We start from the raw sequence: 72,089 nt of genomic DNA, 5'->3' as shown, positions 1-72,089 counted from the left end.
ATGGGCAAAAATCCCAGTGGCTAGATGTGCTAAGCTAATAGAGACATACCCCAAGAGATTTGTAGCTGTAATTGCAGCAAAAGGTGGCTCTATAAAGTATTGACTTTGGGGGTTGAATACCTAAGTACACTCCAGATTTCTGTTTTTTCATCATAATTATTGTTTGTGTCACAGTAAAAAACAATTTGCATCTTTTAAGTGGTAGGCATGTTGTGTAAATCAAATGGTGCTAACCCTTCAAAATTAATTTTAATTCCACTGTGTAATGCGACAAAACAGGACAAACACCAAGGAGGATGAATACTTTTGCAAGACACTGTAGCCAAGGAAAACGTTTCAAAAAAAGAAATGAGCTGACAAAGTGCAACTAAATAGAGAAAAATAAAATCCCAACAGCCAGGGCCGCTGACAGCTTTGGCTGGGCCCGGGACAAAATGCTCTGAATGGGCCCCCCCCAGGCCAACCCACACACACACACACACACACCTCTCTTATCCCAGTCTCTACTCACTCCAACCCTTAAATGACAGGTATTCAAAAACCATTCAACCAGTCAACAACCATTTCATTTTAGCATTTCAACATTTTTACAGTTTTAACATTTTAACATTTCCTTAGTCTGCAACTATTCAGGTGCGAAATGCAATGCGCCAGACTTTTGTTGTGCGTGCGTGCGTACTGTCCAGTGTGAAAAGCAGAGAAGAACACACCGCTCGAGAAACAGTGGGATATGATTGCGGGCTAATGTGAATATTCTTAGCTTCAGTCAGATATATGAAACACAATGTTATTAAACCGTTGTGGTTATGAAATGATTCAATGCCCTGTGCGTTTGATATGGTGTTCAGTGTGACTTGCTCTCCCCTCGTTTGTAACATGAATTGCGTGCCGCGCGTGCCTTGGTTGGGGTTACTTTACGGGGCTGGAAAAAGTTGGCTGTGTCTTACCTGGCTCAGCTGCCCCACTGCCTTTGCTGTACCTGCTGCATCATCCGAATCTTTTTTAAAATATTTATGCAGTGAGCCCCTGAGTCTCTTGGTTTCTTCCTCTCTTTTTCTCTTTTCTTTTCTGTGCTTCTGACTTGTGCATGTTGGCAAATGGCACGCACGCTGATTGTCGAAGCGCTATGATCGAACGATGTTGTTTTTTTCCCCTTAATCAAAGAGTCAGACCAAACCATTTTTTGCATTAGGGGTGGTAGGGGGTTCTTGACGCCTTTTTCAAAGACAATAAAGGCAAAAGATCTAGAAATCATTTATTGAATGCAAATATAGCACATTTCTCCCCCAAATCAACACATTTTGAAATGAAATAAAATAATCGCAACTTCATGAGAGCCTAGTTCTGGGCCCCCCCATTCCTGGGCCTGGGACAACATACCCGTTTGTCCCCCCCTGTTGGCGGGCCTGCCAACAGCTAATACTAAGTCATCATGACCAGGCTAGACAGCACACAGCCTGGGTTGGTCAGGACTGATACACAGCGATTACGCAGTGTGCAGGAAAGCAGGGGAGAGGTGCAACCTGAAGATGTGGATCTTCTAATTACCCTTAATATTTAACAATTATTCCCTGAAGGTGAAGTGAATATCAATGAATAATAACCGAGATGAAGTTGAGGTTATTATTCACCGATATTCCCTGAGCCTGAGGCAGATAACTGTTTTAGTATAAATACACAATATTTAAAAAAAAATTCATATTAAAAAATATTTATTTTAAACTTCAAAAGTGGCATGCAAATGTAATAACAGCACGGCACAGACTTGTCACTTATCTATGCTGAGTCACATAAAATACTTTGTTTTGAAATACAGTAGATAAAATAAATCACAATTCCACCTTACCTTTGAATAGTTTTAGATCAAACTTCATAGCATCTTTAGTGCTTTTAGGAACAACATTTTTTTTTCATCATTTGCAATTCTTCCTCACTTACGGTGATGAAGCGGTTGACCGCTGTTTTGCCAAGTTGGTCGAGGTGATTATCGAGAAATAGTCCAAATTTCTCGACCTATCAGCATGTGCGATTTTCCATAATCACCTGTGTATTTATACTAAAACTGAATATCTCATATCAATTTCCTGTACAATAAATATAATTATGATTCTTAGCTTAAATGTTTACAGCACATTTACCTATGAGGAAATCGCTATGAGGATTTTCTTTACAAGAAAGAAATCTGAAAACTTAACTGTTAAAAAAAACTGACAATCTGTGATAATTCTTTTTTTTTTTTACTTTGTGTTGGAACTATTTTATATTTTTTAATAGCGCACTCTTGAAATACTCTGAATTTCCTACTTTTTATATAAAAACAACACTAAATACTGAAATGCTGTTAGTCTGTTCAGTGAAAAACTATTATGAAGCACCAGTCAACTTATTTGTGACACTTGTGTCAGTCAAATGAACAACATTCATGCTGTGTAGCTGAAGTGGTAATCAAATTTGCATTTATAACAAAAATCTCCAACATTGCTTTATAAAAAATTTATATGTATAAATATGGCATAAAGGCTCTGTGTAGATACCTTTCAAATAAAATGTCAGTGCAAAGAAAAAAATCAAAAAGTCATGACTGAAATATGTTTGCAGACATTGTTGTGGGAAGCACAGAAGTATGTTGCCATAGAAACAAAGCTTTGGTGAAGTACTTGATGTGATTATGTTCAGTCTTATTGATGCCAGCAGTGATAAAAGAGATAGATGAGTGTTAAGCATTGTAGAAACATGCAAGGAACATGACATAACATCTGAAAAGAAACAAACTGGTGAGAGACTTTTTTCTTCTCTGATCTGTGGCTGTTATGAAACAAGTACCGTATGAATGACTATCTGGAATGTAAAGTGTATATATATATATATATATATATATATGCGCGGCATGGTGGTGTAGTGGTTAGTGCTGTCGCCTCACAGCAAGAAGGTCCTGGGTTCGAGCCCCGGGGCCGGCGAGGGCCTTTCTGTGTGGAGTTTGCATGTTCTCCCCGTGTCCGCGTGGGTTTCCTCCGGGTGCTCCGGTTTCCCCCACAGTCCAAAGACATGCAGGTTAGGTTAACTGGTGACTCTAAATTGACCGTAGATGTGAATGGTTGTCTGTGTCTATGTGTCAGCCCTGTGATGACCTGGCGACTTGTCCAGGGTGTACCCCGCTTTTCGCCCGTAGTCAGCTGGGATAGGCTCCAGCTTGCCTGCGACCCTGTAGAAGGATAAAGCGGCTAGAGATGAATGAATATATATATATATATATATATATATACACACAGTGCTCAGTGTAAATGAGTACACCCCCCTTGAAAAGTAACATTTTAAACAATATCTCAATGAACACAAACAATTTCCAAAATGTTGACAAGACAAAGTTGAATATAACATCTGTTTAACTTATAACGGGAAAGTAAGGTTAATAATATAACTTAGATTACACATTTTTCAGTTGTACTCAAATTAGGTTGGTGCAAAAATGAGTACACCCCACAACAAAAACTACTACATCTAGTACTTTGTATGGCCTCCATGATTTTTAATGACAGCACCAAGTCTTCTAGGCATGGAATGAACAAGTTGGCGACATTTTGCAACATCAATCTTTTTCCATTCTTCAACAATGACCTCTTTTAGTGACTGGATGCTGGATGGAGAGTGATGCTCAACTTGTCTCTTCAGAATTCCCCAAAGAAAATAATTTCTTTACACCACAAAGGTGGCTACAAGATCACCAAAGCTTTACTTATCAGTCAGAATACTGTAGCAAAAGTGGTACAAAAATTTAAGAAAGATGGAACTGCAACCATCTCACAGAGACGTCCAGGTCGTCCACAGAAGTTAACACCTCGACAGGAGCGTCTTCTGATGAGAAGGGTTGAAGAAAATCGGCATGCAAGTTCACTGCAGTTATCTAAAGAAGTAGAAAGCCAAACTGGGGTGACTATTTCTATTTTTTTTTTTTTTTGTAATTCAACTTTTTATTGTTCAAACCTTAAACACACACAAAAAGGTCCACACAGTACATCACAATGTCCTATTATACATAATTTCCCTATACGCCACCTTGACATCTCCAACAGAAAATATGTTTAAGAAAATAACAGTAACAATACATGGGAATACAACAGCTGTCATTAGATGAATCTTATATCCTTTTCATTTGTACCCAGAAATCGTCCCAAATCATTCGTTTATCATCATTCAGCCTTTCCAGCATACTCTCATAAGAAGCTGCTTCAATTACTCCATTGACCCAGTCTTTTAAATCTAAAGTTCTAACACACTTCCAATTACGTAGAATAATTCTTTCCACCGTAATACAACAGAGTTTTACAACAGTGAATGCATGTTTTGTTATACTTGGTACCACTGACTTGTCTCCAAGTAAGCAAAGTCTGGGTCCAGCAGGCAATGGGAAACCCAACCATTCTTCTAATATTCCTAGGATTTTGCACCAAAATGGGTGAACATAAGAACATTCCCAAAGCATATGGAGATATGTACCATCCTTTTCCTTGCACTTCCAACATACGGTAAGCCATTTTCAGCAATACCCATCCTATGAAGTCTAGAAGGTGTGTGGTAGTACCTATGTACTACTTTATAGTGAATAAATTTTCCTCTTGCTTCCCTGATGTTTTTACCCACATTTGAAAGAATCTTCAACCATTCACCTTCATCAAAGTTAATCCCTAAGTCCCTCTGCCATATTAATTTCAAACTACTACAATTATCTGCAGTTACATTAGTCATTAAATTATAACACACAGAGGCAGTATGGGCTATATGTGGTAGCTTTAGGTAAGTAAGCACAGGGTTCTCATTGAAATTAAATTTATCTCCAACACAATGCCTGATTTGCAAGTATTTCCAAAAATTTCCTTTCCCCTCAATATTGTATTTTCCCACCAAGTCGGAGTATGACATAAATTGTCCGTCCATATATAAATCTTTAACTGTTGTTATACCTTTAAGAAGCCACTGTTTCCAAAACACCATTTTCTTTCCAATGCGAATATCTGGGTTATTCCACAATGATGCATAAGATTGTCTGTCTGTAGTGTGACATTTTGAGTAGTTTATGGATTTTACACCAAACATATCGCGAGTGTTCAATCACTGGGTTTGGCTCCTGTATCGGTCCAGAGCGAATGTCCAAGGGATTGCATGGAGAGGCCAGTCTCTGTTCAAATCTGACCCAGTCCAGGTCTGAGTCAGTCTTTCTCCAGTGTTTCACAAGCTGTGCCATTTCAAAAGAAAGGTCATACATTTTCACATCTGGTAGTCCAAGCCCTCCTTTATCTTTCAGGGTACACATTTTACTCATTTTAATGCGGGGTCTTTTTCCTTCCCACAAAAAGTCCTTAACAACATTGTCATATCTCCTGAAAATGATGTCTGGAATGTTCAAGGGCAACATCATAGACATGTAATTGAACTGAGGAGCTACCGTACAACCATTTTGATCACATTCACCTTTCCCCATAGAGTTAGAGGTGCTTCCATTTTTCTACATTATGTTGTATTTTTGTCAGCAAGGGATCATAGTTTAGTGCCATAATCCCCTCCAAATTCTGAGTCAAACGCACACCAAGATACTTCATACCTGTAGGAACCCATTTGAAACCAAAACCAGTCACCATGTGAGAATAACATGTCTTTGTTATTGGCATAGCCTCTGATTTTCCCCAGTTTATTTTGTAGCCAGACACAATTGAGTATGATTCTATTACCTCCATCAGTAGTGGTAAGGAAGTGGATGGGTCACTCATTAATAACAAAATGTCATCTGCATACAGCATTAGTTTCTGTTCCTTCTCTTTGTCTGCCCCTTTCAACCCTACAATATTTGGGTCCTTCCTAATCTTAATAGCCAAAGGTTCCAGTACCATCGTAAAAAGCAAAGGGGATAGTGGACACCCCTGGCGGGTGCCCCTAGATACTGCAAAAAATGGAGACATCATACCATTGGTCATTACTGCTGCTCTTGGGTTCTGATATAGCAAACTAACCCATGCTCTGAAAACATTGCCTAAGCCAAAATTTGTCATAGTTTTAAACAAAAAATTCCACTGTACCAAGTCAAAAGCTTTCTGCGCATCTAGTGAGAGAGCCACGCCTGGCGTACTCTCTGAGTAGTTTAGCCACATAAGATGCATTAATATCCTCGTATTGTCAGCTGATGATCTTCCCTTTATAAAACCTACCTACCTGATCTTTATGAATTATCTCAGGTAAGACCTTTTCCAAACATGATGCTAAGACTTTTGCTAATATTTTGCAATCCACATTTATAAGACTAACTGGTCTAAAGTTTGCAGGGTCAGTTGTGTCCCTATCTTTCTTAGGTAGCAGTGTTATACCGTAATTGCTTCCATAAATGAGTCAGTCAATTGACTTGAAATCCTTCAGCAAGAACATCAGTTAGTATCGGGGCCAGTGTATCCACAAATTTCTTGTAGTATTCAATAGGAAGTCCGTCTGAACCTGGAGATTTCCCAAGTTTCATAGAAGATATTGTATTTCTCACTTCTTCCTCAGTAATGGGTTGGTCCAATGATGTTGCTTGTAACGCATCTAATTTAGGGAGATCTATGTTTGCAAAAAACTGGTTTAATTTTTCTTCATCTGTATTACGAGGGGCTGTATATAGCTGTTCATAGAATGTTTGGAAGATGTTATTTATTTCCTTTGTGGTTGAGACCATGTCATCCCCCTTCTTAATTGCTGGGATTATATTAGCTGCATTCTGTTGTTTTAGCTGCCTAGACAAAAGTTTACCTGTTTTTTCACCTCCTTCATAAAATCTTGTCTGTAACCTGAACAGTGCATGTTCAGTTCTTCTATGACATAAGTCATATAATTGGTATTTATATTTACAAATCTCCTGATGTAGCTCATCCGAATATTGCCTGGCTAGATTCTTTTCCAGAGTACATATTTTCGTTTCTAAGTCACTGAGAATTTCCATTCGTTCCTTTTTCATTTTAGCTGCGTGTGCAATTAATTTTCCTCGGATGTAAGCCTTAGACGCGTCCCAGACTGAGGCTAATCTCTCCGTGCTTCCTATGTTTAAGTCAAAAAAGGAGATCAGATCCTCAGCCAGCATTGTGCTAAATGTTTCGTCCTGTAATAATGAAGTATTTAATCTCCACCTTCCTTTTCTACCTATGTCTGGGTTCAAAATGATATCCAGCTCAACCGTAGCATGATCTGACAGTACAATTGGCTCAATTTTACAGTTTATGACCTTATGAATAATACCTTGTGACAGTAAGAAAAAGTCTATCCTTGAATGGGATTTGTGGGAATGTGAAAAGAACGTGTATTCCCTCTCCTTTGGATTTACTAATCTCCATACATCATTTAAACCCAGATCCTCTACCAGCATATGAATAGCAGCCCTGTCTTTTGGCATGGATGGTCCCTGATATTTACTCTTGTCCAAAATACCATAGTCCACTGCTAGGATTATTTGCCCATCTTTACCCCCCAAAATTGTATTTAAGTTATGGATAAAATTTGCATCTGCAGTATTTGGTGCGTAGACATTGCAGAGAATTACTTTGACACCATTAATAAGTGCTTCTATACATATCATTCTCCCCTCGTTGTCCTTAGTTTCTGATATTACATTAAAGTTGAAGTGTTTATTAATTAGAATGATTACCCCATTCTGCTTACTAGAGAAAGAGGAATGAAAAACATGTCCCACCCATTCTCTTTTGAATTTTAATGCTTCTGTATCCCTTACATGACTTTCTTGTATAAAGGCTATATCCGCCTGTTTTTGTTTTAGATAAGATAGCACCTTTCGCCTTTTAATAGGACTTCCACAGCCGTTAATATTCCATGTTACACATCTAATATGACTACCTGTTAACATAAAACATAATGGAGATACATGTCAAGAGGTTGCCCTCTAGTGGGCAATGGCGTAGTACAGGACATTCATTTAAATTCAGCAAAAAATAGTTGGACCTTTCAAGCAAAACAAAACATTTCTGTAACCTACAATGAAAAAATAAATAGCAACATGCAACATTTTCAGTACCCCCCTCAGCAAACACAAGAAAGTGAAATAACAAAAAAGAACGAATAAAAACCTGTGGTCTCCGCTCTACAAACCCAGATTCCGGTCCATGGCGTGCCGAGTAGCCCCTAGGGCTATTCTTGAACAGCAGCACAATTAGCCAGTACTCCCACCCACCAACACCCACACCGTCTGTTCCTCATCCAAGCTTATTTACAATAGGAAAATGAATACCCACATCATTATTCTGTTGACCCACCACAGCGCTCTCGAATGAACTTCTCAGCTTCCGTGCTGGAAGTAAAGCTTTGATCTTTTCCTTTCCACATAAAACGGAGTGATGCTGGAAATGCAAGTGTATTCTTCACGCCGAGTTGTCGCAACATCTTCCTTGACGCATTTAATTCTCTCCGCTTCTTGGCCAAGTCCCTCGACATGTCCGGAAAGAGAGACACCCTGCACTCCCTCCATTCGATAGGCCCTTTCTCTTTGGCTGCCTGCAGAACTTTTTCCCTCGTGGATGTACGTAGAAACTTGACCAACACGGTTCTTGGTGGTTTATTATCCTCGGTGGTTTCTGGTGGTTTTTTAGCCTCGCGCTTGCCAACACGATAAATCCCTTCAATCTCGAACTCTCCATCCAAATCAATTCCCAGCCCCTCGGATATAAGCTGTTGGACACAGTTGACAAGTCCATCTGTTTCTAAATCCTCCATTAGACCGACCAATCTCACATTCTTGCGGCGATTCATATTTTCCAGTTCCTCAATTCTATTATACAGTGCATCCAGACGTTCATTTGCTCTCTGGCTGCCTTCAGTTAGCCTTGATGTAACATCCTCAACCGTTGATATACGGCCCTCTGCTTCATCCAATCTTACTTGAAGTGAGCTTACCGAGTTCTTTAAATCCGTGACTGTTTCTTTAATCAATGATACATCTGTGGCGACCGTTTGTAGTGTGGTGGCAATTTTACCCATCTCGGATAACAGGGTGTCCATTTTGGAGGGTTCAGGCGTCGGCGAGGTCTGTCTAGTAGCCATGCGGATCGTGGATGTTCCTTTAAAATATTTCGATGTAGATGACGACATCTGCAACTTTTCTTGTAGTGTTGGAAGCGCTATGTATAGTTTTAAAATGTGGTAACAACTTTGCTTAGATTAAGGAATAAATTTGTACGGATATTGTAATTATATTGGTGGGTCTAGGGACCAACGAAACTATGCCGCCATCTTCCTCAGCTGCCCACATGACTCCCTGGGGTGACTATTTCCTGTGACACAATACGGCGTACACTGCAGAGGAATGGCATGCATGGATGCCGTCCACGAAAGAAGCCTCTCCTAAAGCCCAGGCACAAAAAAGCCCACCTAGAGTTTGCCAGGGCCCATGCTGACAAAGATGAAGACTACTGGGACTCTATACTCTGGAGTGATGAGACCAAGATAAATGTTTTTGGAACTGATGACTTCAAAACTGTATGATGTCGCAAAGGTGAGGAATACAAAGAAAAATGCATGGTGCCTACAGTGAAACATGGTGGTGGCAGTGTCCTTATGTGGGGCTGCATGAGTGTTGCTGGTGTCAGGGAGCTGCATTTCATTGATGGCATCATGAATTCACAGATGTATTGCTCTATACTGAAAGAGAAGATGCTACCATCACTCCGTGCCCTTGGTCATCGTATACTTTTCCAACATGACTAAACACACATCTAAGGCCACTGTTGGATTTCTGGAGAAGAACAGGGTGAAAGTGATTCAGTGGCCAAGTATGTCTCCTGATCTGAACCCAATCGAACACCTATGGGGAATTCTGAAGAGACAAGTTGAGCATCACTCTCCATCCAGCATCCAGTTACTAAAAGAGGTCATTGTTGAAGAATGGAAAAAGATTGATGTTGCAAAATGTCACCAACTTGTTCATTCCATGCCTAGAAGACTTGGTGCTGTCATTAAAAATCATGGAGGCCATACAAAACACCAGATGTAGTAGTTTTTGTTGTGGGGTGTACTCATTTTTGCACCAACCTAATTTGAGTACAACTGAAAAATGTGTAATCTAAGTTATATTATTAACCTTACCTTCCCGTTATAAGTTAAACAGATGTTATATTCAACTTTGTCTTGTCAACATTTTGGAAATTGTTTGTGTTCATTGAGATATTGTTTAAAATGTTACTTTTCAAAGGGGGTGTACTCATTTACACTGAGCACTGTATATGTATGTTCTTTTTGATCAAACATAACAAATTAATATTATAAAGTGAATAAAGGCTCAGAACATCAAACGGGGTCTAATTCAAGGACATCTTTTTTCCAATCCCCAAAAAATCATACAGTATAAAATGCTTATCGAAGACACAAGGAGAGAAAATGCTAAAATGCATACAGGAAAAGTTTACAGGACTTACATTAGGTAGAGGAGGTCATAAATTTATTATAAATCTGAAAATGTGCAAGTACGGGTCCATCCATTACCTGTAGCCGCTTATCCTGTTCTACAGGGTTGCAGGCAAGCTGGAGCCTATCCCAGCTGACTATGGGTGAAAGGCGGGGTACACCCTGGACAAGTCAGCAGGTCATCGCAGGGCTGATACATTGAGACAAACAACCATTCACACTCACATTCACACCGATGGTCAATTTAGAGCCACCAATTAACCTAACCTGCATGTCTTTGGACTGTGGGGGAAACCGGAGCACCCGGAGGAAACCCACGCAGACACAGGGAGAACATGCAAACTCCACACAGAAAGGCCCTCGCCAGCTGCTGGGCTTGAATCCAGAACCTTCTTGCTGCGAGGCGACAGTGCTAACCACTACACCACCGGGCCATCCCTGCAAGTACGGGTCATGTCGCCAAAATAAATGTCATTATTCGAATGGAGTGATGGAGTGTCAGTCCTGCATGCTGTGGTGTGTGCACCTGAAGGCGTGCCTCGGGCTGCGCGCGCGCCGAGTGGACTCCAGCACGTGCACCATGAACAAGGCGCACCTGAGCTTAATTAAGGAACTATCCATCCATCCATTATCTGTAGCCGCTTATCCTGTCCTACAGGGTCGCAGGCAAGCTGGAGCCTATCCCAGCTGACTATGGGCGAGAGGCGGGGTACACCCTGGACAAGTCACCAGGTCATCACAGGGCTTGAAGGAACTATGTGTTTGCCTATTTAAGGACTGTGCTGATGTGTTTGCATCGCAAAGTATTACGATACACGTTACCGAGCCTTTCTACCCATTGTCTTAAGTTCCTGTTTCACAATCCTTGTGCCTGTTTCTCGTTCTTATCCTCGCTTAGCCTTTGATGTACTGTTTGTGCCTCGACTGACACTTTTGCCTGTATTCTCATTTTTGATCTAGCTTGTCGTTTTGGATTGTTTGTCTGTGTAAATATTGTCTCAATGTATATATATTCTGCACTTTATTAAAATGTATACTTCTGCACATACATCCACCTCCCTCGCGTACATGACATGGAGATTATTCCATATGACTTCAAACCAACATGGAGTAGAGAAGAGTTGGAAAGACGACAGGATAAGGACGAGTCCGTCGCGCTGGTATTCACGTCATTACTGTCGCACAATTAAAAGGTGCCAGATCAGGCGGCTGGTGGGTTTTCAAAATAATAAATACATGCATGTATTTTTGTGATAAATACATATTATACTGAGCATATTTCCCACATAATCCTCACTAAGGTTTTGGACAGCGCTAGAAAATGGTGTCCCCACTATATAGTGCCCTATATAGTGACTAGGGTGCGATTTCGGACACAGGGAAAACTGCTGGCTTGATTACATCAGCATTTGAAGGAGGGCGTGTGCATCTTTTGACAACATTGGCAGATGTTGGTCACTTTGATTTCCGCTGTACGTTTTACTTCCGTCCTACAATGTCTCGCACAGGTCTCAGTGAATCTCGTTTACGCCCATTGCTTTGACATATGGACTGATATATTACATAGCATATTTCAAACACTCAACTTGCTATAGCAGTGACAAAATAGCTATCAAAAATGCATTCCTATATTTAATAAAATGAGATAAATAGAATTTTGTTAGGCCCCGGTCACACCGCCCGAACTTTGCTGGAGCATTCGTGGAGCGGTGAAAAAAATTCATCACCGCTCGTAACTGTTCACCACCGTTTAACAAAAGTTGGCCCCCGTTAAAGCAACGCCGTATATGCTCAGCCACCGCTGATGTTTCTCGAGGGGCCCTCCTACCGCTCCGAAAGTTTTGAGCTGCACAAAATATTGCGAGCGGTGAGGAGGGGGCAATTTTCCGCCCCGGCAAAGTTCACTCCCGCTCCACCAACGCCCAGTCAAAGTTTGGCACCGCTAGACGCAAGTTCGTGGACGCTTGGGTCTGCTAGGCCAACGCAGAAATCTTGAACGCTGGACCACCGCTGCTTCACCAGTGTTGCCCGGGCGGCGATTAAACGTTGCACAAACTTCGGTGGAGCGGTTGTAAGCGTTTTACGAGCGGACACGGGGTTGCTGGAACGGTGTCGGGCGTTGAAGCAGCTATCCATGGCGGCGATGAACTTTGGTTTGGCGTTGGTATAGATGTGTCGGAGCGGGACCAGAATTTGGCTATAAATACGGGGAAAAATGGACCAGGAGCTCATTTGGAATCGAGCTGCCGTTGAGTTCAGACCTCATCTATATCGAATTTGCTCAAAGTTACAGTAAAACTGTATCACCATGGATGCTGAGAGACTTGCTATGATTGGTGCACTAGTCCAGCAGCAGAATCAGAACCTCCTCAGATTGCAACAAGCTGTTGACAGATTTTTTGATTTGATTTGATTTGATTTGATTTGATTCGATCATAATGTAAAATGAAGTACAAAATACATTAAAATCAGGATTACACAAGAAAGTGCAAGCACTTATTTCCATTGTGGTCCCATTAAAACACGTAAAACAGCAATGGCAACGTTATGATTTGACTTAATATTGACTCACTGTACTATGTAAATGGTGAAAATAATAATAATAATAATAATAATAATAACAACCACAATAATAAAATAATAATAATAATAATAATAATAATAATAATAAATTGACTTAAATTGACTAGACTAGTAGACAATGAAAATGCATTGTATAGACTAGACTGGAATTTGATTATAAAATTTGATTTCAAAAAGTATGACTAGTACCTATGGATAACAATTATAAAGTAAAATGTTGTATATATTAATAGTAAATATTAAATGATGATTAAATAATGATAAAGATAATATAATAGCAAATAATAATAACATTAAGGAAAAGACAGCAAAAACATAATGAAAATAGAAATAATCTGACTGACAGCAAACAATAAACAAAAAATAAAGTAATATGAATGATAATAAAAAAGTATAAAGTAATATAAATAATAATATTAATAACAAACATTTTTATAGATAAAAATATGATAATAAGATCAACTAAACAACAGTGAAAAAAGGGGAAAGCTATACAGACAACAGAACAGTAATAAGAATTTTAACTAGAAAAAAAAAAGAAGGAGAAGAGAGAGAAGAAGGAGAGACAGAGTTGTGTGGGTCAGACAGTGGATACTGAGAAGGCCTGAACATGGACTGTATGACAAGCTGATGGTGGAGCTTCTATCAAAAATCTATCAGAACTTGTATCAAAACGATCCGTTCAGCTCCGTAGTCACAAGCGGTATGCCGCTAAACCAACTTTATACCCCCGCCGAGCCAAAGCCCGCATGCACAGAACGCCGCTATACCAACACTCGCGTCACCGCTAAACCAACGCTCGCTACCGCTAAACCAACGCTAAAGCAACACCGGCTTCAGCGGTGCACCGCTAAGCCAACGCCCGTGTTTTCGATTTTTTTCCCATTTTGTGCGCGGTGACGAGCGTTGTCGAAATTCGGCCCCCCCCTCCCTACCGTTCAAGGAACGCTCCAGCAAAGTTCGGGCGGTGTGACCGGGGCCTTAATAAAAAATTTGCCTTCAGTTCCCCTTTAATGTGTGTCTCTGTGTGTCTTTCAGACAGCCAGGAACGAGAGAGAGAGAGAGAGAGAGAGAGAGAGAGAACTGTGCCACCCCGTCGCTTGCGTGTGTCTAGTGTGCCATAGGTGTAAAAGTCACTGAAAAGTGCCAATAAAAGTTCAAGCCTACCTTGAATTATAGCACCTGCCTCCAGTTCCTCATTGCCCACTCCCACAAAGTTGTTAGAGTAGCTGACATTAATAATTAATGCAGTCTTTCTCTCTGCTTAATGTTAGCTGGCAGATGGTGGGAGCAGGACATGGATGATTATGTTACCCAACCATTTTTTTATCGTCATGGCAAAGCTAACACTTTATGCAAACACTAACTCACTCATCTTTTCAAAATATTCAATAAATGCCAATCTAATTAGGTTAACCTCCCTTAGCTACAAAGCTAATGTGAAATTACTAATGCTGAGCTAATATGTTTGCTAATCAGCACTAATGTTAATTTGTCTTTCATATTGCCAAATGATTGGCTTATTTGAGTGCATTTTGAGGTGCCTGAAAAAAATTTGATGTGTAGCTATTCTTTTGTTCGGACCTTGTGTGAAGGCATTATAGTCAAAGGTTATCACAAATAGCACAGCAGCTGCAGAGGAGTCTCGTCTTTTGAGGACAAGTCTCAAGTCCAGGCTCAAGTCACTGTGTGTGCAACTCAAGTCCAAGTTACAAACTCAAGTCCCCAGCTCTGGCTTGGACTAACCCAACACCATATTAAGAAACTTAGTTTGACCACCTGGCATTGGAAGATGATTATGCTCTGCAAAACGTTTCATTTTACTAAGCTTCATTTTTTTTTTTTTTTTATTTAAGACACAAAATAAACTGATGTGTTATTTCTAAATAGAAGCAACACAAATTCAGTCTGAATAGATTTCAGTAATTCTAGTCTAAACCTCCATGACAAAACAAACCAAAACAAGAAGAAAAAAAACAGTTTAGACATAAAACAAAAGTTTATAAAACTCAAGAAAAGACTCCAGAAAAGAGTCAAGAGAGGCAACACACTTTGGGACAACACATTTGAACACTTTACTGGAGCACAATCACATCTGTAATATATATTACAGTGCCCTCCACAATTATTGGCACCTCTTGTAAAGATTAGTAAAACGACTTCGAAAAAATCCACCTTTTGGTGAAGTAGCTTTATCTCAAACTGAAAAAATCTCATTAAGAAATAATTAGTTTCAACAAAAACATGTTCCACTATGATTGTCACCCCTAGAATTTATAGTGAACACAATGTAACTGAAGCATGTTTCCCATTTAAATTGTACATTTTTGAGTTGACTGGAGTCTTTTCTGTCACTTTACCACAAATGTAAGCATCTGAAGTTCATGAAACACTACTACAACTTTGACTGGAACCGTGTTCTGTGGTCTAATGTAACAAAAATGGAGTTTTTTGGCGATCAACACTTAAAGGAGAGACACAGAACCATGGCCTCACTTTTTGTTTATAAATGCCTTGAGACCTCAAGAATGGCATAGGAATAGTTTTAAGCATTAATAATAAATCTAATATAGTAATTTTTATGATTAAAATGATTCATATAGGGCGGCACGGTGGTGTAGTGGTTAGCGCTGTCGCCTCACAGCAAGAAGGTCCTGGGTTCGAGCCCTGGGGCCGGCGAGGGCCTTTCTGTGTGGAGTTTGCATGTTCTCCCCGTGTCCGCGTGGGTTTCCTCCGGGTGCTCCGGTTTCCCCCACAGTCCAAAGACATGCAGGTTAGGTTAACTGGTGACTCTAAATTGACCGTAGGTGTGAATGTGAGTGTGAATGGTTGTCTGTGTCTATGTGTCAGCCCTGTGATGACCTGGCGACTTGTCCAGGGTGTACCCCGCCTTTCGCCCGTAGTCAGCTGGGATAGGCTCCAGCTTGCCTGCGACCCTGTAGAAGGATAAAGCGGCTAGAGATAATGAGATGAGATGATTCATATAGGTAGCGATCTGATTGAATGACCTTGACATCTGTGACGTCACAGCAGGAAGGCTATCAGGCTCATTGCCATTGCCGCTATACTAAAACACAGAGCTAACTGCAACTTCGATCCTCCATTTTGAGCTAATTTAGCGCCATGCCACATAGATGTGTTGCTGGTGGGTGGATTAACATGACAGAAGGTGGATTTATGTTGCATTCATGGCCCAAGAATGTTCAAATGTTTGTAAGAAATTCATGGGCACGTTTTACTGATGACTCATATGAAACCTCTGATCTGTTGAGGAGCATTGGCTATAAGCCTGTATTGAAAGAGGGTGCAGTACCAACAATTAAAGGAAAAGAAAACTACAAGAAAAGGAAAGTAAGTTCAGTTGCACCAGTTCTCTCAGAGTGTGAGCCGAGCAGTAATGGCGGAGTACTCAGTATGGAGAAAATGGAGAATGAGTGGACCAGTCATCAGATTTCTCTGCTGGATATGCTTTTTTTCCCAGCTGGATATGCTTGCCTCAGCAGCAATATCTTGCCCTTATGTGGAAGAAGCGAATGAACTGAAAGTCAGATTGTTTCAAAACAATCGGCCACAAGATTGGCCTTCAAGAAGCGAGAACACAGACGGGTAAGATGCAACTCTCATTTGGTTACATAACAACAACAACAACAACAACACTTGTTGTTTACCTGCATTTAGATTAATACATGTAACTTGTATTGTGTATATATGTTATTGGTATAAGATTATTTAATTTGCTTTAGAATGTGATTGTCTCAGTTCATCTGATTATTTAATTAGCCTTTTATGTTTTATCAGTGAAAATGCATGCATGTACATGTATGTTGCATAAGTTATAACGCCTATCCTGTTTTAATGAGAGTCACATGAGACTGTCAGTTCAATTCCATCCGATTCTCTAGACGGCTTTGTTCTCTGGCTTTATTTCGTAAAGTGGGGGCCTCCGTGGCCGACGTGTTACTATCAGATTCACTTTCCGATGGTTTGAACTGATACAGTTCTATGTGTATAGCAGTAGCATGTACACACACTCCAATTTCAGGACTATCACAGTCAGATGTACTACTATCTGAGGAATCTGAAGAATCTCCAATAAATCCGAACGAAGAGGCTATTGCAACCACTCTCGCCTGCAGAGTCTGGCTTTGGTCTATAGCTGTCAAAGGCCTCGGCCTTAAAACCGGTATATATATATATTTATAAATATATAAATATACACACACACACACACACACACACACACACACACACACACACAGTGGTGCTTGAAAGTTTGTGAACCCTTTATAATTTTGTATATTTCTGCATAAATATGACCTAAAACATCATCAGATTTTCACACAAGTCCTAAAAGTAGATAAAGAGAACCCAGTTAAACAAATGAGACAAAAATATTATACTTGGTCATTTATTTATTGAGGAAAATGATCCAATATTACATATCTGTGAGTGGCAAAAGTATGTGAACCTTTGCTTTCAGTATCTGGTGTGACCCCCTTGTGCAGCAATAACTGCAACTAAATATTTCCGGGAACTGTTGATAAGTCCTGCACACCAGCTTGGAGGAATTTTAGCCCATTCCTCCGTACAGAACAGCTTCAACTCTGGGATGTTGGTGGGCTTCCTCACATGAACTGCTTGCTTCAGGTCCTTCCACAATATTTCGATTGGATTAAGGTCAGGACTTTGACTTGGCCATTCCAAAATATTAACTTTATTCTTCTTTAAAAGAAGACGTCCTGACATTTTCCTTTAGAATTCGCTGGTATAATTCAAAATTTATTGTTCCATCAATGATGGCAAGCCGTCCTGGCCCAGATGTAGCAAAACAGGCCCAAACCATGATACTACCACCACCATGTTTCACAGATGGGATAAGGTTCTTCTGCTGGAATGCAGTGTTTTCCTTTCTCCAAACATAACACTCCTCATTTAAACCAAAAAGTTCTACTTTGGTCTCATCCGTCCACAAAACATTTTTCCAATAGCCTTCTGGCTTGTCCACGTAATCTTTAGCAAACTGCAGATGAGCAGCAATGTTCTTTTTGGAGAGCAGTGGCTTTCTCCTTGCAACCCTGCCATGCACACCATTGTTTAGTGTTCTCCTGATGGTGGACTCATGAACATTAACATTAGCCAATGTGAGAGAGGCCATCAGTTGCTTAGAAGTTACCCTGGGATCCTTTGTGACCTTGCCGACTATTACACGCCTTGCTCTTGGAGTGATCTTTGTTGGTCCACCACTCCTGGGGAGGGTAACAATGGTCTTGAATTTCCTCCATTTGTACACAATCTGTCTGACTGTGGATTGGTGGAGTCCAAACTCTTTAGAGATGGTTTTATAACCTTTTCCAACCTGATGAGCACCAACAACGCTTTTTCTAAAGTCCTCAGAAATCTCCTTTGTTCATGCCATGATACAGTTCCACAAACATGTGTTGTGAAGATCAGGCTTTGATAGAGCCCTGTTCTTTAAATAAAACAGGGTGCCCACTCACACCTGATTGTCATCCCATTGACTGAAAACACCTGACTTTAATTTCACCTTCAAATTAACTGCTAATCCTCAAGGATCACATACTTTTGCCACTCACAGATACGTACTATTGGATCATTTTCCTCAGTAAATAAATGACCAAGTACAATATTTTTGTCTCATTTGTTTAACTGGGTCTCTCTTTATCTACTTTTAGGACTTGTGTGAAAATCTGATGATGTTTTAGGTCATATTTATGCAGAAATATAGAAAATTCTAAAGGGTTCACAAACTTTCAAGCACCCCTACATATATATATATATATATATATATATATATATATATATATATATATATCATCTCATCTCATTATCTCTAGCCACTTTATCCTTCTACAGGGTCACAGGCAAGCTGGAACCTATCCCAGCTGACTACGGGCAAAAGGCGGGGTACACCCTGGACAAGTCGCCAGGTCATTACAGGATTATATACACAGGTGTATATATATTATTCCCATTTATGCAGCATACAAGAGTCAGGGATGGAGATATTATCCACTCAGAAATGTACTTAAAAATAAAGGTTCTGCATATCTCCTTTAAGGTGGATTTGGGGTAAAAAGGATGGCTATAATGTAAAGGACCCTATCCCAACTGTAATCAATCAAGCTTCTGCCATGGCCATCTCAGTCCCTTGAGATGAGCCCCATTGAAAACCTGTGGGCTGAGCTGAAGAGGCGAGAGCACAAGAGAGCGCCTCGGACCCTGGGTGATCTGGAGAGATTGTGTAAAAAGGAATGGTCTCAGATGCCCTGCTCTGTATCTCCAACCTTATAAAATGTTATAGGAAAAGACTCAGTGCTGTTTTACTGGCTGATTTTTTTTCCTAACCCTTTTTACTAATCTTTACAGGGGGCAATAATCATAGAGGGCACTGTACATACATAATATAAATATATAGCATTCCCAGGCAAATAATGATGAAAACTATGAAATCAGCAAACCCAGTTTTCAGGCTTGAATGAATGGCTATTTTCATGTCTACACACCACCAGATATCACTTTGCTCTCTGTTTTCAATACACCAAAGCGCTGGCTCAGTAAATGGCACAAACAGGAAGAAGGCTCAAAGCTTCACAGGGGTTCATCTACCCATCACTAAACAACATTGAACAAATCCAAATTTCTACCAACCATATTCAGAAGGGAAACACTTTTACAATACTGTTCTACAGCTCATAGCTAACTATGCAGGAACAAATGAGTAGTTTTCCATTACCGCTTTTCTTCCTCCTATTAATGGATAAGAAAGCGAGTTAATTACCCAATACATATGTTAGTAGGATTTCAGTATTAACGAAAGCATAATTAACGAGTAGTGTATTGTTTGCTCATTTTACATAATACACAGAAGGTGAAAAAACCTCCCTTTTTTTAAAAACAAAGAAATCATATTTACTAAAGTGTTTTATATTCATTTATACTTCTGTACCTTCTGTAATGTTTTAGCCTGGTTGTCAAATCTGTGTAAAATCTTGTGATCCAAAATGTTTTCACACCACATCTCAAATGACTTCCTCCTCCTCCGTATTAATGTTTAAATTTTATGATCAAATGTAAAATAATAAGAACTTGTCTGTACTGTAATTGATATTAACTAATGTATGCATTGCTATGAATTTATTTAAAAATAAATGAATACATTATATAAATATAAACTCGGAATCAAGAAGGTTTCATAGTGGAAATTTAAAGTTTATTTTCTTCTTGCATTCACAACCATAAGTAGAGCTGACCTCCATACTTTAGTACTTTCCATGTGATCCACAGTTTCAAAAAAAGATATAGGCATTTATAGGTGAAGGTTACAACAATAGTAAAGTCATATTATTGAAAACCAAGTACAGTATATATATTTTGTGTGTGTGTGTGTGTGTGTGTGTGTTACCCCAGCCAGCAAAATCTGCCATGACATAATAAGGATAAAGTTTATCATGATTATTTAGTGAAAACCATATTTAGTGGAAAGAAATCACAGTCTTTCATTTTATTGTTTCCTTGTTTTAAAATGCAGCAACCCTACTTATCAATAACCAGTGATTAGTAATCAGAATGCAAATATCAGAGAGAATGTGCAGCGTATTCAGGTTTAAGCTTCTTGACATGTCTTTTCAGTTGTTCTTGACATGGATATCAACAGTACCATGAACCTGTGTGAGCTCTGGACAATCCAGAATGACAGTAAGCCTCCGCCGACCAATTAAAGTGGGTAAGAAATCCACCGTCAAGGTGATGGTCTCCAGACTGCCCACATCACTGGGTGAGAAGTAAAGATTATGTCAATGTCAAGTGCAAATCTGAATGATGTGTGCATAAGCTTTGGAAATAAAACTGTGAAATTGAAGTAAATGATTATTATCATTAAAAGTTAAATCAGAAGTATCAATTTTTCAAGCTTAGCTATAAACATGTTAAGCTAAAGGAGCCTCGGAACATTGTTTCCGAATACCAAACATATTTGTATTGTATATTTATTAGTCGGGAAATTGTCTATTTTCTAGAAATTGGTTCAGAGAAATTATACTGTTATTTGGATGAAAATTCTTAAGTCAGTTAGGTAATAAACATATGCAGGGCTTACCAATAGTAGCTCCCTTTTGTGGTCTTCAAGCCCAAGCCCTCGATGTGGAAAGCAATATTCTTCAGGTTACATTGTAGCGGATTCTTAAATATGATTTGAGCTTCCATCGGTCTCCCCACAACAGCATCTCCTGTAGGCTGTAAAGCAGAATTACATATGCAACAATATTATACAGTGCCTTGAAAAAGTATTCATACCCCTTGAACTTTTTCACATTTTTCCACCTTACAACCACGAACTTAAAAGTTTTTTATTGAGATTTTATGTGATAGACCAACACAGAGTAGCACATAATTGTGAAGTGAAATGAAAATGATAAATGGTCTTCAAAATTTTAAACAAATAAAAATCTTAAAAATGTGATGTGCATTAGTATTCAGCCCCCCTGCGTCAAAACTTTGTAGAGCCACCTTTTGCTGCAATTACAGCTGCAAGTCTTTTGTGGTATGTCTCTACCAGCTTTGCACATCTAGACACTGAAATTTTTGCCCATTCTTCTTTGCAAAATAGCTCAAGCTCAGCCAGATTGGATGGAGAGCGTCTGTGAACAGCAATTTTCAAGTCTTGCCACAGATGCTCAATGGGATTTAGGTCTGGACTTTGACTGGGCCATTCTAACACATGAATATTCTTTGATCTAAACCATTCCATTGTAGCGCTGGCTGTATGTTTAGGGTCATTGTCTTGCTGGAAGGTGAATCTCCTTCCCAGTCTCAAGTCTTTTGCAGCCTCCAACAGGTTTTCTTCCAGGATTGCCCTGTATTTAGCTCCATCCATCTTCCCATCAACTCTGACCAGCTTCTCTGTCCCTGCTGAAGAAAAGCATCCCCATAGCATGATGCTGCCACCACCATGTTTCACAGTGGGGATGGTGTGTACAGGGTGATGAGCAGTGTTAGTTTTCCACCAGACATAGCGCTTTGCATTTAGGCCAAAAAGTTCAACTTTAGTCTCATCTGACCAAAGCACCTTCTTCCACATGTTTGCTGTGTCCCCTACATGGCTTCTGGCAAACTGCAAACGGGACTTCTTATGCCTGTCTTTCAACAATGGCTTTCTTCTTGCCACTCTTCCAAAAAGGCCAGATTTGTGGAGTGTATGACTTATAGTTGTCCCGTGCACAGATTCTCCCACCTGAGCTGTGGATTTCTGCAGCTCCTCCAGAGTGATCATGGGCCTCTTGGCTGCTTCTCTGACCAGTGCTCTCCTTGCTCGCTCTGTCAGTTTAGGTGGACGGCCATGTCTTGGTAGGTTTGCAGTTGTGCCATACTTTTTCCATTTTTGAATGATGGATTGAACAGTGCTTCTTGAGATGTTCAGAGCTTGGGATATTTTTTTTATAACCTAACCCTGCTTTAAACTTCTCCAGAACTTTATCCCTGACCTGTCTGGTGAGTTCTTTGGTCTTCATGAAGCTGTTTGTTCTTCAGTGTTCTCTAACAAACCACTGAGGCCTTCACAGAACAAGTGTATTTATGCTGAGAGTAAATTACACACAGTAGGACTCTATTAACTAATTAGATGACTTCTGAAGGCAGTTGATTGCACTGGATTGTATTTAGAGGTATCAGAGTACAGGGGGCTGAATACTAATGCACACCACATTTTTCAGATTTTTATTTGTTTAAAATTTTGAAGACCATTTATCATTTTCGTTTCACTTCACAATTATGTGCTACTCTGTGTTGGTCTATCACATAAAATCTCAATAAAAAACTTTTAAGTTCATGGTTGTAAGGTGGAAAAATGTGAAAAAGTTCAAGGGGTATGAATACTTTTTCAAGGCACTGTACTTCAGCTATGGGCCAGACAATTGCTTTTGGCAAAGCAAGAGCACCAAGTTAACACAAAATTACAAACCTATATGTAAGATAAGCATCTACATGGAATATGAAGAAAAAACATGTGGAGCGCTCGTAGGGCCAGTGTTTAGGTTATTTGTTTATGAAACAATTATTATCCTCATGTTATTCAAATTCATGATTCTGATTGGGGGCGGCACGGTGGTGTAGTGGTTAGCGCTGTCGCCTCACAGCAAGAAGGTCCTGGGTTCGAGCCCCGGGGCCGGCGAGGGCCTTTCTGTGTGGAGTTTGCATGTTCTCCCCGTGTCCGCGTGGGTTTCCTCCGGGTGCTCCGGTTTCCCCCACAGTCCAAAGACATGCAGGTTAGGTTAACTGGTGACTCTAAATTGACCGTAGGTGTGAGTGTGAATGGTTGTCTGTGTCTATGTGTCAGCCCTGTGATGACCTGGCGACTTGTCCAGGGTGTACCCCGCCTTTCGCCCGTAGTCAGCTGGGATAGGCTCCAGCTTGCCTGCGATCCTGTAGAAGGATAAAGCGGCTACAGATAATGAGATGAGATGAGATTCTGATTGGTCAGAAAATTGATTAATTTTCTATAAAAGCAGATCTGGCAGTAGTAGCTGCAAATCACAGGTTTGTTTCTATAGGAACAACTCATTCACAAGTACTCATCTGGATTTTCTGACTCAAGTACTCTAAGAAGAAAACACGCTTTTAAATCCTTACAACAGATGAACAAATTTTAGCAAAGTACAAATCATGCTAAGGCAGTGAAGTCTGTCAGAAGAAAACCTAAAATGGGAGTCAGCTGAGGACTTACCTTGATGATAATGTCAGGTGTGCACAGGTGGAAGTTGAACTGGGTAGCTAGAACCTGCTTGGTCTCATTGACTTGTCCAGTCACAGAGATCATCAGGGCTGCATGGTCAACCAGCTGGTTCTTGTACTCATGATGAGACAGAATCCAGTCCAGTTCCTGAACTATAGCAAAAGAGAGATTGAAAGACACTTGATCTGTGCCACAGAGTAAGGCACAGTAAAGCTGTTCAGCTAAGCTGGGGTGACGCAATGCCATAATATGACACTTTAGGTTGTTTTTTTCTTAAATTTATCATTGATGGATATGTAGTATGTAAGTAGACTAGCTCTAAGTAGTCTCTCACCTTCACAGGGGTTTAGATTCACTGATATTCTATCACTCTTCACAATGCCCTTTTGCACTCCAGTGTAGTACATGGTTGCTATCTGGTAGTAGAGGACGACACTGCGCTTGTGAGAGGTGGAGTTCTTCAGAATGATGGACAGATGAGCATCTTGACCTATTTGAACGTGATCATCTTTCAGGGCAATATTTAGTGCGACATCGTTGGCCCCAGCAGAGGAATAGGTGTTAGGCTTGGAGCCGTAGCGGGCAGCAGTTTCCACAGCGATTCGTTCTTTTTCAGATCCTAATGATGAGGTAGAAAGCAGGAAATAAAAGATTTTTACCCATGTAAGCAAAAAATATCAGTGAAGAAAAAGACAGAGGAGAAAGTGTGGGATGAGTGTTTTTACCTTCTGGGTATTTGTAGAGGTGTGTGATGTCCTGTCTGCGATCAGAACCGACTGCCTTGGTGCTGATGTTGCGGCCCACCACACTCTTCTCACAGGAGATCTTAACATAGGAGCCATCATATTGTCTCTGCCAGTAGATCCTGTCACTGTTCACCTACAAACACACAAATACAGTCAAGTAATACTGCTGCTTTCAGAAAATTCAGATAATTTAAGGGTTTCTCTGGGGTTCTATATAGAACCCTTGACCAAAAAAAAAAAACTTTTCTGTCCAGATAGAACACTTTTTGGAACCAAAGAACCTTAAGTAAAACTTGTAGAGAATCCTAGACAGACCAATTTTTCCCCCAAGTGTACAGGTATATAAAGGGTGTGAGTATGTGGTACAAACTCTAAATCATTGCAATTATTTTTTATCTTAACACCACGAGCCTACCAGCCATTTAAAATATCACTGTTTTCATCTTTTTGAACACGAGTAATAACTTCGTGGTTTTGTTTCCCCACAGTTAGACAGTTCATTTGAAAAAAGGTACTTTTCATGTTCTTTTAGTGTTCTTTTGATACTTAAGGATTCTTAGCTTCCAGAAAGAGTTCCACCTGGAAACACTTCTGATAGAGAAACATTTTATTGCTGGATACCACATACCGGTAGTACATTTAAGGGTTCCACTAGAAGGACAAGCTATCTAAATTGAATCTAAACTTATTTCAAACATTTTAAAACATATAATTGAAAGCTGTGCCCTTACCTCAGCAAAGACAAATGGTGTATCATGTTTGAGATAGACCTGTCCTTCACGGATGGCTGTCACAGGTGCGGGTCCACAACAGTAAATGCCCTGGCTCGTCTCTTGAGGCGTGGCATCCACAGCCTGCCAGCCACCCATGCCTGCTGGCAGATCAGGCCGGGCCATCCAGCAGTCATTCCACACATGAAAATTCCTGGAGAGAGAGAGAGAATGAATAAATATGAATCAAACATTCAGTCAGTCTGCCCAAAGAAGTCCAAAACCTTGTTAGCTAAATGGGAGTCTGTGTAGTGTGTTTTCAGAACTGTATATTGTAGATGATATCAGAATTTCATTACATGAAGAGCCACCACACAAAATAGATGACTTGCATTTTACTTTCAGAGTCTACTACAAGTTCTGTATATAATGGCTACGAAATGTGGGAAATCAGAAACATGTATGTTTGTACCAAATAGAATCGCTGTTGAACATATCAATTGGCCTCATTTCCTCATCCAAATACACATCAGTTGTCAAGGAATTGTCTGTGTCATGAGCAGAGCTGAAGTTTGTAATGCTGCGAGTGGGAATACCAAAACACCTGAGAACTGGGTTGGGGAAGTGTACAGACAGACAGAGAGATAGAGACAGAGAGAGACAAGTATAGTTAGAGAGAGAAAGAAGACATGCCATAATTAAAAAGTCCATAAGGGTCATTCCATGTCATATCAGATACGGTTATTGCAGCACCGTCTCAGATTTTGTTAAAACCCTGTCTATATCCTGATTTTATCCAAAACCAAGGCCTGTAAAATATTTCCGTTCAAATCTTCCATCCATCCATCCATCCATCCATCCATCCATTATCTGTAGCTGCTCATCCTGTCCTACAGGGTCGCAGGCAAGTCGGAGCCTATTCCAGCTGACTATAGGCGAGAGGCGGGGTACACCCTGGACAAGTCGCCAGGTCATCACAGGGCTGACACATAGACACAGACAACCATTCACACTCACTTTAGAGCCACCAATTAGCCTAACCTGCATGCCTTTGGACTGTGGGGGAAACCGGAGCACCCAGAGGAAACCCACACAGACATGGGGAGAACATGCAAACTCCACACAGAAAGGCCCTCGCCAACCACTGGGCTCGAACCCAGGACCTTCTTGCTGTGAGGCGACAGTGCTAACCACTACACCACCGTGCCGCCCTGTTCAAATCTTATGTTTTCAAAATTTTTCAGCCCTTGATATTATTTTGGCAGCACGGTGGTGTAGTGGTTAGCACTGTCACCTCACAACAAGAAGGTTCTGGGTTCGAGCCCAGCGGCCAACAGGGGCCTTTCTGCTCACCCTATGTCTGCGTGGGTTTCCCCCGGGTGCTCCAGTTTCCCACACAGTCCAAAGACATGCAGGTTAGGCTAATTGGTGGCTCTAAATTGATCGTAAGTGTGAATGGCTGTGAAGCTGTGACAGGCCTAGCACGCCCAAGGACACGTTATCCTAATGGGCTTCATGGGCAGCTGCCCAGGGCCTCGGCCACTAAGGGGCCTTGGAGGTAGCGAGATCGGAAAATATGAAACAATATTTTCAGAAGTTTTGATCATATTGATAACATTTTTGATGCATTTCGCCACCCGTAAGGAAGCCCACCTTGTCCCGTCGCATAAATCACCCGTCATTGTCAATATGATCACTGTCCACCATGTCTTCACACCACTGGCGGCTCGTTAATAGGGGCGATTTGGGCGACACACTCCCAAACAGGGAGGGAGATTTTTTTTTATCTACTCCTACTACCACAGCAACAGTAATGTCATTGTCCAATCAGGCTAAGGTCGCGCCTGGTGTAGCCACGCCCTTTTGGGGCGATTTCTGTCAGGTTCAGATTTGCCCCAAAATCTCCCATTGACAGTAATGGTACGTACGTTTTTTTCGAAAATCATGCTCCCAATGCATTTTCTATTAGGTTTTATGTGCTCGCACAAGCAGCGTGCTTACATCATACGCCTGTTGCGCCGCACAAGTGTTGCCAGATTGGGCGGTTTCCCGCCCAATTGGGCGGTTTTAAGTGCATTTTGGCGGGTTTTGAACCAGGGCTTTGAACCAGAATTTTTTTCCTATTGGTTCGTTCCGAACAGAAACGGAATTTTAACGTTTCCGGTTTTGGGTTCCACCATTAAATGGACGTTCCCGAACCGATTAGAACAAAAAAATTTCGTTCCCGGAACGGTTAATTACGTTCCCTGTCAGCTGTTTAACAAATGGCTATAAAATTATGTCTCTGTCTCATCCAGCTTAAGCCAAATGTAGGCTAATTCTATTACAGCCTTCATTAAATAAGGCAAGAAATAATTCAAAACAATTATTATTTCAAATGTTGGCGATTTGGATTCTCAGTATGTCTTCCCAGCTACACAAACAGAAAAAGTGCCAAAAATGAAAGATAATTCGTTTAGTGTGTTACCAAAGGCTAGTCAGGCCCTATAGAGGGCTACCGCATGACGTCACCGTGCCGCGAGATTTTGTTAGGCGCCATATTGGAAGACCAAGTACACATCTATGCAAGTACATACATACATAAAACAAACTACACCTGAAATGTAGCCAGGGCCGGTTCTGCCCTAATCTGGACCCGGGTGCAACATCGCGCAACCCCCCCCCCAAAAAAAAAAAAAAACACAGTCTAAATCAGGACAACCATCACATAACTATAAACATTTTATATCAATTATTTTAACTAAATGGGCTATAATAAATAAGCCTGCAGGCAGCCACGGTGGGCTGCCTCAGAAAAGTAACCATTCAATGACACAACTGAAAGCCTGCAGCCACGGCGGGCTGCCTCAGAAAAGTAACCATTCAATGACACAACTGAAAGCCTGCAGCCACGGCGGGCTGCCTTAAAAAGTAACCATTTGTCCTACCTTAAAACTCGTTTTGCATTTTCTGCCTCCTTTTTTGTATTTTCGACCCTCCGTTTATTTTCTTTCCTTTTCTGAAAACCCGATTTGTGTCCAGACATTTTGTTCTGCTACCAACGAACTAACCCGTCAGGTCTCGTCTCTCGAGCCCGCGATGATTCCCGTGGGAAGGGCAACAACTGATATATTTTTACAAACAGCCAATAAACAGCCAATAGGGAGGTTGCAACGTTCAGGCTCTCCTTTGCTCAGAGACACTCAGTAATGCACTTGCTCACTTTATCACGTGGAGACATGATAGCAGTCCACCTTCCCGCTCTCTCCATTCAGTCAGCGAACATCACACAGGAAGTGAACCCCAGTGGGTCATAGAAACTTGCGTAGGAGAAGAATGACTTATTTGTAGGCTACGTAAACTTTGAGGAACGAAATAAAAACCGGTATTAACCGGTTACCATTATTTTTAATAAGCGTTTCTGTTCCGGAACATAAAAAATAATAAAGTTTCTGGTTTCGTTCCTGTTCCATGTGAAATAGAAAAAGTTCCTGGTTTTCGTTTTCGTTCCTTGAACCGGTTCAAAGCCCTGTTTTGAACATAATTTTGGGCTGGAAAATGCAACTTTTGACCTTAATCTTTTTCTCGATTAAATAGGTGATGATGGATATAAAGTTTTATTGTTCAATAGTATTTCTAATTGTGCCACTGTCATTATTTAAGTTTCTGTGTCTAGTTAGACAGGCACGCCTGAGGGGGTGAATTTGCTGAGCGCAGTTGACAACAGGCGGGGGTGGGGCCTCAGGGGGGTGTCTGCCCAGGGCCTCGGGGGTGTCTGCCCAGGGCCTCAGGGGTGTGTCTGCCCAGGGCCTCGGCAAGGGTTAACGTGGCCCAGAGCACACCTGCAGTAGATTAAGTGTGTATGGGCTCTCGATAGACGCAGACAGCCTCAAAGAGGCTGGCAACTGACAGGCCAATTGGCCTGTCAAGATTTAAAAAAAAAAAAGAGAGAGAAATATTATTTCATTTTCATAGCCTTGAAAACACCTTATCTGGGAAGCCATGTTTGGGCATTAATATTTTGACAAGTATTATTCTTACCCGCACCAGATTTTGTAAGATGGTAAACAAACATATTTTTGTATGCCAAAACCATTAAAAGCCTGTTCTGCATGCCATTTTAATTTTATACGGGCCTAGATTTGGAAAAGAGAAGCGCAAATGTCTTAAAGAAGCGTGACATTGAGGATACTACAAACCTAAATTTTTGCACCAATATGATATCAATCATTTTTATGCAAATATAATCATTTATTAATTTTGTGCCAATATTGAAGGTCTCTATCACCAATTGACACTATGATATTATGAATGAAACAAGGTGTGGTAACATATTTTGCTCATTTTCATCGGACCAAAATGGTATGTGGGGTAGCTCGTAGGAACATGATGTACATGGAAATTACTTGATATATGGGTATTAAAAGGTACAAACATGCCAATATCCTTCCATTGATTTTGATTGATTTGAGAAATATTTTACCTATGGCTGTCACATGATGCAAAGTCTGGGCCTGGCACAGCTTGAACAGCCACTCTCCTTCACATTGTTAGGACCAATTATCATTGGATCCACCTGTCGCTGCTTTGAGCACAAGTATACTTCACAAAGTATGGTGTTTTGTTTTCCATCTTTCCTAGCCTTGCTAATGTTGCTTTGGTTTAATGACCCTGCTTTCTGTTTCATTTGTTTTTGTGACTCTGACTTTGCATCACGTTTTCGTATTATAATAGCACGCCTGTAAATAAACACCTTCCTGTGTTTACATCGGTCTGCAACCCACTTCTCTGACAATGGCACAGAAAGGTCCATTTCAGGATTCATTTACTTTTTTTTGCCTCAGTATGTCTATGATTATTGAATTCCTCTGTCACAGGAATTGTAAGAAATAAAGGCTAAACATGTTTTCAGTACGTTCATTGGAAAAGAGGGCATTTGAGATGAGGATTGTGTCTCTGGTAAGGTCTGAGATATTGAAAATAAGTTAAATATTTTGATAAAACTTCTGGTATAAGGAGGAATAAGTGGCCCTCTCAAACTCCTGTGTGAGTATTTAAATGTGTTTCCACATAAAAGCCTGGATGAGTTTGTACATCTTATGATCTTTAAGTATCTTATTCTTTTTTTAAATATGGGATATAGAGTTAAAGCACTCCATTGACTGTAGCATCTATTAGAGGTAATGCTCTTTTCTATAATGAGGCCCTGATAATAGAGAATGTAGCTTGCATTAATGACCTGTAGTAAAGTTAGCCTACAGAAAATATGTATATCTTTGTTCCAATCAATATTTCAGAGGCTAGGACAACATAAGCAGAGATAATAAACGAAGATCGTGCTTCTTCATTATGGAAGTTTTTTTCTTCTTTTTCTTAGAGGTAAAACAATGCCTTTAACTATGTGTATTTATCTATGAAGGGAACATGGAAGGATACTGCCACTTTGTACACTAAATGACGATGCATTAAGCTTTTTGCACATTCCAAAAAATATAAAAGTATTGGAATTGAACAAAAATATTTCAAAGCCCTTAGTTTTGGGACCAAAATATTATATGCCTGAGATGGTACTGCCACCAATTTCCTGGATTCTGTCTGATTTGACATGGAATGGCCCATCACTAGGAAAAACAAAAACCAGACAAACTTGCAACTAATACTAGAGAACAAATTTCAATATAAAAAAATAAATATGGTGAAAGCTTACCTGTGGTGGTGACCCCTGAGAAGACCCAACACTGCCCAAATTTGACAGGCAATCCTCCACTTCTGTGGTACTGCTTCAGAATTTTCACACTGCCGCTCCATGCCGTTGGGGCAGTCCCGCCCACATAGTTATTTGACCAGTTACCTTGCAGCACACCTTGATCATCAAGAGAGTTGATCTGGCAGCAAGAAATCAGAGATGTTAAGCATCATTTCTGTTCCATTGAATACACTTCAGGATTTATACTGATACATTGGTGGAATTGACATTTCCTTGGCATTATTGCTTTTGTAAAAATACAGCAAAAATCCTAGAACTAGTTTGCATAAATAGGCAATTTTTCAAAGAATCAGCAGGGGGGAAAAAAAGAAAGAAATTTCTCTGTACACCCTTAAAAAAAAGGCTTGTATATGGCCAGATATGTAATATTGGATCATTTTCCTCAATAAATAAATGACCAAGTATAATATGTTTGTCTCATTTGTTTAACTGGGTTCTCTTTATCTACTTTTAGGACTTGTGTGAAAATCTGATGGTGTTTTAGGTCATATTTATGCAGAAATATAGTACATTCTAAAGGGTTCACAAACTTTCAAGCACCACTGTACATAAATAGCACCCCTCAGTGGTCAAGTTCTGTAATGCTGCATCTGATATTTGAGGGACTAGGATTTCTCATGGATTAGTGTCAGTTTGCATGAAATAAATCAATAAATGAACAATGTTTTTTAAACTGGTGGTAACCGAGTTTTTACCATCGCTCAGGGCTGCCTGGATAATGGTCATAGAGCACAGGCCTATTATGCATCATTATGAAATAATATTCATTCTTATGTATACAAAAAAAAAACGATGTGAGGGGATGACTTCCAGTCATGGAGCAGATCAGACGTGCCTGAAGTTAGCTCCATGGAAGTGTGATAATTTTGTTAAATTTACCAGGAACACTCTTATGCAGACTTAAGAAATATGTATGGTGTTGATTGTGTTTACTTAATTTAGCCTACCATCCTTTATCTTACTGGTTATCTTCGACGTTTCATATTTATTCAGGAACCATGCCTAACAACAAGCCACGCCAGGCTAAAGAAAACAGTGGTGAGCAATCTATTCAGGGCTAAGATGCTCCTTTGAATTTGTCAACTTTCACTGACCAACTGAATTTATTGAAGACAGATATATTTGGAAAAATAGATTCGGTTGTGGCCGGCACGGTGGTGTAGTGGTTAGCGCTGTCGCCTCACAGCAAGAAGGTCTGGGTTCGAGCTCCGTGGCCGACGAGGGCCTTTCTGTGTGGAGTTTGCATGTTCTCCCCGTGTCCACATGGGTTTCCTCCGGGTGCTCCGGTTTCCCCCACAGTCCAAAGACATGCAGGTTAGGTTAACTGGTGACTCTAAATTGACCATAGGTGTGAATGAGTGTGAATGGTTGTCTGTGTCTATGTGTCAGCCCTGTGATGACCTGGCGACTTGTCCAGGGTGTACCCCGCCTCTCGCCTGTAGTCAGCTGGGATAGGCTCCAACTTGCCTGCGACCCTGTAGAACAGGATAAAGCGGCTAGAGAGATGAGATGAGATTCGGTTGTCGGGACATTGAGGACTGAAATATCATCAGTACGAGATGAGCTAACCTCCTCTACCAATGCTCTGTGAGCTACATTGGACTCTTATGCTAGCCAGCTAGGCAAACTTGAAAATACTGCTGTTTTCTGCAGGGATTCTGTTAAGGACCTACGGTACAGACCACCTTTAACAACCTGGCTGGTGAAGTAACATCTTTGAAAGACAAATGTGAGGAGCTAGAAAGTAGATCTAGGCGAAATAATATTAGGATAGTTGGCCTGAAGGAAGACAAGGGAGGCTCTCATGCAGCTAGATGGCTAGCTAAATGGCTATATGACACCCTGGGTCTTGATGTTGAGCCTGAGATTGATCGAGCTCATAGAGCTCTACGTCCCAAACCAAAAAGTGGTGAAGCACCGCGTCCTGTGATTGTTAGACTGCTGTATCAACAGGATAGAGCCACTATACTTCGCAAAGCCTGGGCAGTTGGCGACTCTTTGATATGCAAAGGAAAACGGATGCATATTTTCCCTGATCTCACTGCTGTTCAGTCTAAGAAGCACGAGTCATTTGCTGGAGTCAAATGTCTGCTGTGTGGGAATTCCGCATTCAAGGACTATGGCTACTTTCATCCAGGCTATTTGAGGATCACCCTGCAGAACGGTGAACAGCAGAAATTTGAGGATTCTGCTAAAGCTGAATCTTTTGTCCATCAACATACTTCTGTCAACTCTGCCGATCAGATGCACAGCAACATTCCTGCTGGCACAATGGACTGAGCTGTTATGAACTCTGTGCACTTGGGTCAAGGTAATGGTAGGCTATGATAAACCGTTGCTAGGCTACCCAGTGGCAAGTTCATGAACGTCAACCTTCATGCTTTTTCCTGTTATTACTGCCCCATAGCCTAATGCCATGCACTCTGGTTATTTTGGTCCTTTAGTAGTACTATGTCTCAGGGTTCACTGTGATATTTGCTGTTAAAATGACATTTCCACTTTGAAGCATTAGATGCTTCTGGAAGTTCTGGAAGAGATCAAAGTGTTCTCCAATGCAGCTTGTCTGGGAAGCTGCTGGGGGGGGGGGGGGGGGGGGGGGTACTGGGCTTGTGACTGTATGTGGTTTTCTAAGGCACTCCTTGGTTCTCTATTATGCTTTGTTGTTGTTGTTTTTCTTTTTCTTTTCTCTCCTTTTACCCATTACATATTCTCTCCCAACACATCAAAAATGATTTTAATGCTGTCTCCTCCCTATGTTCATCAATAATAATATCACAATAATAGCTTATTTTTTTTCTCTATGACTACTACAAATTCTTCCATTCAGGGAGGTAACCTCCCCTTTATGAGCTGGAATGTCAAGGACGTAAACTCACCTGTTAAATGCAACAAAGTGATCAACCATTTACATAGCCTGAATGCCATGGTGGCCTTTCTGTAGGAAACTCATTTGGGGGCTTTGGAACACACCAGATTAAGAAAGAAATGGGTTGGACAGCTATATCATTCTAACTTCTCCTGTAGATCCAGGGGATCGGCCATTTTAATTCATAAAACAGTTTCATTCAAAGCCGTTCACATAGTGTCAGACCCCAATGACCGTTATATCTTTGTCTCTGGTATACTATATAATATGCCAGTAGTTTTAGGTAGCGTATATACACCCAACTGGGACAATGACACATTTTTTAAGAAACTTTTTTTTTTTTTTAGAAATCCCCGATCTTCAATCCCATTACCTCATATTAGGGGGTGACTTTAATTGCTGCTTAAACCCAGTTTTGGACCGGTCTTCCACTAGGGTCATTCGTGGTTCAAAATCGGCCTGTGTCATTAAATCTTTCATGGAAGAATATGGAATCACTGACCCCTGGCGTTTTTTGTATCCCCAGACCAAAAAAAATTCTTATTTTTCTCCCCTGTACATCACTCTTTCTCACATATTGATTTCTTTCTGTTGGATGATAGATTGCTCTCTTATGTACATACAATCTCTTACAACCCCATTGTCATCTCTGATCATGCCCCAGTGTCTCTTGTGCTCTCTTTCCCAGGGAAACCTACCTGTCGTAACCCGTGCCGTTTTAACTCACTCCTACTTTCAGATGAGGCATTTACTACTTTTATATCAAGCGAAATAGACTTTTTCATATCCACTAATGCTACTCCAGGGGTATCAGCCTCATTGATTTGGGAGACCTTTAAGGCATACATTAGGGGACAAATTATATCTTTCTCTGGATCTCAGAGGAAACAACGCATGCAACACCAAACCCATCTTCTTACTCTAATAGCACAGCTTGATGATTATGCCTCTGCCCCTTCTCCAGAGTTATTTAAGAAACTGATCACTCTAAAGTCTGAATTTGATATATTAGCCACTGAGCAAGCAGAAACCAAGCCTCAAAACTGTTGGCCTGCCAACTCATCAGACAGGTTTGCTACTCCTAATTTAATTTCTAAAATAACCACTCCCACTGGTACAATCACTGACCCAGTAGAGATAAATAGTAACTTTAAAGCCTTTTACAGCTCTCTGTACAAGTCTGATCATAACACTGAACCCCATGCCTTAGAGTAATTTTTAACAGAATAGAAATGCCCTCCATCTCCTCTGATCAGAGAGAGACTTTAGACCAAAATCTCACTGAGGGGGAACTCACCAAGGCAATCTGCTCTATGCAGTCTAGAAAATCCCCTGGGCCCGATGTCTTTCCGATAGAATTCTATAGCAAGTTTTCCTCTAAAATTGCACCCCTGCTGTTAAATATGTTCAATGAATCCTTATCATCTGGCACTCTCCCCACCTCTCTTCGACAAGCTTCTATCTCTGTAATACTAAAGAAAAACAAGGATCCAGATCTTTATTCTTCCTATTGTCCCATATTGTTACTCAATGGTGACATTAAAATTCTTGCTAAGGCTCTCTCTCTCAGACTGGAAACTGTCCTGCCCTCTATCATACACCCAGACCAAACCGGTTTCATAAAAAAATAGGCATTCATTCTTTAATTTACAACATCTCTTCAATGTCATTTATAACAATAGCGGTTCCCAATGTCCAAAGGTAGTTGTGTCCATGGACGCAAAGAAAGCTTTAGATAGGGTTGAGTGGGACTACCTACCTATTCACTTGTTTCTCTAAATTTGGGTTTGGTGATGACTTCTTAGCCTGGGTTCAACTTCTTTACTTTTCCCCTCTATCCTCAGTGCGCACAAATAGTAACTTCTCTGACTATTTTCCCCTTCACAGGGGTACTAGACAGGGCTATCCCCTGTCACCTCTCCTTTTTGCAGTGGCAATTGAGCCGCTAACCATTGCACTCCATAGCCTGTCAGCTTTTAAAGGAATCACTTGCTTTGGCATTGAACAAAAAGTATCACTGTATGCTGACGATCTTCTCCTGTATATCTCTGAACCACTAGAGTCTATGCCACATATTCTTGACACTTTAAAGCATTTTGGGTCTGTGTCAGGGTATAAGATTAATCTAGATAAAAGCGAAATCTTTCCTATTAATCAAACTGCCTGCCTGAGTCTGCTGTCAAAACTCCCTTTCAGACTGGCAAAAGATGGCTTTACATACCTTGGTGTAGCTTTTTCTTCCAAATACAATAATCTCTTCAAGCTAAACTTTGAAACACTACTTTCACGCACTAAAGATGACTTTAGCTGTTGGACTTTATTGCCATTGTCGCTGGCAGGCAGAATAAACTCTGTCAAAATGAATGTCCTCCCTAAATATCTGTTTTTCTTCCAGTGTATTCCAGTATTCATCCCAAAGTCATTTTTCCATAAACTAGATACAGCAATATTACAGTTTATCTGGAATAAAAGGGTCTGATGGCTACGTAAGACAGTTTTGCAGAAACCTAAAAAAAGATGAGGGGATGGCATTACCTAATTTTTTACACTATTACTGGTCAGCTAACCTACAGATAGTTATGTACTGGATGTGGGTGGTTCCTGACAGCTCCTCTGCTTGGTGCCTAATGGAGGCTCAGTCATGTACACCAGCTTCTCTATATGCGCTAGTTACTTGCTCCCCTTGCTTGACTAGTTTTAAGCCTGGGAAAAATATACTTGTTTCATCTACCTTACGCATCTGGAACCAATTCTGTAAACACCTAGGACAGGCATCACCAAATGGCAGACCTCAGTCTGGATCCGGACCCAGTGATGGTTCTGTCCGGACCTGTGACCAATGGTAAATTCACGAGATTAAGTAATTTTCATGGAGCATTATTTTGGACGGTCGTGGCTATTGACAGCGGGCGCTGCTACTACAGTTAATACGACAATAGCTTCACTCAGTTGAGCCAATAAAATCGTTAGTTTACCCAGCGCACCACAGCAGAGCAACAAGCAGAGAGGAAGAGAGTTAACTTAAGAGACAACCGACTGAGACAATGTGGCTTGCTCCAAAAGGCGGCGGAAAGTAGACAAGGAAAATCGTTGTTTTAAAGATGAATGGATGGAGAAATATATGTTTATTCTTCCGGCGAGCAGTTCAAAACCAGTGTGCCTCATATGCTCCGAAAGCGTGGCATTAATTAAAAGCGGCAACGTGAAGCGCCACTATGAAACAAAGCACAGCTCTTTTGAGCAAAGTTATCCCCTGAAGTCTGAGCTGAGGGCCCGCAAAATAACCCAACTGCAAGCACAGTATGACAGGGCTACCCAACTCATCACACATACATTTACAGCCCAGCAACGTGCAAACTAATGCCGCTTTTCCACTACAAACGCGGCTGAGTCGGGCTGAGCCGTGCCGTGCTGAGTCGGGCTGAGCGGGGCTGTTGGAGTTGCATTTCGACTACAAACGCGCTGAACCGTGCTGGCTGGAAGTGGGTGGACACATTGGGTGGAGTTAGCGAAAGTGGGTGGACGTCACGTGATGTCGTTAAGCAGCGCAAACAGTGACATCAGTGATCTTTTAAGCGGTAGTCTCACGACCCGAATAGTAAACAATAAACATGGAGGACATGGAGTCGTTAGTGTTGCTGGTCTTGGTGCTGTGGCTTGTTGTCACCGACAACGCCAACAGATACTGGCAAGAGCGTATAGATGAGGCGAGGCGCATAAGGCTTCAGAAATTCTCGTAATTCGTAATTCTTCTCCTTCCGGGTTTACGGTGTTTACAGATCCCAGCGCGCTCGCGGGGCGTGTGTGGGCATGTGAGGACACTCCTCCTCACCAATCAGTGCACAGGGGAGTGTCTGCTCATGCCCCCAGCCTCACTCGGCACGGTTTGGCTCGCTTCAGCCCCACTTCAAAACCGTGCGAGTTTTAGGGGCTAAGCAGGGCTGAAGCGAGCTGAGTCGTGCTGGTTTTTGGTAGTCGAAACGCGAGCCGTGTCGAGCTGAAGCGAGCTGAAGTGAGCTGAAAAAGGGTAGTGGAAAAGGGCCATAATGTTCCTCAAAAGTAGCGTGGATTTTGTGGCAACATAAAAAAACATTTAGTGATGGGACAGTTGTGAAGGAGTGCTTAAACGCCGTTGCTGAGACATTGATCTGCTCACTGATCTGCAAGGAAATGCTGCATTAAGAGAGCATTTTGAGACAACTGACCCTGCTACTTTCTGCTTACAGACTGTTTCTGAGAGTGTGTTCCCTGGTCTAACCAAAGGAGCACTGCACACCTTGACTATGTTTGGATCGACTTATAGCTGTGAGTCAGCTTTTTCTACAATGAACATTGTCAAAACCAAGTACCGTTCTAGGCTCAACAATGAACACCTACATATCTGCATGAGAATGGCACTAACTCCATTCTAACCAAGATTTAAATTACTGCCAGGTCAGCCACATGCCCATTTTTCTCATTAAGAAAAGTAAAAGAAGAAGAATTAAAAGAGAAAAGTTCAAAGAAAAATGTTCTGTTTGCATTTCCCCCCCCCCTTAAAAAGCCACTTGTTTTCTGAAGATGTGGCCTTTTTTTTCTTGAAAAGTAGGCTCTCATTTTTTTAGGCTGGGACCTCCTTATTTTAAGAACAAAGAAGAGAAAATGTGAAGTCACCGCTCTGTTTGCACTTTTTAGTTCATGTTTTTTGAGTTGACTTTTTTACCTGAAGTGTAGGCCTTCAATTCTTCAGGTTGGGACCTCTTTAATTTAAGAGAAAAAGGAGTTATTCCACTCTGTTTGCACTTTTTTATTTATTTTATTCTGAGGTTTCTGTTTTCTTTAATCTGAAATAAAGGCCTTGAATTTATTTTCCTGGGACTACTTGTATTTATGGTAAAAGAGATAGTTGTGCACTTAGTTCATTTCCTGCATTGGAAATTAACAATAAATATTGTTGAAACCATATGAAAATGTGGACATAGGGGAAGGCTATAAGACACAAGCTGGACTTCGGTTCGGACCTTTTACTTGGACAAAATTTAATAACTGGACCTCAGTGACTTTTAATTGAATACCCCTGACCTAGGAATTAGTACCCCCTCACTTTCTGTGCCACTCAGTAATAACCCGTTGTTCCCTCCCTCAATGCAAGATCACACTTTCAGATTATGGATGCAGAGAGGTCTGTGCACAGTCAGGGACCTGTTCATAGAGGGTGTTTTTGCTACTTTTCAGCAGCTAACTGAAAAATTTCAGCTTCCCAGCTCTCACTTTTTCAGGTATTTACAAGTAAGAGATTTTTATAGAAAAACATGGAAAGATTTTCCACATATCCCTGGAACTAACCCTATTGATAGAATCTTAAATGCATCCCTGGCAATGAAAGTTATGGTCTCCACACTTTATGGCATTATACTGTGTCTCTGCCCTCCCTCAGACAGGACTCTTTTAACCCTTTGGTCCCAGGATTTGGGCATAGATCTGACACTTGTCTGGGGATCTATTCTTGGTCGTGTGTACTCCTCTTCAATTTGTGCCAGGCATGGGGTCATCCAGTGTAAACTCTTGCACCGTGTATACTGGACAAAGGCTAGACTGTCCCGAGTCTACCCCAACACTGACCCACTTTGTGATCGATGTCGTCAGCATCGTGGCACACTTTTACATATGTTTTGGATGTGTCCCTCTCTTCATACATACCGGACTTCTATATTTTCTTCTATCTCAGATGTATTTCGGATACAGCTAGAACCATGCCTATTTGGAGTCCTATCAGATACAATTAAACTATCCAGCTCTAAATCTGATTTTGTTGCATTTCTTTTACTAATTGCCAGGTGTTTAATATTAATACGCTGGAAAGCCCAGCACCCACCCTCACACACACACTCTGGATAAGAGATACCTTAATGTTTTCAAAACTAGAAAAGATTAGGCACCTAGTGCGAGGTGCTGTATCTAAATTTGATAAACTCTGGCAGCCTTTCCTCCTGTATGTGGATTCCCTTGTCCTGCAGCCTCCAGATTCACCATGAGCTGCCCTGACAGCATTTGCCATGAATGTCCAATATGTCTTGATGTGTTGATGGCCTACTATTTACCTTAGCTCCATTTTTGTCTTTGTTGTCTTGTTTTGTTTTTGATTTTATTTTTCGTTTTTTGTTTTCTTTCCCTTCTGATTTTCATACAGCCTGGACAGGGTGGGTTAATGGGTGGTGGGTGGCAAGTGGGCAGGTAGAGTAGGGTGGATAGAATGGAGTGGGGGGTGGATAGGTGGGAGTGGGGTTTGGTTTATTGTGCCATTCTTATTAGATTTTCTATTGTATTGTTTTATCATTATGGAATGGATCTCTGTTTATTTATTTTATACCTTGAAATAAAACTAAATAAACCATGAAAAAAAAAAATGATGTGAAGAAAGGCACTCACCATGGCTGACACAACTCTGCTGACGGTAACTGGATCTCCCAAACCAGAAACGGAGGCTTCAGTTCTCGCTAATATGAACAGACATGCTTCCAGAATCCCATCAGCAAACTGCACACAGGATAATGCACTTTTACTCTCCAACATAGGCATATGAATATATATGATGTGCAAAAATCATGATATTATATTTTTATGAATTAGCAGGCATTACGGGTAACATGTATTGGTCCTTTAGGCTTGCATACAATAAGGACTGTTGACAGCTGACATTATCCTGCCTTTATCTCAGAATCCTAAAACTGCATGTAAATACTGCCTACATAGATATCATCCTTCCAAATTAAACATAACAATAGTTACAATAATTTAAAGTCTCAGTAATAGCATATGTTTAATGGTATATTTCATTCTGCAGCAATGTTGAATTCAGATAGATTCTGATCAGCCAGAAGGTGTTGATTAATTTTCTATTTAACTAACAGCTGTTCGAACTAGTTTTGGCTCCAAGGCAAATCACAGTGTAATATGATATGATATGATATTTAAATAATATTGGCTGGCTTTGAGTGGTCTATCAGATATATTCCATTCAGCTAACATGATAGTGAATGAGTCGAAGACAAGTTCAGTATCATGCTAGCTGAATGGAATATATCTGATAGACCATGAAAAAAAGCCAGCCAAAGTTGTTGTTGTTGTTGTTATTATTATTATTGGGCAGCACGGTGGTGTAGTGGTTAGCGCTGTCGCCTCACAGCAAGAAGGTCCGGGTTCGAGCCCTGTGGCCGGCGAGGGCCTTTCTGTGTGGAGTTTGCATGTTCTCCCCGTGTCCGCGTGGGTTTCCTCCGGGTGCTCTGGTTTCCCCCACAGTCCAAAGACATGCAGGTTAGGTTAACTGGTGACTCTAAATTGACCGTAGGTGTGAATGTGAGTGTGAATGGTTGTCTATGTGTCAGTCCTATGATGACCTGGCGACTTGTCCAGGGTGTACCCCGCCTTTTGCCCGTAGTCAGCTGGGATAGGCTCCAGCTTGCCTGCGACCCTGTAGAACAGGATAAAGTGGCTAGAGATAATGAGATGAGATTATTATTATTATTATTATTATTATTATTATTATGCATACATATACACACACACTCTCCATATCAGCATTCTCGAAGGCCAACGCAAGCTTACCTGCAACTCGGTGCTGTTAGCGCAGCAGTCCAGTTACCTTCTAGTTGGTCACATTCACGAAAGCCAGTGCTAGTGTAGGCCAATGCTAGCACAGTCAAGCTGATTATTATTATTATTATTATTATTTTCTCTGTGTAATTTACTTAGTTACTTTTAAGATCAACATTGACAACTACACAACTTTTAAATACCCATTTCCAGTTGAGAGTACAACGTGCACATTCTGGCTGCTGCTTCTCAACGGAGCTTTTTATTTTTATTTTATTTTTCCTTTTGTTTTTCTTTTTTGTGTTTGTGTAGTTTGATGTTTGTTTGTTTTTTTGTTTGAATGTTTTGTCCGCCGGTTGTGGTGTAGCTCTGGACCCAGTTTTGGGCTCCGATTCCCTCTAGGCTTTAATTCGGGGTTGGTGATGCCTGTGCTCCTTGCTATGGACTGCAGTGAGCTCATTGCTATTTTAACATTGTGGTTGTCCAGTGCTCTGTGCGGCGGTGCTTTTGTGCTTGGCGTGGTGTTCCAAGCGATGTTGCTCGGTGGCGTCACAGTGGCTGTGCAGGCAGTATGGGACATACTAGCACTCTGCGTGGCAATGCTTCTGTGCACACTTTATGGATCCATGACATGGTGTTCCAGGCGATGTTGCCCGGCGGCATCACGATGACTGTGCAGGCGGTGTGGGATTTATCTTCATGCTCCTTTTGGTGGGACTATGGTGGCTACACCATTGGAATGACAACCTGACCTTTTTTGGTGGACTTTTTTCCCCCCTAATTGTAAAGCAACCTTGGGTATGAGAAAGGCACTATACAAGTTTAATTGATGATGATTATTATTATTATTATTATTATTATTATTATTATTATTATTATTACACACAACAGAGCAACCTGGCAGCCAAAATTCTCTCAAAATCTTCCGCTTTTAATGAAGCAAACCTCGCAGCCATGTTTGTTTACAAACTGTCACAGTCACATGCTAGCGCAGAAGTTTTACATCCCCAATGTGTCTCTTTTCCAGTTTTTCGATGTCTGTTGGTATGTTTTTCTCTTGTAAATATGCGTGAAGAATATATCGTGAAGTTTTGGTAGCCTGTCAGGTGTTCAGTGTGTCTTTGGTTTCAGTTTTTAGTTTATTAATTTAGTGCTTAATTATAGCATAGCTAATCCTAGCAGTTGCACTGGATTAGCCTTGTCGTCTCTCTTTCCCAGCAGACAACGAAATGATTCTGCGCATATGCAGCAGAAAAGTTTTGTCATTGGATATTTGCATGAGCTCTGATGTGTGATGTGTTGTCTTGACAACATGCAATATTGTAACAATGTTGCATGCTCATTCTCCATTGGGGACAGTGGCATAATACATGGAGGATAAGCAATACGATAGCAATATTGCATGCCATCAATAAACCCACTAGAAGGGAATAGAATACATGTTTTTATTCCATTTAAAAAGTGGTCCATATGTATTATATTATATTATATTATATTATATTATATTATATTATATTATATTATATTATATTATATTATATTATATTATATTATATTATATTATATTATATTATATTAGTAGTGCTAGTATCCACATTTGCTTTGCCCTGCTGCAGCAACGTAAACATTTGAACACATACCAAAAAAAAAGTAGCAAAAGAACCTGTGATTTATCATTTGGGAGGTAAGGATCGCAAAATGGTAAGATATGGCTAAGGAAATGAGAATGAGGTAGTTAGGTTAACATGGGGCGGGTGGCCTTAGGCTGAGGTGCCCTTGAGCGTGGCCCCTACCTCCCAACTGATCCCCAGGCGCTGTAGCATAGCTGCCCATTGCTCTGGGTATGTGTGTGTGTGTGTGTGTTCACTACTTCAGATGGGTTAAATGCAGAAAGGAATTTCACAAGCGTACATGTGATGAATAAAGTTCTCCTTCTTCTTCTTCTAATAGAATGTAAAACAGGATGTAGGGGGAAATGGGAAATACCTGTCCAAAGTTCCATGGCCTTGCTGAAATCTGCACATCATTTCCGCAGTAGAGCAGCCCCACATCATTCAGAACATACTCGTTCCTCTCATCCTGATCATCCATAAACACTGTGTCATCTACAAGTGACAGACAGGTCAAAATATATCTGCTTTCCTGTAATTCATGAGAAATTTTTAGATTGTATTATATTTCTGCCCATGCTTACCTTTACACCAAGGGTTAAACAGCAGGTAGATATCCTTTTCAGGACTCTGACTGGAAGCGTTTCCTGTTGTCACACTGAACTCATATCGACCAATAGAAGCAGTTGGTGGGGAGAAGACAGACAGTTTTATCTTATTGTGCTTCTTTTCAATAATCTTGGCCCCCCACTGGTTGCCCTCAAACTTACTAACTAGAGAAACAGTCACTACAGACTTTTTTGATGGGGGTGCAGAGCCTGTAACACACACACACACACACACACACACACACACACAATGTGGCTGTATAGTACCCATAATGCCCAAGAGCTAGTCATCAAGATCGCCATAATTGTTGACTAATAAAACTGACCTAGTTTGAACAGAAGCTGCAGATGGTCAGTTTTGGGGTCAAAAGCTCGTGAGAGCTCTATCCAGATCTGAAAGCTTTGCCCTCGACGGACAATGAGGTTATCACTGTGGTAAAGGTCTGTGTGGTGTTCCTGGCGGTTTTGACCTGTTTTGGAATTGAGAAGGTCTATGGAGCGCACTGATAACAGTGTACTACTCCAACCTGAAAGAGAGAGAGAGAGAGAGAGAGAGATTTAGCACAAGTTTGCAAATTAAAAATAATCTCACATAATTCACTGTGGACACAGCAGTTCTTTGCTGCTTACCGCATGTCATCATATTCTCTGATGGCTTATAGATCACCCCTCCAAAACCGCAGGAAGTTACTGAGAAGCGGCCAGGCAGGAAAAAACCACCTCTATGTCTGCTAAACATGCTAAGACAAAATAGAAAAGAATTCATAATAGCCAACAGTAATAATCAAAAGTTGTACATCTTCTGTTTGATATATTATAAAATTATTTACATTTATTAAACTGACAAGTGGGCGGCACGGTGGTGTAGTGGTTAGCTATAAGGATCCATCATTAGCTCTCTGGTAGAATAGAGAGCTTAAGAATGAAAAATTTACTGAGGGTTTTTTTCTCCCTCATGTACTTAAATTTGACTTGAATTTAATAAAAAATGTTGACAAAGCATGTGTACAGAGTCACTCTTACCTGAATGTAGTCTTTGGGTCTGACTGTAGTTTGGCTTCTTTATTGCCGAAAATAGCAGTAGAAGGTACCTTTCACTGCAGATAATACCGCTATATATACACAAACACACTCCTTTTTTTGGGCTGGGCAACACCCAAACTTGGGTGTCTTGCTCAAGGGCATTTCAACCAATCATGCTGGTCTAGGGAATTGAACCATCTACTTTCTGGTCCCAAAGCTACTTCTCTATCCATTAGGCCATGACTTTCCCTAAGCATGCCCTTTTAACCCCTTACTTGTCACTCCCACTTAGATGTCTGAAACAGAAGTTGTTTTCTCTCTCTCTCTCTCTTTTAGGGCAAAATGATATGTCGCAATTATCTATTATCTACATTGTGTAGTTGTTAATTTTTTTTTTTTTATTTCAGTTGCCATTATAGTAACTTTTATAGGAACTATTCATCCAAACCCATGAAAATGAATTCACTTGAAGACTTTAATTCAGGTTTTCATTTTACTCATCCTCATTTACTGTATGTTTAACATTTATTAATATGACACTGCATTTTATAACCACACTGCTGTGAGAGAAAGTATTTATCAAAACAGCATACACAGGTGGCTTATCATTACCCAACCACTTGATAGTCTCATCTCATCTCATTATCTCTAGCTGCTTTATCCTGTTCTACAGGGTCATGGGCGAGCTGGAGCCTATCCCAGCTGACTACGGGCAAGAGGCGGGGTACACCCTGGACAAGTCACCAGGTCATCACAGGGCTGACACATAGACAATCATTCACACTCACATTCACACCTACGGTCAATTTAGAGTCACCAGTTAACCTAACCTGCATGTCTTTAGACTATGGGGGAAACTGGAGCACCCGGAGGAAACCCACGCGGACACGGGGAGAACATACAAACTCCACACAGAAAGGCCCTCGCCAGCCACGGGGCTCGAACCCAGACCTTGCTGTGAGGCGACAGCGCTAACCACTACACCACCGTGCCGTCCCCACTTGATTGTTTCGATGTTTAATGACTTACAGTTTAATATGTCTCTTCAATATGTTTCCATATTTGCACACTGAATGCAACTAACGTTCATAGCTAAAGTAACTTAATAATTAAAGGCTTCACTTCTGTGCTAGCTATTATTATATTTTATGAAGTGTCTAAAATAACAAATTTGATGTGTTTCCTTTGATATATTGATGTATTTCTTAACTTACAATGTGCAAATAGGGTTAATTGTGAAATGCATTTGCAGGAATGGGGAGTAATGAATCACATGGATTCTTGTTACTATACTTGAGTACATGGATCAGTGGTACTTAATGGTACTTTTTTGAGTATAATTAAATCATAATAGTTTAATTTTTATTGAGTGTTATAAAAATTAAATCTTAAACTTCGCTAACAATATTTGTTGTCATCATGACAGAGTAAATGTATAGAGTACTTCATTATAACTTTAATGTCATGTCATGGATTTTTACAAAAGCATCACTTGAATCATCTAGTACTGCTTTATACAAGATTTATATAATGTTTCTAAATATGTTATGTAGACCCTATTTGTATATTCTTTTAAAAGTTTTTTTAATTTCTTAGATTTAGAATAAATTAAAGTTAATAAAAGATGACAACAAACAGTATTGTATCATCACTGTCATACATTCATTTGTCTTGCACTTGAACATTCTCATCAAGGGAGGTGTTCAGTTTCCCGTTAAATAAAACATTTGCATGTTACATGTACAAGTCTTTACTTTACCTGTCAGGAATGTGTGACTAATTTCCTAGAAATCTGCTGAACCCAAATTACTTGAGGGGACACTGCAATACCTTTTATTGTTGCCAGAAATACAAGAAAATAGACAAGTCTTTGGATGGCATCAGTGTGCCATGTATTTTGTTTCTTTATTCTGTTAAGTTTGCTCAACTAGTTCGAATGAACTACATTCAATTAAGTGATGTTTTGGCACCTTGTCAGGTCCTCAGCTGCACTTGTTTGAAAACTTGACATTCTGTAATTTCAACAGACAGTTGTTTTGCTTAACATGTGTTTTTTTTCTGTATTGCACAAGTAACTTCAGATGAAAATTATGAAATGGTATCCGAGTCATGATATCAATTTTCATCCACCCATTATCTGTAACTACTCATCCTGTGCAGGGTTGCAGGCAAGCTGGAGCCTATCTCAGCTGACTATTGGCAAGGCTCATACACCCTGGGCAAGTCACCAGGTCATCACAGGGCTGATACATAGAGACAAACAACCATTCACACTTACGGTCAATTTAGAACCACCAATTAGCCTAACCTGCATGTCTTTGGACTTTTCACTTTTACCTGAATTTGTAGCAGATGGTATCATCAGGTATTTTGAAACAAATTTCCTGATGACAGCAAAAATGATATGGTACCCCATCAGTGAAGTTCATTTAGCTTTGACTGAAAAATGTAAAATATGGTTGATTTCTAGATAATTGGTGACACGTTTGACACACATTATACAAAGGCCTTTGTCCGTGTGTTATGCGGATGTTCTCTTTTAGATCAAGATAGCATAGTTAAGAGCAGATATAGTCACGAGTGCTCCACTTGGACTGTTCTTTATGTTTGTTACTTATCTAGGTTTTATATGTGTGTGTGTGTGTGTGTCCTTCACTACCTTTTTTTGAAATATACATTGTTATGGAGTTTATGCACTAACTTTTACAAGCAGATTTCTCCATTTCTGACTTTTCGTTAAAAGTAAAATCTGACTTTCAAATGCCCATATCTCAGTGGTATATTGGTCAATTCTCTTGATGTATATGCCATTGAAAAGCTATTTAATGGCCTTTCATTAAACACAATAAATCAATTTTGAAAAATTGACCCATGTGACTGGTTTTGAAATGGATGGTCGTATATCATCTCATCTCATCTCATCATCTCTAGCCGCTTTATCCTGTTTGACAGGGTCGCAGGCAAGCTGGAGCCTATCCCAGCTGACTACGGGCATATATGCAGTGTCTTGCAAAAGTATTCATCAATTAAATTAAAACAAAGCATCACGAAGGCTCTTGGCGGGTGTTGACGCGATGTGCTTTCTGCCCAGTGCTCTGAATGTCAAAGTGAAGTTGTTTGTCTTGTTTGATTGCATTATGAGCTGGAATTAAAATGGATTTTTGGGAGTGAGGACCATTTGATTGACACAACATGCCTACCACTTTAAAGGTGCAAATTGTTTTATTGTGACACAAACAATAATTGAGATGATAAAAAACCCAGAAGTCTGGAGTGTGCATACAGTGGTGCTTAAAAGTTTGTGAAAATTTTCTATATTTCTGCATATACATGACCTAAAACATCATCAGATTTTCACACAAGTCCTAAAAGTAGATAAAGAGAACCCAGTTAAACAAATGAGACAAAAATATTATACTTGGTCATTTATTTATTGAGGAAAATGATCCAAGATGGGCGGCACGGTGGTGTAGTGGTTAGCGCTGTCGTCTCACAGCAAGAAGGTCCGGGTTCGAGCCCCGTGGCCGCCGAGGGCCTTTCTGTGTGGAGTTTGCATGTTTTCCCCGTGTCCGCGTGGGTTTCCCCCGGGTGCTCCGGTTTCCCCCACAGTCCAAAGACATGCAAGTTAGGTTAACTGGTGACTCTAAATTGACCGTAGGTGTGAATGTGAGTGTGAATGGTTGTCTGTGTCTATGTGTCGGCCCTGTGATGACCTGGCGACTTGTCCAGGGTGTACCCCGCCTTTCGCCCGTAGTCAGCTGGGATAGGCTCCAGCTTGCCTGCGACCCTGTAGAACAGGATAAAGCGGCAATAGATAATGAGATGAGATGATCCAAGATTACATATCTGTGCGTGGCAAAAGTATGTGAACCTTTGCTTTCAGTATCTGGTGTGACCCCCTTGTGCAGCAATAACTGCAACTAAATGTTTCCAGTAACTGTTGATCAGTCCTGCACACCGGCTTGGAGGAATTTTAGCCCATTCCTCCACACAGAACAGCTTCAACTCTGGGATGTTGGTGGGTTTCCTCACATAAACTGGAGCATAAAACGGTTTGCAGTTTATGAATAATGACTCCAGATGAGGACTGCACGATTTGTTTAGAACCGTGACATCAGTACACAGGCCCATAGCCAGCATTATGGAGGGGGGGATCTTTTTTCCCCAAAAGTGGACTTCATCTGGCCCCCTACTCCCGTACCCCCTAAATACACGAGCACACTTCAAATCTTCTAATTTAGACATTTTTTTATTCGTTATAAGTTCTCTGTTGTCTAACTTATTATTATCTTCCTACAACTGTGCTGTGACTTCATTGTCTGTCTCTGTTGCTCACCTCAGTTGTCTGTTTCTCTTTTCCATTGCCTGTCTCTGTTGCTCTCCTTTATTGTCTATCTGTTGTTTCTCTCTTCCATTGCCTGTCTCTGTTGCTCTCCTTCATTGTCTGTCTGTTTTTGCTCTCCTTCATTGTCTGTCTCTGTTGCTCTCCTTCACTGTCTGTCTGTTGTTGCTCTCCCCTCCTCTGTCTGTCTGTTGTTGTCTGTCTCTGTTGCTCACTTCAGTTGTTGTTTATGGCATCAGAACACTCCTGATCTGCCCATGCTTTAGCATAAAAAACAACAATAATTTCTAATTGAGATAAATGTTTCAAGTAATCCTGAGATTGAAATAATATCGCACAGCCCTATAAGGACAATTAATTTAAAATTGCCCAAATGCAGCAACAGTGGGTGTTTTCACACACACTGGTCTGAACATTTTCATTTTTCAGCTAGTGCACACGTTTCTTTTCACTCTGATCCAAATGCCAAACCACTGACAGGGCGTCATGTTACCATGATGCCATGTTACCATGACGACTGAAAAACACGTGCTCTTAAAGTCTCGCATTTTACTGTCTTCACACCACAGCTCTGATTTCCCAAGCTGAAAAAAAAAAAAAAAGCAGCCCCAGGTCCGACGCTACTAGTACCTAGCCATCGAGCCACCTAACTCATCTCTGTGTGCGCGTGTCACTGACACACATAGACTGACGGACGGGCTGACGCTACCCCTCACTGATCACTCTGACAGATCGATCTACCACTACTGCTGTAAACAAAAGAAAAACAAAGTCCTGCACTCAGCACCTTACCCATTTTGGCCCTTTTTTGGAACATGGCGCCAATATTTTGGGACAAAGTAGCAGCAGATTTCTTGCGTTTTCTGTCTTTATCTTCTTTTTTCCCCCATTTTCTCTTCTATCCAGGGCTACCGCGTGACATCACCGTACCGCGAGATTTTGTTAGGCGCCATATTGGAAGACCAAGTACATGCACTCACAATATAAAACAAAGTACGAGCGAGAGTAAAGTGACACGATGGCTGATAATTCTGGTTATGTGAGTACATTACCAGCTGCAGAAAGAGCACGGTATGTGGAGAAACCGGCTGTGATTGATGGGTTTGACCCATATGATAAGACTCGGGGCAAGGGAGAATGGATTTTTTTATTTCATAATTTATTTTTAATTTACTACTTATCTGTTTTTATTTATATATATTTGAATTATTTGGACATGGGGAAAAACTATATTTAAAATCCAAAGAGGGCTGGAGGGAGGAAAATTAAAACAAAAGAAAGAAATGAAATATAGAGTAGAGTATATTTGATAAAATTAAGGATGTTTTTATTCAGTAAACATTTTAAAAAATGTTCTACAACACTCTAGCCTAGTGACTTACCAGTAACAAAATAGACTTGAAGTATTCAGATCCGTTCTGCATAAAGCAGCTAAATCCTCTCTCTGTCTCCGGGCAGAAAGCTCCTTGGTTTGCTTGTGTCTCAATCACAGCTGGTATTCTGTAGAAAGACTTCTTTTCACCTTTCCCATCAGCTTTGTTAGAACCCTAACACAGCACAAAAGTTTACCATTGTAGGTTTTTGATGAACCAAGTGCCTCATGGGTTCTAGTGGTGTGTCGTTCACGAACGAACCGTTCTTTTTGAACGAGTCTTCGAAGTGAACGACTAGAACTAGTTCGCGCTGCCTCTCGTTCTCGGTCGTTCGCGAATCAGCAGTCTCTGCTCGCTGGCAGCAGGGCGGTCGCTGAATCTCGGTCGTTGGCGAATCAGCAGGATCTGTTCAGTAGCAGAAGGGTGTCCAACTTGCATTTTGATCTGTGCAGAGCAGCGCCACTTTACTTCTTTAAGGGCTATCTGAGCCCTATTATCAGAGCGTTGACACATGCCAGGTCTTTAGTTTACAATTTAGAGCTCTCACTCAGCAATACATTTCAGTTCACAGCGAACGAGCTCAGCAGTTCGCGAACGAACGAACAGCCAGCAGCCAGCCTGCCTGCTGCCATACTGGGCTGGGCGCATAGCAACGGTTTCCATGACTGTGATAAACAATGAAGAACGTGGCTCTGGAGATCACGGCATACTGTGTTCGTTTTTTTAATGTTAATGCAATTTGTAATAAAGTGGTTTGTTCTTTGTAATGAGCGTTGCTGTTGAATATGAGCAAAATGGGTGTTACTTAATGGGTTTGAACAACTGCATGAAACAGTCTGCAAGGAGGTCTCTTGCTCGAACAGCTGGAAAAGGTCTCGCTAGACGTGACGTCAATCGAATGTTCGTGCATAACAACCGTTTCCATGTCCATGACCAGGCCAAACAATGAATGATCATGAATGCAGCAGAGAGACATCGCAGGCTGCTGTTCGCTGAATACGATGACTTGTAAAGTTGTTTATTCTCTGAAATGAGTGTTGCTGTTAAATAAGCAATTTTTTTTTTTGCTTAATGGGTTTGAGAGAACAACTGCATAGCCGGCAGACCATGGCTCTACTAAAATAAATATAATAAATATAAAAACAGCTTTATTCTCATCTACATTTAATTAACTTTCAGAGCTTTGTTTATGTAGTCTTTTTCAGATAATGCTAGGATAATGTTTTTCTTCCATCTTTTTCTCAAGCACATTGTAATGTATGAAAATCTATTGTGGATGGCACCTCTGCCGCCTCTCGTTCACTCAAGATGAACTAAACTTCGGACGACAGCCATTGTTGTGCCGCTTTGGTGTGACGTCATCAAAATGAACGAGTGAACGAACTGAACGAACGAATTTCTTTGCTGAACTGACCGACATGAACGAACTGGCGGAAATGAATCGCCATGTCCCACCAATAATGGGTTCACATACGGCGCGCTGCCGTTATTTCCCCCTAATCACGAGTTTGTTGGTCTTCCAATATGGCGCAGCGTTTGTTTACTTACGGTTTTGGGTGACGTCAGTGAAAGGGGTCTAATGGGGGCATTACCGCCACCCACTGGATTGGGGTGTAAAGCAGTCTGAACAAAACGTGTAAACATAAACATAGGAGAAATGAACCCGTTTTTCTAACTCATCCTCACTTAGTCTACTTTTCTTTTTTGACTAGTCTGGATTTGATATTGTAAAATTTAAATGTGAATCAATGTATATTCATCGGACATGAACAAATGAATAAATCTTGAGTAATCTTGAGGGGCGTGTGTGTCCGGGGAGGGGAGGGGAGGGGAGGGGAGGGGAGGGGGGGCGATCGAACGAACCCTCCGATCCCCCCTGGCTACGGGCCAGGTACACCAACCTTCGTTAATGTTGGATTCCGCCTCCCCTCGGTTTCCCCGTGAGCTCCGTTTCGCGGTCCGCTTGGTGCAGGTGAAATCCAGGCAGGTGGAGAGAAGTGTCCAGGATGTGCTCACCAAGCCAGGTTTCGGTGTAGCACAAGGCAGCAGATCTGTTAAAATCCGTGTCAACTGAGTTGAGGAGCAGCAGTTTGTCCATCTTATTGGCCAGACAGCGGACATTAGCCAGGTGAATAGACAGGAATGCAGTGCAAAAACCCCGCTGCCTCAGTCTGACGAGCGCGCAGGCTCGCTTCCCCCGGTGTCTCCGGCGTCCTTGGCGTAATCCATAGAGAGCTGATGCTCCTCCAACAAGTAGCTCTGGAAAACTTTCCGGATCAATGAAAACCGATGAAAAAACTTTACTGGTGGTTATTCCAATGTTTATAAGTTCTTCTCTGGAGTATGTGACCAGCGAAGGAGCATAAAAAACACAACAAATACACAAAAACATAGAAAGTACGAGAGAGCGAAGTACTGAGGCAACCGTCCGCGGTGCCATCTTGGATCATGTGGACAAGCCAGAAGGCTATTGAAAAAAATGTTTTGTGGACGGATGAGACCAAAATAGAACATTTTGGTTTACATGAGAAGCATTATGTTTGGAGAAAGGAAAACACTGCATTCCAGCATAAGAATTTTATCCCATCTGTGAAACATGGTGGTGGTAGTATCATGGTTTGGGCCTGTTTTGCTGCATCTGGGCCAGGACGGCTTGCCATCATTGATGGAACAATGAATTCTGAATTATACCAGCGAATTCTAAAGGAAAATGTCAGGACATCTGTCCATGAACTGAATCTCAAGAGAAGGTGGGTCATGCAGCAAGACAATGACCCTAAGCACACAAGTCATTCTACCAAAGAATGGTTAAAGAAGAATAAAGTTAATGTTTTGGAATGGCCAAGTCAAAGTCCTGACCTTAATCCAATCAAAATATTGTGGAAGGACCTGAAGTGAGCAGTTCATGTGAGGAAACCCACCAACATCCCAGAGTTGAAGCTGTTCTGTACGGAGGAATGGGCTAAAATTCCTCCAAGCCGGTGTGCAGGACTGATCAACAGTTACCGGAAATGTTTAGTTGCAGTTATTGCTGCACAAGGGGGTCACACCAGATACTGAAAGCAAAGGTTCACTTACTTTTGCCACTAACAGATATGTAATATTGGATCATTTTCCTCAATAAATAAATGACCAAGTATAATATTTTTGTCTCATTTGTTTACCTGGGTTCTCTTTCTCTACTTTTAGGACTTGTGCGAAAATCTGATGATGTTTTAGGCCATATTTATGCAGAAATATAGAAAATTCTAAAGGGTTCACAAACTTTCAAGCACCACTGTATTTCATCATGCTTAGTTTTGTCATTTTTGGCATGCTTCTGTTATAAATGACAATGCTTATTTATTTATTTACTTACTACATTTTGCAATTGCGAATAAGTCAGTGCAGGTATTTGTGCTCCCACATAGGCCAGTCAAACTGGTTCACTGCTGCTCAGAATTATTAAATCAAAACGTATAACTGCAAGATTATGAAAAAAGCATTTTGAAGAAAATAAGCCAGTATAAAACACCGGGTTTACATCAGCTTTACACCCTACTCTTTACGAAAAGTGCAGTGTGTTCTTTAACATGCATTGGGTGTTGCTCTCCAATACATGGGACCTCCATTTTACGTCCTATCTGAAGGACAAAAGTTGTTTATCACATGGAACTAAAATTAATGGAGGAGGTAGCATGCGAGACTGGAAATAACTTAACCCTAAGATCAGAAAAGAACTTAACATTACCAAAAAAGTCAGAACCAGGTCTTCCTGCACTGTTTTCTGGCAGTTTAAGGAGCAACTCCAGCCAGTTCATCAATTACAAGTCAAGTCAAGTTTATTTGTACAGCGCTTTTAACAATAAACATTGTCGCAAAGCAGCTTTACAGAATTTGAACGACTTAAAACATGAGCTAATTTTATCCCTAATCTATCCCCAATGAGCAAGCCTGTGGCGACGGTGGCAAGGAAAAACTCCCTCAGACGACATGAGGAAGAAACCTCGAGAGGAACCAGACTCAAAAGGGAACCCATCCTCATTTGGGCAACAACAGACAGCATGACTATAACATTAACAATTTTAACATGAAGACAGTTTCGTTTCAGTTTATTTTATAAGGGACCATGTACAATTAAAACATAAATGTTGCCATTTAATGCATCGTACCAGAGTTAGCCTCAGGCTAATTTATATCTGCAGTCCCAGGCAAGACATAAAAACAATACATAAAAACATACAAAATAAATATCCAGACCTCCTACCTCACCCAAATAGCAAACTCCACTCATACAGTAAACAAATTACTCACGAGTGTCCAAACCCCCTACACCCCAAACTCGCACACAGGCACATACACACACACGCAGACACCCGCATCCAACATAAACACATTCTGTCAGCATCATGAATCAGTGATTACAGTTTTGACTGTTTTTTAGGAAACATTTCAGTTGTGATTTGAAGCTCCTGATGGAGAGACAGTTCTTTAAATCCCCTGATAGTGCATTCCACTGTGTAGTGGCTTTAAAAGAGAAAGAAGATTGTCCAAAAGTTGTGCGATAAAAATATATGTTACAGTCATGGACAGAGGCTATTCTGGAGGATCGTATGGAACTAGCAGGACGATAACAGACAAACTGTTATCGCCTACATGGGCCAGACCATGTAGGATCTTGTACACTAGACACAAGCTTGAAAAAAGTCTAAAATTTTCAAAACTTAATAAATGATGTTTCTCTAGAATATTGCAATGGTGGTGCTGAAGTGTTTTTTTTTATCAAGAATTTTTATAGCTTGTTTATATAGTGATTGTAGCGGTCTAATGGTAGATTCATTGGCCTGCCCCCAACAGGTGATACAATATGAAATGTGTGAAAAAATTAGAGCATGCATAAATGTTTTGGCTACATCCATAGGAAGCGACGATCTTATATGTCTAAAATTTGCCAAATTATATTTAATTGTTTTTGTCATTTTTTTTAATATGCTTTTTGAAGTTGAGATTAGAGTCCAGTGTAACACCAAGATATTTCAATTCGGTAACTATGTCAATGGATTCATGTCTACAACCCCGATTCCAAAAAAGTTGGGACAAAGTACAAATTGTAAATAAAAACGGAATGCAATGATGTGGAAGTTTCAAAATTCCATATTTTATTCAGAATAGAACATAGATGACATATCAAATGTTTAAACTGAGAAAATGTATCATTTAAAGAGAAAAATTAGGTGATTTTAAATTTCATGACAACAACACATCTCAAAAAAGTTGGGACAAGGCCATGTTTACCACTGTGAGACATCCCCTTTTCTCTTTACAACAGTCTGTAAACGTCTGGGGACTGAGGAGACAAGTTGCTCAAGTTTAGGGATAGGAATGTTAACCCATTCTTGTCTAATGTAGGATTCTAGTTGCTCAACTGTCTTAGGTCTTTTTTGTCGTATCTTCCGTTTTATGATGCGCCAAATGTTTTCTATGGGTGAAAGATCTGGACTGCAGGCTGGCCAGTTCAGTACCCGGACCCTTCTTCTACGCAGCCATGATGCTGTAATTGATGCAGTATGTGGTTTGGCATTGTCATGTTGGAAAATGCAAGGTCTTCCCTGAAAGAGACGTCGTCTGGATGGGAGCATATGTTGCTCTAGAACCTGGATATACCTTTCAGCATTGATGGTGTCTTTCCAGATGTGTAAGCTGCCCATGCCACACGCACTAATGCAACCCCATACCATCAGAGATGCAGGCTGCTGAACTGAGCGCTGATAACAACTTGGGTCGTCCTTCTCCTCTTTAGTCCGAATGACACGGCGTCCCTGATTTCCATAAAGAACTTCAAATTTTGATTTGTCTGACCACAGAACAGTTTTCCACTTTGCCACAGTCCATTTTAAATGAGCCTTGGCCCAGAGAAGACGTCTACGCTTCTGGATCATGTTTAGATACGGCTTCTTCTTTGAACTATAGAGTTTTAGCTGGCAACAGCGGATGGCACGGTGAATTGTGTTCACAGATAATGTTCTCTGGAAATATTCCTGAGCCCATTTTGTGATTTCCAATACAGAAGCATGCCTGTATGTGATGCAGTGCCGTCTAAGGGCCCGAAGATCATGGGCTCCCAGTATGGTTTTCCGGCCTTAACTCTTATGCACAGAGATTCTTCCAGATTCTCTGAATCTTTTGATGATATTATGCACTGTAGATGATGATATGTTCAAACTCTTTGCAATTTTACACTGTCGAACTCCTTTCTGATATTGCTCCACTATTTGTCGGCGCAGAATTAGGGGGATTAGTGATCCTCTTCCCATCTTTACTTCTGAGAGCCGCTGCCACTCCAAGATGCTCTTTTTATACCCAGTCATGTTAATGACCTATTGCCAATTGACCTAATGAGTTGCAATTTGGTCCTCCAGCTGTTCCTTTTTTGTACCTTTAAGTTTTACAGCCTCCTATTGCCCCTGTCCCAACTTTTTTGAGATGTGTTGCTGTCATGAAATTTCAAATGAGCCAATATTTGGCATGAAATTTCAAAATGTCTCACTTTTGACATTTGATATGTTGTCTATGTTCTACTGTGAATACAATATTAGTTTTTGAGATTTGTAAATTATTGCATTCCATTTTTATTTACAATTTGTACTTTGTCCCAACTTTTTTGGAATCGGGGTTGTAATTTTAATGTTGGCAGTTGGAGTCTGCCCCTTAGTTTTACAGAAGAACATGCCCTTTGTCTTACTGATGTTCAAAGTAAGACAGGACTGCTCAAACCACTCAGCCACACCTTGCATAGCATTGGTTAATTTCTCCGCTGCTACCAAAGCATTTTTACCATGTATATACAAGACTGTGTCATCTGCATACAGTTGTACATCAACTCCTTTACAGTGCTGTGGAAGGTCATTGATGTATAAACTAAAAAGAAGAGGTCCCAACACAGATCCTTGGGGCACGCCCATTGTATTTCTTACATAACTAGAGAATGTATCTTTGACTCTGACACACTGCACCCTATTTGAAACATATGAGGAAAGCCATGTCAATGTTTGTGTTGAAAAATTAAAATAAGAAAGCTTGGAAATGAGAACATTATGATTAACAGTATCAAAGGCTTTACGCAAGTCTAAGAAAACAGCACCAACAACTTCACCTTTTTCAAGCTGTGCTCTGATTTTTTCAGTAAAATGTAAAACAGCTGTTTCGGTAGAGTAGTTCTCTCTGAAACCAAATTGCATATTGTTTAGACCAGGGTTGCAGGTATTTAGGTGTGTTGTTAGTTGCTCAATGACTACCTTCTCTGCAACCTTTGAGAGTACTGGTAGTAAACTTATCGGCCTATAATTATTTGGTTCATAGCAATCTCCAGACATGAAAATGGGTGTAATTACTGCATGCTTCCAGCTATCAGGAAAGCGACTTTGTGTTATTGAGAGATTGATTAAATGTGTGATTGGGAGTGTTAGAGTGTTCAGATGTTTCTTAATGAGTATGCTATCCATATGAAAAGCATCTTTACTTTTAGAACTTTTTAAGGAACCAATAATCTTTTTAATACGTGCTTCATCAATGACGTTCAAACTAAAGCCCTGGTCATTTTCAGTGTGTAGGCCTACTGTACTATAGGCTTAATGTCATTTTTCTTAAAACGATTGCCTAACTCATAGACAGACTCAACAAAAAAATGAATTAAAAATGTTTGCAATGGAAATATTCTTTTATTATCTTGCCCTGAGATTTGAGTTGTATATCTTCTGTGTGATGTCCTTCTCGCCCTATGAGGTTATTGATATTTTTCCCAATTTCTTTATTTCCTTTAGCCTCATTTATTACCTGAATATAAAAACGTGACTTTGCTAATCTCATTTCATTAACCACTTTATTCCTCAAACCTTTATAAATTAAAATATCTGTATCTCTTTTAGATTTAATGGCTTTTTTTAAGGCTAGATCTCTATGCTTCATCATTTGCCACAAGGTATCACTAAACCAGGGGAGGGTTACTCTCTCCGTTTTCTCTTGGACTCCACAGTAAACTTCTCTCTAACAGATTTCAATTTTGCTGTAAACAAGTCACAGCCAAGATCCAAGTCCTCTGTGGACAGAACATTCTCCCAGTCCAGGCTGTTTATCTCACTCTCATATGCAAGTTGTTTAGTTTTAGGTATGTGCGCCATGATTTCTGAGTGATGTAGCATGTTCTGAAATCTATTTTTAGTTAATTTTCTTGCTACTAATGTTAGATTGTGATCAGACAGCCCAGTGAGGAGATTGTAACTTTTTATCCTCTCTGGTTTATTGGAGAAGACAAGATCCAACATTGTGCTTGAGTTTTTTGTTATCCTTGTTGGTCCTTTAATCAATTGCTGCAGGTTGTATTTATCTGTAATCGCTTTTAGTTTTTTCCTTTTCCCTTTGTCTTCCCAGTTTAGATTAAAATCACCCATGAGTATAATCTCTTTGTTTTGATTACATTGTTTTAGCATATTAGCAAGGTCATTATAAAAAGAATCACTTGCTGATGGTGGTCTATAAAATGCAATTAAAATGAATGACATTTGTTGACATAATACAACTTTTATAGCAACATGCTCTAATGTATCTGCTGCATCAAACATAATACGTTCACATTTAATGCCGTCTTTGACATAGATCATAACCCCCCTCCTCTCCCCCCAACTCGGTCTCATCGGAAACACTGATATCTGGGTACAGAGAAAACATTGACAGGGGTTGACTGTTGTAACCATGTCTCAGACAAACATAAATAGTCCAAGTTTGAGTTTGATAATAAGTGAGTCAATTGGTCAGTCTTTGAAACAACACTTCTGGCGTTTAAGTGTCCACCAAAAAGCCCTTTGGGTTTCAACTTTGGGTCCCATATGACCTTTGCGTGATTAACAGCGTGATTAACAGTCTGGAATAAGTAAGTAGCTCGCTGCTTTATCACTGCAGGATTCCTACAGGTCCGGACGATTGTAGTTTTAAAGTCTTTGGCGTCGTTTTCACAGGACACTCCAAAAGAGTTTCTGAACAAGTCACAGTTGTGAATGGTAGCTGAAACCGCGCTATGTGCATCGGGTATAATTGTTCCATAATCACTCACCTCCGAGGAAGATGTTACCTTTGGATCTGAAGATAGCTCAGTATGAGTGATTTTTAGAGAAACCTCCAGAATAACTGGTCCTGGATTAAGATGAACGTCGCCAGACAGCAGTAGTATCATTAGGATAAAGCCATGAGTTCCTCGAGACGGAGAGGTAAGTCTCTGCTGTTTGGTGGTTTGTTTATCTCGGCCTGCCGCAGCCTGCCCATGACCCAGCACGGAAGAGTATGGACCCTTTTCACGTGACGTCACGACAAACGCGGCCGCCATTTTGGACGTGTACTACCAGTAGTTTACCACAGCCAACATTGAGGAACGGCAGCAAAGAAAGTGTTTATTTTCAGCAAGACTTCCATCATGTCACTATATTGTTGTGCACCTGGATGTAGTAACCATCAACAAACAAGGCAAGGGTTATCATTTTATCGGATCCTGGTAGATGCTGACCGACGGAGAAGATGGATAGCGGCATACCAACGCTTGTGTAGTGACCACTTTGTTGGAGGTAAGACGAATAAAATTAGCCAGAAAAGGCATTACATTGCTGTTAACATTCTGTGGCGGCGAGTGTGTAACCAAATAGGCTAAAATAACCCATTGTAACCTCTTTGTTCTTCTGTAGTAGCTATTAGTTAGCGTTGTGTTCCTTTGCTGTTGGTAGACTGTAGGACAGATCAGAGGCAGTGTCCTACAAACAGCGCTTAATTTGAGGGGGAGCAAGCCGGAGCGCGCTCCGGAACCTTGGGCGTTGGCTCCGGCAGCTATTTACACTGGATCCGGTGATCCGACACCTCTTTTGACTATGTAACAAAAAATAATAATAATAATTAAATAAAAAAATGCAAGTTTATTTAGTGTTAATGTCTGATTTTGATATCTGTCTTGTTGGTGATTTCTCTCATGAAACGACATCCACAAAATATCTGCAGATGAACTTAATTTGCAGTGTTATTACAAAACATGCCCATAAGCGCAGCGCCGCGCCCCTCTCCCCTCTCCTCTCCTCTTTTTTCCCGCTCTGGAGCCGCTCATCCTCTGCGCTCCGGGACCTCCCACTTTACAAATTAAGCACTGCCTACAAATAAGTGTTCAAATAAGAGGAACATGTATTTGTCTCTTAAATCCAGGCCGTTCCCTGTAATCTGTAACAACGGTTGGAGAAAGTAATGGCAACTAGTGAGTGCACAAACCATAGAAGGGAAACTGTACACAGCACCAGGGCAGTGTGATGGTATGTCTACTTTTAGATTGTGTTAGCTTATCAATGAACACACTCGTCACTCGATGAGTTTCACGTCTTCACGACGGATACTTAAATGTGTGTTAGGTATTATTGTTGCAGTCTAAGCAGTCATTGTAGCAGCTAGATGAGCAAGAACCGAAAGGGTCTGTGCCATAAACCGTTATTTCTGTACGGCGTTGCTAATGTGTCGTTACTGTTGTTATTTCTCCCTCTGCTCGCCCTGTAAATGCCCTATGTTGCTGGATAGCGAAGGTGTTTTCTGCATCTCGCTCCTTTTTCTTGTATGTTCTCCGTTTGTCGCCTTCCTCGCATTAAAACCAATTTGAGCCGAAGTCCGCTACATGTCCAAAATGGTGGTCGCGTTTACGAAGGTCACGTGACTGAAAAGGGTCTATACTGTGTAGAGGCCCATCGGGTTGTAATGTGGGCTTATGGCGTCAATATCCAGTGTGTAAGGGCCGCGGTTTAAAGCAGCCCAGTTCAACCGACACTTCCCCACATTCCCAAGGTTTAGATATCCAATATGTGTCGGTCCATACAGGTAAGTCTGCAGGGGTAATGTGATAATGATTAGCAGCAGTAGAGTGAAAAGTGCGCTGTGCATTACTTGCAAGAGAGTGCGTCTACACCGTTTAAAATAACTAGTTAAAATTGTTGTAGTAGCTGACGAGCGTGTTTTACCAAACAATAAGCGGTCTTCTTGATGTGATAAGAAGTGCGTGTCAGCAGCGCCTGCCTCGCAGTGTCTCCGCGTCGCCGCCATCTTACCCTCCTGATGTTATAACTCTTCATTGATGGAAACTTGAGTGCAAAACTGTTCATGATAACTGCAGTCCTAAAGTTAGCAAGTCAACTGTAGTCCTCAGCCAAAAAGCATTACTGTAAAGGCCAATTTATGCTAACAACCCAGTCCTCGCAGATAGCGTCACAGACAGTGTCTGCGTAGCCCCCCCACCTTCGCAGACGCTCTGCGCGCACCTCCCAAAAATTGTGACCACCGCAGAAGCCTCGCAGACAGCGCCGCAGACAAGAGGGCTCTGATTGGTCCACTCTACATCCGCTGTACACGCACTTCCACTTCCCTACTTTCCCGGTTTGGTTTGTTTTCACGACCGGCATTTTTAAAAACACGAGCGAATATGGAGCAGCATGAAGAGCGGTTGATTGAGGAAGTACGTACATCTATACGACTCCAGTTCTAGTCATTATAAAAAAAAAAAAAGTTCTAGTCATTATAAGTAACCGGAGGATAAACACTCCACTAACCACATCCACCAACTACTCCTAGCGACTTCGCGCCCCCTTGCGTTGTGCCGGTGAATAACATCGCGCACGCCTATTATCCCCGCTCAACGATAAATTACAACTGTCTGCGAAAAGCTATCTGCGAAAGCCTTGTCGCACGAGCATGCAGAGGCCTTAAGAGTCCAGAGCATCCTCCAGGTATAACCCTCAACTGTCCTCATGGGGCCGTCCTTCACAGGAGTGATGCGATAAAACTCCAACCAGACACAGGGCACCAGGATGGATCAAGCAGGTCCGAGGGGCAGAAGAGGCCAGCATCTCAATCCCAGGACCAACATGTAACTCAGAGGGACAGATTTGGGGGGGGGAGAGAGAGAGAGAAAGAAAACACATGTTAGTTATGCCCTAAAAATGACGAGTACTAAATCTGTGTAGTAGGCTCGCAGAGACGAGAGTCTTGACATCAGGCATAACACACAACAATGACATGTTAATATGGTTAAAAAAATATATCATGACCTGCTCTGGCTGGATGCTTGATTGGGTGATGGGAGCACACTCCTCAGCAATGATGAGATGCAGATGGGACCCTTAGGGCTGGCCAAGACAATTCAGCTACATTTCACCGGGTCTGGCACATGTGACAGAAAGTCTGACGGCCGATTCCCTGCAGGCTACGATAGCCAGTCGAGGTCCCCACCGTCTCCACCAAAAGATTTCCTGTTGACTCCATGTAACTCAGAGGGACAGATTTGGGGGGGGGGGGAAGAAAACGCAGGTTGTTAGGTATGCCCAATGTCACCTGAATAAGTAGGAACAGTATACATATTGCACCGAGTACAAGCAGGGACTCCGACAACTAACTATGACAGCATAACTAAAAGGGGAGAGCCAGAAGGTAACACAGGCATGAGGGAGCCCCGGGGTGCTCTAGTAAGTGCTCTAGTAAGCCAGGTGATTTACCTACAACACATCTAGTTATGCATATTACCCTCCTGGACTCCAAACACATGATAAGCTGCCAAGGACAACATGACTAGTTAAACAAATTGAAGTCTATATCCTGTTCCATATCCTTATTGTGGAGTGAAGAAAATTTCTGTCCAGTGTTGATGTTTTTGCATTTGGCATAGCCAGAGAATGATCAGACATAGATGTGCTGGCACAAGTAATTCTGCAACATGTGTACAAGTTTGGTAACATTGCCTGGAGGTCTCTGGGACAGTGAGCTGCATTTTGTAGAGCACTGTGACAGCAGCAACATCCCTTCTGTGTTGGAGACTTGTGATGGCCATTCCCCTGCAAGCAGTGAATTGAGTCAAGTTGGTTTCAGACAGTTGGCAAGGCACTAATCCATGACAGACAGGTGTATTTCATAATACTATGGATTTGAACTTTGTAGACAATTGCTCTTCCTGCAGTATTACATTTGTTGGCAATTTTCTGCAGTGTTCGAAGTCTCTGCCCAGCCCTCTATTCAGTTTGGTATTTCCAAAGTACAGATCAAGAGTTGTTGGCATCCTTTTCCTGGACAGTATCATGGTCTTACATTTTGTGGGCTCAAAGGTAACTTTCCATTTGGCAGCCCACACTCATCTTCTCAATGTCTCTATTTAGACTAGCTACTACACTTGCTCTCTTGTTTGCAGATCTTATTGTTGAAAACCATAATTGTGAATGATTGTGTGTCTTTATGCATCAGCCCTGTGATGGCCTGGTGACTTGTCCAGGGTGTACCCTGCCTCTCGCCCGTAGTCAGCTGGGATAGGCTCCAGCTTGCCTATGACCCTGCACAGGATAAGCGGTTACAGATAATGGATGAATGGATGGAATAGATATCATGACTCAGAGACAATTTTATAATTTTCATTTGAAGTTACTTGTGCAATACAGAAAAAAAACGCATCTTAAGCAAAACCACTGCCTGTTGAAATGACTTCATCTGTGGTCATCACTTAAGGCTGTAACCTGACAAACCTGTCTTTTATCTCCTTTATCAACCAGCCCATCTGTGTGTTATCGCTGTCATTTAAAGGTCATTAATAACACACTGCAAAAATACTTCAAGTAAAAGTTGTGCATTCAAAACCTTACTTAAGTAAAATTATGTATTATCAGCTAAATTTACTTAAAGTATCGAAAGTAAACATACTCATTCTGTAGATAAATGGTCCCTGTCAGTGTTTTACGATTACCGTATATTTCGGACTATAAGTCGCACTTTTTTTCATGGCTCAGCTGGCCATGTGACTTATACTCCGGTGCGACGTACATGTTTTTTTTTTCACCGCGGAATAACTGGAGCTGATGCTGAGTCTGATGACAGCCACGCAGAAGAGGAAACGGCGCTTCGTCTGCCGCTGAAGTTGGCAGAGTTGTTCAGAAGCGACACCAAGGATGAGGAATTCAATGGATTTGCTGATTTGGAGTGAAATCATCAGCTTGATAAACTTGATTGACCTGTGTTTTATTATTAATGATAGGCCTATAGTTATTTAAATAAAGTTATGTAATGATTTTAGGCAGTGCTTAATTTGTGAAGTGGGAGGTCCCGGAACGCAGGAGGTGGGTGGGTCCGGCGACTCAAAAAAAAAAAAGGCGGGGGGTGGTTTACTATAACTTTACGCACACGTGCTTATTGTGTGTGTAAAAAAAAATAATGTCAGACATTATGATCTTAGAAAACGCTTTAGTGACGAACAGTTACAGACAGTAATGTCGTGATGTTATAAAATATTTTTTATTAGGCTATATTAAATTATATATTAAATTTATCTTCTAAAATAACAGACTGTACTCATATCACAACCGGTTTATTTCACCATTGGAGATCAGATCACACAAGACATGAGTTAAATGACTCATTTAAAGGATTTAAGTAGGGGATTTAGGCTCAGGTGGGTAAGGCGCCATACCATAAATCTGGGGACCTGAGTTTGATTCCGACCTGCGGTCATTTTCCGAGCCCTCCCTGTTTTTCTCCTGCTCATTAAAAGCAGTGCCAGCAAACATACCGTAAGTGCAATCAATTCAAGTAATAGTTAAGAAATAAAGTGTTTACAAAACAAGTTGGAGAATTCATTTTAAAAATTTTAGTAAGCTTTCTTGTTTTTTTGCCATTTTTTCCACAGCGCAAGCTAACGGCTACAAAAAACCCGGTGTTCTGTTGAGTGGAAGTATACACCCCATGTCCCCCCCCCCTTCCCCTTAGATTTTGTGGATGTCATAGGAGAGAAAATCAACAACAGATCAAAATCAAAACCGAACACTAAACAAATTATTTACTTAATTTATTGTTTGATTTTTTTCCCCTTTGTGATGGTCACGCAGGTGATCTGATCCATTTAAATAGCTGCAGGAACACCGAATGAAATGAAAATAGCTGCCGGATCCGACAACGGAGGTTACGGATCTTGTTCCGTCATGTTCCGGCTCAAATTAAGCCCTGATTTTAGGCCTATAGGCTATTGAATAACTTGATGTTACGGTACATATTCAGCCAATTTTTCTCTGGGCTATTATAAATGATTTTGTTTTGCATATTTAAAAATAACTCTCCTTCCAAGATGAACTTTATTCTTCGTCTCTGATGTTATGGTGTTAATGGTCTGAACAACGTTTAATGTTTTTATCGGATATGACGTTAACTGGCAGGCGCACTTTCTGCCTGTTTTTTTTCTCTGAGCGGTTGTTGTTTTTTTTCACTAGACGGTTGTTTTTACTACCGTACCTGTCTTTGGAGATGATATACCTATAGCCTACTTGACCTCTGATTTGATGAAATAAAATTCGACAAAAATGAAGGACACTCCTTGATGATGACTACAGCTTTAATAACAAAGATGAAAGAGCCATGGGGTGATAAGCCCTACCGGTAAAAATATTCTAAAAGCAAACTGATTAATGCATCAGTAATAGGCTACTAATATTAGTTATAATAATAAAGGCTATTAGTAATAACAATAGTGATAGTATTAAAGATAGTAGTAGATATTTAAAATAATCAGACTAAGCTACTTACAGGGCAAAGGGCACGTTATCACTGCTCAGCTGTTCGTTTATTAAATAAACAATGCAGTCGCGCAGTAACCACGTGTCGCTTATCAGATACAATCACAGATTCTATGGATAGAATAACCCTTCAAAAAAGTGCGACTTGTAGTCCGGTGCGATGTATATGTTTTTTTCGTCTTCATAATGCATTTTTTGGCTGATGCAACTTAAACTCCGGAGCGACGTATAGTCCGGAAATGGATTAACATTACAGTTGAAGTATGTTGCATGTTACTGTTGTAGATGTTTCAGATTGAGCTCATTTTAACTGCTTTATATACTTTTGGGTAGTTTAATGTACAGTAATGCATCGTATTCTATAAGGTCATCATTTGTTTGTAGCGTCACTGTCCTGTGGGAACCATATTATCTCTAATCAGTCAACTTTTCATGATCTCAGAAAAACAGCCCTGTTTTCATCTTTGTGACAATGCATTTTTCAGCCAAGTCGAGAAGATTTTTAAATAGGTTATTTAACTTTAGAATTAGGATATGTTTCTCAAACCATAAAGGAACACTTATTCAGTTTATCACAATCAAATTCAAAACCATCAAATTTGGAGATACATGGTTTGCACTGGAGAGTGTGGCACTCGCAGCTGCGACGGGGAGAACACAGACAACCAGAGGTGGGTAGAGTAGCCAAAAATTGTACTCAAGTAAGAGTATTGTTACTTTAGAATAATATTGTAAAAGTAAAAAGTAGTTATCCAATTACCGGTTGTTAGGGTTCTGCTGGGATTCAAACCCGGGTCACTGGCATGACAATCCAGCAAACCCCCACTAGGCCACCAGGGGGATGACTCAAGTGCACAGGCGTGAGGCAAAAGTAGAGTATCAATGTTCCTGCATTCTGGTGGATTTTTGGAGTGACCTGCTGTGCCATACCTACATTCTTACACACCCTGACTTGCCAGGCCTTCAGCTTGTGGCCAACAAAAGCACCAAGTTTTGGCTTAAAAGCCCCCACACTAGAAAACTACAGATGACTGCCAATGTTCCTGTAGCCCTATAGACCTGTGTTTCAGATTTAAAGGCAAGTTCATGTTTGAAAATATTTCATCAGCTAAGCCTAAACACCTTCTGAATTGAAACTAAATGTTAAGTTTTTAAGAACTGTTGCAAAAAATAAGATTGTCCCTCACTGACTATTCATTATGCATTTAAGGGCTTTCCCCACCACTAGGTTCAGCAGAAGATTGGCATGGGGAAAAATATCAACAGCAAAAGAACAAATAAAATGCTTAAACAGTAAGCAAAATGTGCATGTGCTACAAGAAACATTAAAATGATTAAGTTTGAACAGTATTGAAACACAAAAAGCTGAACCTTGGCCATAGGTGGGAATGTGAACACAAAGTTGGGCTTAAAAATTTTGGTCATACTTAAATAAGCTATATTAATATATTTCTTATTAATTTATTTATTGTCTATGTTTCTTATTAGTAATAGAGCATTCGTCAGGGCCTGTTATCTGACAAATATTCTCTGCCTGTCTTGCCCTCTTTGAAACCCTGTCTCCTCAGTATATTGTTCTCTGTCTTTTTTTTTAATTATTCACAAGTTCAAGTTCTTTGATATTACAGGTGACCATGCTTTATTTACTTTAACTGAGCAATTACATACATCATAAATAATTAAAAATAAATACCCTGTAAATAAACAATAGGTATGGTGGCTAATGGCTCTTCTTGCATTTGTAATATTATCTCTTACTTGCTTTATTTTACAACATTTCCAGTATGGCTTCAAATAAAGTCATAAAGTATGATAACATACAGTAAACAAACTAAAAATGCGCCTGTTAGAACCTGCGTCTGTCCTAGTTCAGATGCGTCGATATAAGAGCGCTCTGGAGCAGGGTAAAAACAAACCACACGAATGAAATCAATCTGGTTTATTCATGCACTGCTCAGTGATACACAGAAAAAGCAGGGTTTATATACATCAGAAGCTTGCGTGACAAGATAAGTAAGGGGCTCGGGGGCACAAGGTGAAACTCGCCAGATAAGGAGTCGTTTTTGTTATACATGAAAGAGCAGACCATACACCCCCTAGAACAGGAGGAACCAGGAATGTGGTTTCAGCGAAACTAGAAGGTACAGAGAAAATAAAAGAGTATGTTCTCGCGATTATGCACGTTTACCAGGGTGTGAAAGGGTCATAAAGCTCAGGACAGCTATGCACGAGAACACACACAATCTTACAATCCCCTCTTTTATACTTTGTTTACAGAGTATAACTACAGTTTAGACTCTAACGTATTGACAGACATAACAAGACTGATTAGTATGTTGTTTAGCAGTCCAATTGGCAAATCGCCAAAAAACGTTGTCCTCGTGGCTGGCTTGAGCGGGATTCCCTGCTCCAAGCGCTAAGACCAATACCAGAAGGAAAGTCATACTGGTCACTGACTTTGTTCTTTCTGTGTCCACAGGATGTAGATAGTTGAAGGTAGCCCAGGCTCACGTGTCTTCCAGATTCCTCAGTTCAGAAGTCTGCGGGACGCACCGACCATCCCCTCTTTGTAGATCAGCCGAAACCGGATCACTCCGGATGCTGGAAAGGGGATCCCTGAAAAGGCCGTCAGCTATTGTCACAGCAACTTTCTGAAACACAAAAACCTGTTAAGCATCAACAATATAGATTTCTATTACATTGGAGCCTTCTTTATTCGACTGGCATGAATCCACTGTGGAAAAAGGTCAGTTAGTACAGCCGTTCGAGTTACAGCGAGCACATCCGTGGGTTCACTGTAGGGTGGTTCCTCTAGAGGAGTGCCTAATTTAGCGAATTTCTTTACCAACACTTTATCCCCTACCTCAAAGGGGTGAGTGGGTGCCTCAGGAATAGGAGGCTTTTTGGAATTTAGTCTCGTCCAGTATTCATCCAACACCCGCATGAGACCCACGGCGTACTCACTGAGATGTACATCAAGATCACTCGTTCCTATAGCCTGCATACCTCTGCGCCAGGGTGTAGGAAAAGGCCGGCCCATCACGAGCTCGTACGGAGACAGGTTGTCGAGGGCCACTTGAGCGGTCATTCGCATGTCAGCGAGAACTAAAGGCAAAACTTGTACCCAATTTTTAGTACCAGCTTCTTGCATGGCTTTACGCAGCTTACCCTTGATTGTTCTATTTGCGCGCTCCACAATGCCGGAGGACTGCGGATGGTACGGGATGTGGAAACGCCAATGGATCTTTAAGTCTTTACACAGTTCTTGTGTCACCTTAGAGGTGAACGGCGTACCTTTGTCAGAGTCTATCCCTACCGGGAGACCATAACGCGGAATGATTTCTTGCGTCAATTTGTTTACCGCCGTGCGAGCGTCTTCTTTCCCACAGGGGAAAGCCTCCACCCATCGTGAAAATTTGTCGACCATGACCAAAAGATACTTAAAGGGGCCCTGCTTTGGCATGTGAGTGAAGTCAATCTGCCATTCTTGGAACGGCGTGTCAGGTATGGGAAGGTGCTGATGTACCGCGCCTGGTTTAGATGGATTATTCTGGGCGCACGTTAAACATCTGTCTAGAATGTGATGTACATCGGTGTGTATTTTGTCGATGCAAAATATTTTGGATAAATCCTCCACTACCCCCCTTCGTCCGCGGTGAGTGGGACCATGAAACTCGCGGACGAGAAATGGAGTGCAATGTCTAGGCAAACAAAGGCGGCCCTGAGCATCGATCCGAACGCCGTCAGACGGCTGCGCGCCGCATGAGTCCCAGAAATGGTTGTCTGAGGCCGAAGCGGAGGCCTGGAGGGAGATCAAGTCAATGTCCGGAAGAACGGCACTAATCATACGGCTGGATGAGACCAGGGAGAGAGTAAGCGAAGGCGGAAAAACACCGGAGGCAGCCGCGGCTTTGGCAATGCGATCGGCGAGAGAGTTTCCCCTGATCTCAAAAGAGTCCCCAATACAATGAGCACGAGTCTTAACAATGGCTAAAGAGCGCGGGAGAAGACACGCTGTAATAAGATCAGTAACAAGCGAAGAATGAGAAATGGGCTTACCGTCTGCAGTGGTGAACCCACGCGAAGCCCAAATCCGACCAAAGTCATGAGCAACGCCGAAAGCGTAACGTGAGTCAGTGTAGATAGTGACGTCTGTGTCCTGAGCAATAACACATGCACGGGTTAGAGCGTATAGTTCGGCAGCCTGAGCCGAGGAAAAAGGAAGAGAAAAAGCTTCAACAGTTTCATCAGGAAGGCGGCACACAGAATAACCACACACGAAAACGCCGTCAGAGGGGCGTGAGCACGAGCCGTCCACAAACAGCGAATCACCTGAAAGTAACGGGGTGGAGCGTAAGTCGGGGCGGATACTTGTCTCGAAAAGAATGCTAGAAATGCAGTCGTGTGTTTCAGAAGGAAGAAAATCATCCTGTGAATTGAGGAGGCGCTGAAGCGCGTGCGCGAGAGAATCAAAGGAGGAGGAGGGCTTAACAGTAAGGTTCTCGGTGGCCAAAAGAATAGACTCGTATCCAGAGCGACGCTGCGCAGATAAATGCTGGGTACTGAGGTTCTTTAAAACGTGCACTACATCATGTGAGGTGTGGAGAACGAGCGGGTGAGACAAAACCAGCCGTTCAGCGTCCGTGACCATGACAGCACATGCAGCCACCGCCCTGAGGCAAGCAGGGAGACCCTGTGCCACAGAATCGAGAGTTTTAGAGAGGAACGCACAAGGCCGCATACCCCCCCCGTGCTCCTGCGCCAAAACCCCAGACGCAGTTCCCTGCTGGTTGCACACATATAAATGAAACGGCAAACGGTAATTCGGAAGTCCGAGAGCAGGGGCCGAGCATAAAGCCTGTTTCAAGGCCCTGAAGGCCGACAACATCTCGTCAGACCATACCAAGGGCTGAGTCAAAGGGTCCGAGTGCAGAATTGCAGAGCGCAGACACTTGTCATAGGTGGAACAGTCAGGAATCCACTGGCGGCAGTAATTGATAAGTCCCAGAAAAGCCATGAGGGCGTGTTTTGTGGCGGGCACCTGAGTGTCTAGGATGACCTGCACACGCTCGGGGCTGAGCCTGCGGGAGCCCTGGGAGAGATCGTGACCCAGGTATCGGACAGTGGGGAGGCAGAACTGAAGCTTAGTTCGTGAGACCTTAAAGCCTTCTTGCGCCAGAAGGGAGAGGAGAGCAAGTGTAGCTGTAGCGCAAATGTCCTTATCCTCCGCCGTTACCAGAAGATCATCCGCATACTGGAGCACGGAGGAGCCCGAGGGGAGGCACAAACCGGCCAAGGCGTCCCTCACTACGGCTGTAAAAACCGCGGGGGAATCGACATATCCTTGGGGTAACCTGGTCCATGTGTACTGCTTTCCCCTGTGCGTAAAAGCGAACAGGGGCTGTGTGTCGTGGCCCACAGGGACGCTGAAAAAGGCAGAACAGAGGTCAATCACAGAGAAAAACGCATGTTCACACGGAATCGAGGCCATAAGAGAGGGAACGTCTGGAACTAATGGGGCGACTGGGACAATAAGCTCATTAATCTTACGCAAATCCTGGGTGAAACGCCACGTGCCGTTGGGCTTCTGCACCGGATTCACTGGGGTGTTATAAGGGCTAACACAGGGAACGACCACACCTTGCTCTAGGAGAGAACATAAAACATCATCAATGCCAGACAGTTTAGCGGGGGAAAGGGGGTACTGTTTCACATATACTGGCGAAGAGTGTTTAATGACCGCCTCGTAAGGGGTACAGTTAACAAAGCCCACCTCGTCCTTATGTTCCGCCCAAAGAGAAGCTGGGAGATCAGAAAGAGAGGGTGTGAGGTAGGTAACGGCACAAGCAGCATTGAGAAGGTTATGGGGAAGAGAAAGAGAGGTGAGGGCAAGAGCAGCCGACGAAGTGTCGTCTGGTGCGTCAACAACCATGTGTGCCAAGCAGGTTAAAAGGGCAATCAGGCATGCAAACAAAGGAGTGAGAAAACTTCAGTAAAGGATCAAGGGCACAAGTAACAGAAAGGGGGGGCGTGCAACTGGAATGGAAAGGAACCCCTTCTATTCCCACAGAGCTTACAGACCGTGTAGATAAAGGACCCGCATATTCCCTCCCCACTGAGGACATGGTAGCCCCGGTGTCGAGTAAAAAAGGAT

The 72,089-nt window shown here is 41.3% G+C and overlaps 2 protein-coding genes across 2 annotated transcripts; both read right to left on the bottom strand.

Moving 5' to 3' along the window:
* Positions 1-20,217: 20,217 nt before the first annotated feature.
* LOC132896693 (protein-glutamine gamma-glutamyltransferase K-like) lies at positions 20,218-44,818 on the bottom strand. Its single transcript, XM_060937706.1, has 14 exons — positions 44,637-44,818; positions 44,244-44,353; positions 43,940-44,140; positions 43,590-43,823; positions 43,382-43,500; positions 40,232-40,339; positions 30,898-31,075; positions 25,684-25,822; positions 25,233-25,425; positions 24,481-24,634; positions 24,090-24,374; positions 23,747-23,907; positions 21,125-21,261; positions 20,218-20,799 (listed from the first exon to the last, which is right to left on the bottom strand). The coding sequence occupies exons 2-14, from the start codon at positions 44,350-44,352 to the stop codon at positions 20,655-20,657; spliced, it is 2,163 nt and encodes a 720-aa protein (XP_060793689.1). The 5' UTR covers position 44,353; positions 44,637-44,818; the 3' UTR covers positions 20,218-20,654.
* Positions 44,819-67,796: 22,978 nt separating this feature from the next.
* Positions 67,797-71,357, bottom strand: LOC132896692 (protein NYNRIN-like). Its single transcript, XM_060937705.1, has 2 exons — positions 69,995-71,357; positions 67,797-68,551 (listed from the first exon to the last, which is right to left on the bottom strand). The coding sequence occupies exons 1-2, from the start codon at positions 70,950-70,952 to the stop codon at positions 68,463-68,465; spliced, it is 1,047 nt and encodes a 348-aa protein (XP_060793688.1). The 5' UTR covers positions 70,953-71,357; the 3' UTR covers positions 67,797-68,462.
* Positions 71,358-72,089: the final 732 nt, after the last annotated feature.

The sequence above is a fragment of the Neoarius graeffei genome, chromosome 13 (assembly GCF_027579695.1).
Source record: "Neoarius graeffei isolate fNeoGra1 chromosome 13, fNeoGra1.pri, whole genome shotgun sequence".
Lineage (NCBI taxonomy): Eukaryota > Metazoa > Chordata > Actinopteri > Siluriformes > Ariidae > Neoarius > Neoarius graeffei.
Note: the sequence above shows the minus strand (reverse complement) of the source record. Positions and strands in the feature narration are given on the sequence as shown.

Bases quoted from the DNA above. Each gene is read 5' to 3' on its own strand.
- LOC132896693 (XM_060937706.1), bottom strand. From the start codon at position 44,352: ATGTTTAGCAGACATAGAGGTGGTTTTTTCCTGCCTGGCCGCTTCTCA. The intron at 43,501-43,589 runs GTAAGCATGGGC...TGTCACTTGTAG, and splicing joins GTTTAACCCTTGGTGTAAAG to ATGACACAGTGTTTATGGAT. The intron at 24,375-24,480 runs GTAAAAACACTC...CCTCATCATTAG, and splicing joins CCTCTACAAATACCCAGAAG to GATCTGAAAAAGAACGAATC.
- LOC132896692 (XM_060937705.1), bottom strand. From the start codon at position 70,952: ATGGCTTTTCTGGGACTTATCAATTACTGCCGCCAGTGGATTCCTGAC. The intron at 68,552-69,994 runs GTAAGCCCATTT...CGGCCTTTTCAG, and splicing joins TGGGTTCACCACTGCAGACG to GGATCCCCTTTCCAGCATCC.